Here is a 72,089-nt window from a genome sequence, read left to right as displayed (position 1 = left end):
AGGGCCATTAGAGCATCATTTGTGAAGGTGGTCTACAAGGGTGAGAAACTTCCCTTTTATTCCCCATTTTTGCATTTTGTTTTTGCCTATCTTTGAACTGTTTTTGTGCTTAGTGTATAATACAAAAAAGTTCTGTTTTTTATCCCTGTTGATTGTTTATTAATTGTGTTTTGTGGTTTGAGGGTGTTTGACCCCTCTTAGGCCTTGAAAGGCCTCATTTTGTGCTATTTTGTGCAAGTTTCGAGACTTTGGTGTTTGGGCCTCTTCACCACTGAAATCTTGAGGGATTTCAGTGGTGAAGATGGTGCCTTGAAGTCCTAAGAAGGAGAGGGCCACCCCCTTTCCTTGTTGTCCTTGATATGGACCATTTTTGGCCTCTTGAGGGAGCATCTAGCTAAGCTTCATGTTGACCATGCCTTGGCTGTTTTTTTTTGTGCCTATTATATCATAATATGCCTTTGTTTATTGTTGGTTTTGGTACACCATGCATGCTTAGCATACCTACCATGTAATGCCTTGTTATTGCCTTAATATGCCTTAGGTTGTTAGCCCTCGTTCAAGCATGTTTTAGGCTTAGTTTTGTGAAGGTTTTGTGCATATTTTGCCATGTCTTAGGTCTGTCCATAGTTGTTCGGGTCGGATTTGGCATGCTTAGTATAGCCCCTTTGCATTCCGGCTTGTTGGCCTTAAGTATGCGAATGTATAGCATGACATTTTTGCATTGATTTGGTGATTTGGAACCATCCACCATGTCATTTCAGTCCCATTTGCATGCCTATATGTTTACCTTGGACGCATCTTTAATGCTTTGGAAGCTTGTGTAGTATGCTCCATGTTTTGGCCATTGCACATGCCTTTGAATTTGAGCCACTTAGATGCCATCTAAGAGTCCATTTTGCATGGTCTAGGTCTGTCTTGAACCTATTTTAAGTCCTCTTAGCCTTGTGAGGCTTGGTTGGCTTAGCTATGGTTTAAGCCCCTTTGACTTGCTTCAAGTACTTGGACAATTTGCATGCTAATGTTTAGCCTATCTTGTTGCTTGGTTTGACACCATCTTAACATGATTTTCAATGCTTACCTTGCATGCCATTAGTCCATGTTATACCTCTTTCAAGTGTGCTTGAGAGTTGTTCAATTTGTGCCTAAGCATTGGCCCTTTAACACGTGCATGTGTGTATGTGTTTTGGTCCTTTACTTTGGTCACTTTGGCCACTGTTTTAGGCCTATTTAGAGTTGCCTAAATCATATATAAGTCCACCTTTCCATCAATTTGCATTGCCTCATGTTTGCTTGTATGCTTGCATAAGTGTCTCGCCATGCCATGTTGCATCCTTAGCTTGTATGCCTAGGTTGCATTGCATCTTGCATGCATGCCTTGTTCCTTGACTTGGTGATAGGAATTAGGCCTTGGTTCATTTGTTTAGTTTGCATTTCATTTGACATGAAAGTTGCACACTTGACTCCTTGGGCCATCATGCATGGAAATGCGTGATTGGTGATCCGAGAATCGAGACACATGCCTTTTTGAGTCATTACCATGATAAGGGACATGATTGGTGCATATATGCCTTGAATTGTGCTGCCATGCTTTGCCTTGCCCTCTGTTGCTGTCAATTGCAGATTCTGCAGGAACACTCTGCCGACCGGCAATTTCTAGTGCCGACCGGCAATCATTTCCCTGTCGATGGATTCATTTTGTGCCGGTGGCCACATGCTACTGCCGGTGGCAATCCCATTCAGCCGGTGGTGTTCCCCAATGTCCAAGGAAGAAGTCCTGAGGTTTTGGCAGCCTCGAGAGGAGTAAAGAAAGGAAAACAGAGGCAGCCTATGCATGGCGGTGTATTTCCGAGCAGGATCGAGCATGCATTGCATCGAGCTCTTCCCCTGGGGCGGTTTATCTGTTTTCCTAGCTCAATTAGTTTGTTAGCTGATTAAGAAATTTGTAATATTTAATTAGATTGTGTAGTTAATTAATTTGTATTATTTATTCGGTCCCTCCGAGCGAGGGCAAATCTGTAATAAGTGTGGGTGAGTGTGTGTATGTCTCCCAATCCCCACTTATTTCTTCCTTTTTATTTACCTGCTTTGATGGTTAGTATTAGGGCACGTTTAAGTTAGCATACCTCATGCAATGCATGCGTGCATTCATACATTTGTCCTGCATGCATCAGGCTCGGTACATCATGCTAATTGCATTTGTACTTCAAATTTCGAATTGAATACATGTTATTTGTGCATCTTCACATGTCATGCATAGACTAGCCGAGCCTACTCTAATGACATTTTGTATGCGATGCATTAGGCACTTAACATGGACTTGGATCATGCATTGATTGCTAACATGTTCTTGTTTTTGGCACGGAGTACGATGTAAGTATTTATGCTTTAGCATCTCGCATGCGTGCGAATGTTGCCATGACAGTATGTTTGCCATGTGACTAAGTGCTTATATGAGATAAACTGTTTGAATGCCTGCGGGTGAAGGTTGGATTGCTTGAGTTGGAAAAACTCGTTGAAATCCGTATTTTAGCCTACTCGCGAGTAGCAAATTCCAAAGCGCTTTTCAAAACAAACGGATATGCAATGCTTGTTTCCAAATTAGGCAATCTAGTCTATACTTGTTTGCTGTGCGCATAACATAGTAATTATAGGCTAATAAATGGAATAAGAACACATAAAGTTTTCAAAAATGGATATCACGGTTAGTAGAGGCCGATCTTCAGATCGGGCGAGAGGGGGTGCTCATAGCTGACCTTCCCCAATCGTACCCTAGCTCCCGAGCCGAGACAACTCCGGTGATGACGGACATGTGGCCTTCGGCACCGAGTCAGGGTTTCCTAAATTCCCCATAAAAAATATTTAGGTGGCGACTCTGTATCTGGCAAAGCAGTCCATGTTTGACACTTCTTTTCAAAAATCTGTTTCTCAAAACGATTTGTCGGATTTGGACTCTTTGGTTCAGATTAAGAACCGTGACAATTTGAGAGTCCGAGCTGTAGTGACCCCAGAAATGAACAGAACGGGAGCTCACCCTCCCGGGGCGTTCGGGGACGTCTATAGTTGCTTCTTCTTGAAATCTCGTCGCCTTGCTACCGGTTGCCTCTGTTTGCATTCGCCTTGATTCCTGAACACTGAACCAATTCCCAGACTACTTCTGCTCCAGAACCAGAACCACTTTGAACCACCTTCAAGTTGGTGGGCTATCGGCCACCATGGGAGGTTGTAGGCCACTTGTCGGCCACTTAAGGAGGCAATAGGCCACTTAAAGTGGCCGGTCGGCCACTTCCTCTGGCTGGTCGACCAGTTGCTTCTGCATACTCCAGTTTTGCTGCAAACAGAGCTCAACAAGGGCAAAGCAAGGCATTTGCAGGGTATGTGTGTACAACCACCCTCCTTATCATTTCTCAAGCTCAAAGGAGTGTGGTACTCGACTCTTGGGCCACCAACCGAGCATCACAATGCATGGCTGAGAAGCCAAGTTTGTACAAATTAATGAATGCACACGTATCATGCAAGACTCAAGAGGCCTCCACCCTATCATGCACAATCAAGGGCGAAGGTGACCAAGAAATGAGGCGCGTTTCATTGCTTCAAGTATGAAACGCCCCTCGTTTCTCATGTTTGGATTAACGTCTGATCCAAACACAATGCAATGCAACACACATGCAAACAACATGCTTATCTGCCAATGCTAGAGTGGCATGCATAAGGCTCTATCATGTAAGCAATGCATGCATGACATGTTTAGAAGCTAAGGCATCAACGCTAGTGAAGTGTATTATGCATGAGGCATGCACTACAATGCTCAAATGGTCAAACCTACCTCATGCCACAACAATGGTACAATCATGCTAGAAATGAAGCACCAAAAGCTACAACAACATGCCCATGCATTGGCTTGCAAGCCAGACATTAGACACAACTCTCAAACACAATGAAGAAGTGATAAATAAGAGAGTATGGCAGAGATGTAGGCATTGAAATCATATGCCAAATGATGACATATCATGCAAACAACACAAGTATGGCATGCTAGAAGACTCAAGCATTAAAGCTAGTGAGGTACACAACACTAGGACTATGCAATACTATGCACAAACAACCAAATCAGCCCAAAATAGAGCTATAATAGGCCAAAACAGTGGCTAAAATGAACCGAAAAGATAGCATGAAAAGCGAGAAAATTATGTTCATGCAATGGCTCATAAACGAGGCATAAGGCTCAACTCTCAAACCCAATTAAAGAGCGATATATGCGAGCGTATGATGGAAGTATATGCTCTGAAATACCATGCCAAATGATGCTATATCATACAAACAACACATATAATGCATGTTAAAGGCCCCAAAAGTCAAGACTAGCAAGGCCAACTACACTATAGCTATTCAAAGCATGAGCAACATGACCAAGACCATTCAAATTAGACCTAAAGCATGCTAAATTAGAGCCAAAAACATGCTGGAGTGAAGCATACGCATGCTAGAATGAAAGGCCAAAACACCAAGCATGCAAGGCTAATGAGCAAAATTGCACTACAAGTGCAAGAAGCATGCAAGAGGTAACCAAACCAGCCAAAAACAGAGTTATATCATGACAAATCAATGCAAAAACATGCTCAAACTAAGGCTCAAAGGAGTAGAAAATCATGCTCCTTTGGTAGCTCACAAATAAGGCACAAAGGCACAACTCTCAAAAGCTCTCAAAGAGTGAAAGAAGTGAGAACATGACACATGCATATGCTTTGAAATTACATGCTAAATGATGCCAAAACATGCAACCATCACAAATATAGCATGCTAAGGTGCTCAAAACTCAAGACTAGTGAAGCCAACTATGCCATAGCTGTACAAAGCAAGCCCCAAGAGGCCAAGACCACTCAAAATAGTCCTAAGGCATGTCAAAACATTATCAAAAATGTGCTGGAATCAAGCTAATACATGCTAGAACAATAGGCCAAAACATCAAGTATGCTTGGCTAGTGAGCAAGAATGCATTACAAGTGCAAAAACCAAGCAAGAGGTGACCTCATCAACCAAAATTAGAGCTAAAGCATGCTAAAACTAGAGTAAAAGCATGTGAGAGCATAGCCAAAATAAGCTAGAATGATGAGCCAAAGTAGCAAGCATGCAAGGCTAAATAGCAAGATTACACTACAAGTGTAAGAAGCATGCATGAGGTGACTCAACCAAGCCAAAATAGAGTTATGCCATGCTGAAATAAGGCCAAAAATAAGCTGAGAAGAAGCCAACACATGCTAGAAAAATATGCTCAATAATTAGGCTAACAAGACAAGCAAGCAAGACAAGAGGAGAGGGGACCACCCTCTCCTATTTGGGAACTTAAAACTACCTTTCCACCACTAAAATTCCTCTGGAATTTAGTGGTTAAAAGGCCAAGAGAAGGTGATCTCAAAGGCCTTAAGAGATGACACAAATTAAAGCAAAACAAGCCACCAAAGAGGGTAGACTACCCCTAACTCAAACAAGGCCTCAAACAACGATTTTAAAAACTTAAAAACAAAGCTTTTTGTAGTTGAAAGCTAGGCCTAAAATAGCATGCGAAGGTGGCTAAGCTTGTGTATAAAAATAAGCTCAAAAGAGGAAATTATTGACCCTTGAAGCACAACTACAAAACCAGTAACTTCTGAGGCAAAATCAGCCCTTAAGAGCTCAAATAAGACTTCCAAGCACCTTAGCCTCAAGGTAGAGCTGTTTGATCAAGAGTCCCTTTGCAAATGCACCAATAATTCCCACTTTCAAGCACTTTCAAGCACAAAAATATCGAGAGAGAGAGAATTCTAGAGAGAGAGTGAATTTTGCTTCTAAAAATTCTCCACCTGGAAAGGGAGAGGGATCTTTCCTTATATAAGCAATGCAAGCAAAAGCTTGCTTGACAAGCTTGAAACTTGCCTTCATCCCTCCATACACATGTATAGAGGATGGCTCAGTGAGCCACAGCTGGCTCAAAATATCTAAAAATATCTGCAAAAACAGAAAAAGGACGTAGGCCACTTCCACTGGCCTATCAGCCACTTTAAGCGGCCTACAAGAGGAGAAAGTAGCCTACAACCACCAAAAGTGGCCGTCAGGCCCTCCTCTCCCTCTAGGCAAGGGTTAAGAAGGTATGATCCAAAAACAAACCAAAATGAAGGGATCCGCGAGACCCCAAGACAAGGCACTCAGCCGAAAGCTCTCGAAACTAGCCTACTGGCGACCGCAAGTGGCTTACAAGAGGGAAAAAGTAGCCTACAGCTACAAAAATGGCCTATAGGCCTCTCTCTCCCTCCAGGCAAAGGCACCATGGCATGGTCCAAAAACCAGGCCAAAACATAGAGGGTTTAGAGGCTCAAAGACAAGGCGGCCGAGATCTTCGGGCACTCAAAACGAGCACAAACATGCATAATCATCGCGCGCACAAACGATGATGTCTGAGTCTTAAGGTCAGTCAAAAATGTGATGTCTACAACATGGAACAACCCAAGGGGTTTTCAGCTCCAGGGAAAAATAAGAAAGTCTGTAAGCTTGTCAAGTCATTATATGGTTTGAAACAAGTGGCTAAGCAATGGCATGAGAAGTTTGACACACTATGTTGTCAAATGGGTTTATAATCAATGAGTGTGACAAGTACATATATCTTAAAGACACTGACAGAGGTTTTGTCATTTTGTGTCTATACATAGACGACATACTCATTGTTGGTAGTAATGATGAAAGGGTTCGAACTACCAAGAGATGATTAAACTCAAAGTTTGACATGAAAGATATAGGTCTTGCAGATGTCATTCTAGGTATTAAGATTACCAGAACATCTAATGGTATTGTACTTTCTAAGTCTCACTATGTTGAGAAGGTACTTGAGAAATTTGGTAAATCAGATACAAGTGTGTCTAAGACACCGGTAGACGTGAGTCTACATTGGACTAAGAATAATGGTGAGAGTGTCTCTTAGCCAGAATATTCTCGGGTCATTGGAAGTTTGATGTATCTGATGAGTTGTACAAGGCCGGATATAGTCTACTCTGTTAACAGGCTTAGTAGATACACGAGTAATCCAAATGCCACTCATTGGGGAGGCATTATGCGGGTGTTAGGTTATTTACGTTACACCTGAGATTATAGGCTATATTATACCAGATACCAAGTGGTACTAGAAGGGTATAACGTCACTAATTGGATATTTGATATAAAATGTAATGCCCCAACCCTTCACATATCATCAATATTGTCTGCTTTGGGCCACGCCCGCACGGATTTGTTCCTCCCAGTGGGTCACTCATCCTAGAACTACTCTAGCCTAAGCACGCTTAACTGGGGAGTTCTAATAGGGATCTCACCACTTGGGAAAAAGCCTCGATGCTATATAAGGGTCCAAGTTTTTACTTTTGTAGCCCAGGAACTCCCCCTCTATTTCCGATGTGGGACATCGGGGCCTTACAATCCACCCCTCATAAGGTTATACGTCCCCGTGCAGTAGCTTGCCAGCTTGCAAGCCCGCCTACATGCACCGAGAGACGCCAGGGGCCCACACTCGGTACTCCGGAGAGTCAGCTCTGATATCATTTGTAATGCCCCAACCCTTCACATATCATCGATATTGTCCACTTTGGGCTACGCCCGCACGGATTTGTTCTTCCCAGTGGGTCACCGATCCCAGAACTACTCCAGCCTAAACACGCTTAAATAGGAAGTTATAATAGGGATCTCACCACCCGGGAAAAGGCCTCGATGCTATGTAAGGGTCCAAGTTTTTACTTTTATAGCCCAGGAACTCCCCCTCCATTCCGGATGTGGGACACTGGGGCCTTACATAAAAGACTCCAAATCCACTAGTGGTTATGTGTTTACCCTCGGAGGGGCAGTCGTGTCTTGGAAATCTTCCAAGCAAACATGTATATCGAGATCAATGATGGAATCTGAGTTTATTGCGTTGGATTAAGCAAAGAAACTGAATGGCTTCGCCAGTTTGTTGAGGATATTCTACGTTGGCCAAAACCTGTGCCTGCTATCTGTATTCATTGTGATAGCCAATCGGCAATTGGACGGGCATAGAGTCATATGTATAATGGAAAGTCTAGACATATCTGTCATAGACATAATTCCATCCGACAACTACTCTCTAATGGAATTGTCTCTTTAAACTATGTAAAGTCTAAGGGCAACATTGCGGATCCGCTAACCAAAGGGTTAATTCGAGAGTTAGTAAAAACGTCGTCAAGAGGAATGAGGTTAAGGCCTTTAGTAAAGTTACCAGAACGAAAAACCCAACCTAGTTGACTGGAGATCCCAAGATATAGGTTCAAAGGGACAACCTAATTTCGTGTAACTGGTGAGTCACTGAAGAGGTAAATCCTCTTGCCCATTCCTTGGTACAGTGATACCCTATTGGGGTAGAAGGTTAAGTTAATGCTTTTAATGACCTAAGTGATATGAATAGTTAACCATGGTATAAAGAGATACCTTATATAGGTCATCTATGTGAGTGTGAAGTGGGGCCGCTTCTTTAAGAGTTGGTAAGGCCGAATTCTTTAAAGTCACTCATTGAACCAGGCTAATGTTCCAGGGCCATTCCGGACACACCAGTGAGAACAAGAACAATGGTTGGACTAACTCCTGTGTGAGGTCTATTGTCTCGGTTTACACAAACGGCAGAACAGTTCAAGACATCACTTTCACTGGTCAGCCAGTAAATCCGATAGGTTGTCACTATGAAAGGTTTAAGGCCAACAACTACCTTTTTTGATACATGGTTAGTCTGTGTGCTCTCTCTTCGAGTCTTTGTTGTAAACGTTGTCCATTTTTTTTATTCGGTCAATTTTTATTCATGTGGGGGATTGTTGGAAAAAATGTTGGAGACTCCTCTCTCCCCCATTGTATATAAGAGGAGACCCATCTCCTTTGATTTGGTACAGAAGTTTTTTCCTTTTAATCATATAGTTAGTTTGCTTACTAGTATAATAATCTTTCCTGTGTGAGAGAGAGTGCTACCATTGTCAATTCGCGAAGCTAACAGAAGGTGCTTCTACGTTAGCTGGTTTAAGCCATCTTATCCTGGGAGACAGAAGTCGACGTTCCTCCAGCATCTACGGTGAGGCGGCTAATCTGTTTTAAGGACACTGTGGTATCACACAGAAAATTGTTTGATTCCTCGTCTTACAGTATATTATATGATATGTATTTCTATATTATGCTCTACAATGTAATATAAATTTATTCGTTGTTCTATTATTTAATTTACCAAATCATGAATCTATTTATTTTGTTTATTGTACATTTTTAACAACACTAAGAAAGGTGGGCGAGTTCAACTTCTATTAAGATCTCATTTAGTAACTTTTAATTTTAGCTAAAAGGTTAAAAAGTTATTATAAGTTATCAAATCATTCTTTTTATTTTTTGTATATTTTTTCATAAAAAATAAAAAATTTACTAAAATTGTATGTTGCCAATAAAACCTAAGTATTAATTTAACAATTAATCATGAAATTTCCTCGATTAAAAAAAAAAAAAAAGGTTACATGAGCAATTGCCTCTCTTAGTCCCTCTAATGGATGACGGCTCACAACCTACCTCCTTTCCTTGACGCACTCGGATTTGTTATTTGTTGTTTGCTCTTCAGTTAATGATGTTCTAATGTCGAATAATGTCTTTAGGGTTTGATGTAGACCATCTCCTTAACGTAAGGGTTCCTTTTTTTTTTCTTTTTTTTTTTTTTGCGCGTATGATTTGTTCAGAATTTTAAAAATAAAAAAATTTAAAAAAAATTCTTATGAGAAAATTTCATTTTTGTCTGATCAAACAATAGATTTCAACTACCTTAAACTATTGACACTAATTTATTGAGTAATTTACAAATATATTAGTGAGGTTTGTTTAAAATACAAATTGCTTCTTGTGATTTGAAAAATTACAAATACTTTCTTGTTAGAATTTTTTGTTTAACAAAATTAATTGAAAAAGTGAAATTTCTAATTGTTCACCTATACAATAATAAAATTATCTGAATTATTAATTGAAATAAAATTTTAACATTATTAAAAACTGTTATTTAACTTGATGATTTATTAATAAAAGGACCTATTTGTTATTAAATTAGAAACCTTAAGGGCATAATGTAATTTCTAGAGCTAAAGGGGGTAATTTATAATTTAAGTAAATCTCAAGGGGTGTGTTTGTAATTTATACTAATTTATTTTAGTAATATTTATTAATAAATCTGTGGAGAAGTGGTTTGGAAATACTCTCTGGATTCTGTAGGACGCTCTTGATCCTCATCTAGTCACCTAAAAAGGAATGAACACTCCGGTTGGGGGTGCCAGAATTAGCACTCCAACGGATAAGTCAGTGTATACTCTCTTGGTTGCTTGTATCTTAAGTTAATCTTACTTGTTCTCACATTCCTTTCTTTGGCTGATGCTCCTCTATTTATATTTTTCCTTTGGGTCTTAGGGTCGGACCCACCCTCAATCCATTGCACGTTTATTTATTCGGCTTTTGTTCAATTGGTTCTTCGGCCGATTAGTCTATTCGGTCTTGCGATCGTCCAGGATGGAGCCGAATACAAATTCCGTCCTTGACTGTCCTCATACCGTCATTTGGCTTTATTGCACGTATACCAACAATATCCGGTTCCCACAATTGCCCCCTAAACATCCTATTAATGCCAGTTAGTCGGCATGTTTGGTTTCGAACGGCGTGTTTGGTTTCGAACTTGAAAGGAAAGAATGACGGTTAACCCCATTCCAACGCATGTCAAAACACACGTTTTTTAGGCATCATTACATCTTCCTATCTCTTCATACACTTTCTTCATTTAATGTGATTTGAAACTATGTTGTCCCTTCGAATGTAAGTTTTTTGAATACTCAAAGCTTATAGTTTACCTTTCGATATACCTCTATTTCGTGACCTCTGTAACTTCCTTCTGTCTCTCATTGTCTCTTCTGCTTCTTGTAAGTTCTCTTCTCCTTCATTTCAAATCCCACTTCTTTGTTTATTTTTAGTTTTGCAAAATCCTTAGGCTAGCTAGGATGGCAAAACACTTGAAAGAACTCCTTTCTGCAGATCGAATTTTTGGTTTCTGACACCATTATTCCATCCCCGACGACGTCCATCTGTCACTCGTGACAGACAGCACCATTGATATGGAGAGGACTAATGAAAGTACAACCATCTTTCCTCTCCTATCAATTGTTGAGGGCGGAGTCTATTTTCTTTTTCACCCATTTTTAAGGGCCGTTCTTTGCCACTGGGGTTTAATCCCTTCCCAACCTAATGTAAATTTTTTTTCAAATCATAATGGGGATTATAGAGTTGAACCGACGCCTTAGGATTAACCTTGGTATGCCTGCAATTCGGCATTGTTATGCCTTAGCCAAATCTTCTAGTCGGCAGGGACACTATTTTCTCAAGGCCAAGGATACCGACCATCACTTAGTGACCATGCTTGCCAGTTCTGGCAAGTGTGTTGACGATGTAATGGTCGTTGTCCGAGAAAACTGGGAATTCGGCGAGGGTGAAGATCGCCTGGATCCCGTGCCAAGACGAAGAGGCGAACCAGGTGGCCGTATAGCTCCTTATTTTTTATTATTATATATTTATTCAGCTTTCCTTCTATGTACTTACCATTTTATTTGTATAGGCAACGATTTGAAGAAAGTTTTGGTTTCAGCCGACGGCGACGTACTTGCGGAAATTAAAATCACACTCCAATTCTTTGGCTGTCCAAGCCTTCAGTAACAGGGGAGGGTGGCCCACATTCTTCTGAGATATGAGCCAACTTACGCAATGTTTTCGACGGCAGACAACATTCCAATTCCGAGGGGCAAATAACAGCTTACGGCCCATATCTTCCCCAACTTCAGAAACCTAAGGCAGATTGGTTTGGAAGTCTCCGATTCAGAGCAGGTCGAAGAACAAGAAGCCGAAGAGGCCGCCGAGGAGCTGAACCAGTCGGAAGCTGAGGTAGACGAGGCTCTAAACTTGGTCTTTAAGGAAGTCGGCCTCAATTCATCCAACCCTCCGTCCATTTCAGGCCGAGGGGACATCTCGTTTAGAGACATTTTTATAGACTTAGGAGATCTTCTTGGCGCGTATCTTGAGAAAATGGCTGGGGAGTCGCTCACTCAACTTGCTAGAAGGAAAAACGCTGAAAAGATGGTTGCCCGAAGGAGAGCCAAGGCCATCCGATAGAAAACTTCACCCGTTGCTGTCGTTGAGTCCTCTCTGCCTATTATTGAGGAAGAAACAGCTCAGACTGAAACGGTTGAGTTGGAGCAAATGGAACAGGGGGATCAGGAGGCTGAGCAAAGGGGGGAAAAGCACCCCGCCGAACGAGAGGCCGTCTCTGGTGAGGACCAAATCAATAAACGGCCGTGCATTGAAGAATTGGACTTGGTTATTCCATTCACTGTTCAACCAAAGATAAGGAATATGCTGATTGCCTCTGATGCGTCGGCTTTGAAGGACTTGGCTGTGGCCTTGAGCTTGGTCTCCTCAATTTCCATGCCGGTTGATAGAGCCATATTTCGGGCAGAGCCAGATCTACTACAATTGCACTTGCTGCTCAATCGGCCTTATTAGTACGTTACTTGCCTTATCTACAATCTTCCGCCTAGATATATATATATATATATATTATTTTTTGTAACTCTATTTCCTTGTTTTGCAGACGGTGGGAAGGATAGCCGAAATCGGCCGCCATCAACATGATGCTATAGAACAGATCAGCTTGTTAAAAGCCGAAATTGAAAATGAAAAGAGCAAGGCTGTGGAAGCCTCTCAAAGAGCCGATTCTGAGGCAGCGAAAGCGGCGGAGGAACGTGCGAGAGCCAACTCCGAAGCTGAGAGCGCAAGGAATTTCGACCAACTAAGCTGGCCGCTGAAGAGAGGGTCGAAGCGAGCGAAGACACGCTCAAGTTAGCCAATGAGGTGATCGCCAAGTTGGAAGCCGACTTGGAAGAGTTGAGAAAGGCAAAAGAAATAGCCGACTCCGAGATTTCCAAAGCGTTCCAAGCTGGGAAGGACGCCGCCTTGGAAAACTACGTGGAGGAAGTTCCCAAGTTTGAGAATCGGGGCTTCAAACACGGCTGGCTCAAAGCCCTCACTATCAAGAATGTGACATTGGCGCAGCCGATTCCATACGAGCAGGTGGACGTTGAGCCGCTGGAGTCTGACCCTGAAGATTGATTAGGATGATACTTTGATTTTTGTTAGGCATCTTAGATGCATAGTTTTTGTAGGTTTTGTTAGTAGATTTTCATTTCTTTACTTCGATTGGAAGTTTAAATGTAAGGTAATTTTCATGTGTAAAATGACTACTATCTATACTCAATTTATTAATGAAAGTTTCCTATGCTTTTCAGTTTACTGCATCTACTATTTGTCTTCAATTTATTAATGAAAATTCTTTACGTTTTTCTGTTTGCAGTATATGAGTAAATTAAACATCTGATAAATTAACTGAATCAATTAAACATCCCATGCTTGTCTTTGCTATTTAGCTGAATAAATAAACGAATCGACAGTTAACAATTGGGAAAGGTACATGAATATTTGATAAAATATCGAGTAAATCGGCTCAAGGCCTCGACATTTGGTCGATTAGATTAATGAATCTTCCCTTGCCCCAGCTAATGCATAAACTGGAACGCCGAATGATACTAGTTCATGAAGTGGCTGAGGCACATGGAATGATCGGCGCCAGGTCTAGACATTTGGCCGAATAGATTAATGAATCTGCCCTTTGACCCAGCTAATGTATGAACTGGAACGCCGAATTCTAGTAGTGCATAGGGTGGCTGGGGCACATGAGATGATCGGCGCCAGGGCTGTACATTTGGCCAAATAGATGAATGAATCTGCCCTTGACCCAGCTAATGTGTGAACTGGAACGCTGAATTCTATTAGTTCATGCGCTGGCTGGGGCACATGAGATGATCGGCGCCAGGCCTGTACATTTGGTCGAATAGATTAATGAATCTGCGTTGCCCTAGCAAATGCAGGAACTCACAACCTGATCAGCGCAAGGCCTCTACATTTGACAAAGTAGAGCTTGATCGAATCTGGCGAAAGGTTTTAAAATTTAGCATTGATGAGATCGCCTCGGAGATGCTGCACCCGTAAGAAATAAATGGGGTGGGTGCTGGGTGCGCGGAGGAGCCATTGTTGTATTCAGAGCCAATAAATTGAGGAAGAAAAAGAGCAGTGTGGACGATTGTGGATGGCAAGAAGGTTATTCTTCAATAGCAGAGAAGAAGGGAGAACACTCGCAGAGTTGGACGCAGAGATGAATCGAGGTAGCGAGCCTACACGCACGGGAAGTAGGACGTCGAGGGAACATGAAAAATACCAGTCCTTGCGTTGTCAAAGTAGGTCACCCAGAAGGGAAAAACAGCAACAGGGCAGCTCCCCTCTACTACGCTCGAGAGGAGAAACCAGTGTGACGCCGCTCCCGTTAAGTTTTGCGATTTTTATGGGGAACAAACCGATGACGGAAGCGAATTCAATTGTTCACGACCCAAATGTGGCAGTTGAGTTTGCTCGACAAATTTTTCCACCAGAAGTCCAGCAGTCGATGGCTGATTGACCTGATTTTGAAGTGTTTGGGGAGGGCATCCATGGAGTGGTGAAAGGGCTGTATACCGCCTATGAGATCGACATACGTCTTCGTGCCGCGCAGCGGGAAATAGAGCAGAAGGATGAACGCATTCGAAACTTGGAAGCTCGTGTAGAAAAGGCTGAGCGTGAATTAAGAAAGGTCAAAACTACCGAGACACAATCGATCGGCCAAGCTAACCCGATTGTGGAAGAAAGGGTGACTAAATGGCTTATAAGTCATGCGATTGCCAATCGAGATATGGCAAGCATGTTCGCAATCGAGGCTGCAAAGACCAGGGCTTATGAACAAGGCTTTCATGACGGCCAAAAGGTTGGGATACAGAAGACTAAGGAAAAGCTTGCCGAGGAGGTCTGCCGATGCGAGAATCGTAGATTTAAGCACGGGTGGGTCAAGGCTCTCCGGGCAGCAGGCATTGATTTGGCGTTGTCGTTATATTTGGGTCACCATTTTCCCTTTTGCGGCTTTCGAAGTCGAGAAGAGCAATGACGAGGGGGATGCCGAATAAAACTGAACATATTGTACCACTCTAACATAGATTGGAAGTGAATTATGTATTATCGATTAATTCAATGAAACATATTATTTTAAATGTTTGCTTGTTGTTTCAATTTATGTTATAAATTCAGCTATGATTATCTTCCATTTTTCGTCAACTGCGTTTTTGCTTGTCAATCATAATATCCACGAAAAGAGCGCCGAATTCGGAGGCGTTTTGCCTTGGCCAAATGTGGTTTCCACGAAGGGCGCTCCAGATTCAGAGGCTTATTTCCCTAGCCAATCGGTCCATGAAGGGTGCTCCGAATTCGGAGGCTTGTTTGGCCCAAACGTGTCTAACACAGATGGGACTCTGAATTCAGAGGCTTTTATCTTGGCTAATCGTGAATTCCATGAAGGGCGCTCCGAATCCGGAGGCTTACTCGGCCCAAACTTGTCATTCACGGATTTTTCTCTGAATTCGGAGGATTTTATGTTGGCCAACCGTGAAATCCACAAAGGGCGCTCCGAATCCAGAGGCTTACTTGGCCTAACGTGTCATTCACGAATGGGGCTCTGAATTCGGAGACTTTTATCTTGGCCAATCGTGAAATCCACGAAGGGCGCTCCGAATCCAGAGGCTTACTTGGCTCAAACGTGTCTTGCACAGATGGGGCTTCGAATTTGGAGGCTTTTATCTTGGCCAATCGTGAAATCCACGAAGGGTGTTTCGAATTCGGAGGCTTATTCAGCCCAAACGTGTCATTCACAGATGGGGCTTCGAATTCGGACGCTTTTATCTTGGCCAATTGTGAAATCCATGAAGGGCGCTCCGAATCCAGTGGCTTACTCGGCCCAAATGTGTCATTCACGGATGGGGCTCCGAATTCGGAGGCTTTTATCTTGGCCAATCGTGAAATCCATGAACGGTGCTTTGAATTCAGAGGCTTACTTGGCCCAAACGTGTCATTCACGGATGGGGCTCCGAATTTAGAGGCTTTTATCTTGGCCAATCATGAAAGCCACGAAGGGTGCTCTGAATCCGGAGGCTTTTGATTTGCCGAACTAAAATTTCATATAGTGATAAGAAGTCTTGCACTATAAAAGTGAAAGTTGTACATGGTGAACATTCAAAACAAGTTATCATGCCCCACAAATTGGGTTAATGATAAAATTTACGCAAATGAGTGGAATTCCAAGGACGTGGCAGACTTCTCCCAGACATGTCTTTGAGCCAATATGCCCCTATTTCTGCGATTGAATTGATCTGATAGGGGTTGTCCCAGTTAGGACCCAATTTTCTGTCAACCGGATTCCTGGCAGCGGGAAGTACTTTCTTCAGGACCAATTCTCCTAGTGTCTAACGCCGTAGCTGAACACATTCATTATACGACTTAGTGAGCGGTTGTTGGTATTGTGACATGGATGCAAGGGCTTGGTCTCGTCGTTCTTCAATCAGAGTCAAATCCAAGGCCAACATCATGTCATTTCGGCCCATATCAAAAACTTTCGATTTCAATAATGGGAGGCCGATCTCCAGGGGGATGATTGCCAGGGTTCTGAAGTATAAAGCAAACGACGTTTCCCTAGTGGATCGCCTCGGAGTAGTACGATGAGCCCGCAACACACTAGGCAATTCTTCGACCCATCTGCCTTTTGCTTTCTCTAGCCTCTTCTTGATGCCATCCAAGATGGTTTTGTTGGAGGCTTCAGCTTGACCATTGCTCTGTGGATAAGCCGGGGTGGAGAAATAGGGCTGAATACCATATGTGCTGCATAATTCTCGGTAGATGCCACAATCAAACTGGGTGCCGTTGTCTGAAATGAGTGCTCTTGGAATGCCGAATCATGTTATGATATTTTTCCATACAAAATGCCTAACATTAGTATCTCGAATATGTGTTAGTGCCTCCGCTTCGACCCATTTCGTGAAGTAATCTGTCACGACAATCAAGAATCGCTTGTTCCCTGGGGTCCGTGGCAATGGGCCGATGATATCAAGCCCCCATTGAGCGACCAGCCAAGGACTGGTGATTGAGCTTAACTCCTCAGCAGGCAAATGGGTTAGAGGGGAAAACTTTTGGCACTGCTCACCTTTCTTGACGTAACACTCAGCATCAGCTCTCATGGTCGGCCAGTAGTACCCCTGTGTTACAGCTCGATGAGCCAAAGAACGCCCGCCAGAATGGGCACCATAACTACCTTCGTGTATTTCAGTCAAGAGTTCTTCGACTTTATCCGGATGAACGCATTCTAGGTATGGACCAGAAAGGGATTTTTTGTAGAGCATTCCTTGCGGATCTAAGTAATATCGCAAGGCTTTGTTTCGAAGTTTGTGCGCTTCTTTCTTGTCTAACGGGAGCTGTTCGGAAGATAAAAATGTAGTGATGGGGTCCATCCAACTTGGACCTGATTCTATGATATTGATTTGAATTGACTCTGAGGGGGCAATGCTCGACTCAGGGATGAATCCTACTTCAATTGTCCATTTAATTTCTAAGTTGATGGCGGAGGCTAGGCAAGCTAGGGCGTCTTCATGTGTGTTCTGATCTCGGGTTATTTGATTTAATTCATGATGGTCAAATTTTTCCAGTAAAGTATTCGCCGTTTTCATGTATGTTGCCATACAGTCATTTTTGGCTGCGTATTCCCCCTTCAATTGGTTGATGACTAAATTTGAGTCGCAGAAGATAAGCAGACGCTGAGCACCAAGGAGAAGTGCATTCCGTAAGCCAGTTAACAATGCTTCGTATTCGGCCTCATTGTTTAATGCTTCGAAGCCCAGTTTGACAGCCTGCTCGATTATTGCCCCGTCGGGAGCCATGATCACTATGCTCGCCCGACTGTCACGTTGGTTGGATGATCCGTCACAGTACAACTACCAAATGTCCGTAACATGAATTCTCCAGTTTGGCTTAGGTTGAATTTGATCAAACTTAAAGTCGGCAAGACATCTAGTGAATTCGGCCACAAAGTTGGCAAGCACTTGTCCATTGATTGAGGTTCTGGACAAAAATTGAATATCGTACTGGCCGAGTTCAAGAGGCCATTTTGAAACGCGCCCTGATGCTTCTGCACTACGGAGTACTGATCGGAGGGGGTAGTCTGTTAGTACCCCAATGGTATGCCCTTGAAAGTAATGCATCAGTTTTCTTGCTGCCATGACGAGAGCAAGGACGAGTTTTTCCAATAGAAGGTAACGTGTTTCAGCGTCAACCATTGCTTTGCTCACATAATAAACTGGCCGTTGCTCCCCTAATTCTTTTTTTAACAGTACGGTGCTGACGGCCCGGTCGAAAACTGCCAGATATAAAATGAGCGGACCACCTGCTGAAGGTGTTGTCAAGAGTGGAACTGATTGGAGGTAATTCTTCAAACCTTCCAAAGCTGCTTCGCACTCAGGGATCCATTTAAAAGCTTTACCCTGCCGAAGGGTATGAAAGAATTGTCGGCAGCGATCTATGGAACGACTGATGAACCTATTGAGTGCGGCGGCCATTCCCATCAGCTTTTGAACCTCTTTGACCGACCAAGGAGAGCCGAGTTCTAGAATTTCTGTGATTTGCCTCAGGTTGGCTTCGATTCCGCGGTGGTTAACAATGTAGCCAAGAAATTTGTCGGATCTGATGCTAAAGGCATATTTGGAAGCGTTCAGCTTTATTTTGTATTTGCGAAGAATGCTGAATGTCTCTTCTAGATCGGCTAGATGAGTTTGCTCTTCTTTGGACTTGACCAGCATATAATTGATGTACACTTCCATAGTACGGTTGAGTTACTCCTTGAACATGGTAGTGACTAGTCATTGGTAGGTTGCCCTTACATTCTTCAGCCCGAAAGGTATAACCTTATAGCAATAGGTTCCTCTGGGGGTGAGGAATGCAGTTTTGTCTTGGTCCTCCGGATGCATGACAATCTGATGGTAGCCTCCATATGCATCCAAGAAGCTTATACGTTGATGATGTGTCGTTGCATCTACGAGTTGGTCTATTCTGGGGAGGGGAAAACAATTCTTGGGACAAGCTTTGTTTAAGTTCGTGAAATCCACAGAAACACGCCAAGTTCCATTTTTCTTCTTTACAACCATAGTATTCGATAGCCATGTAGGATAGGTCACTTCGCGGATTGCCCCAACGTCAAGCAACCGGTCAACTTTTTCAACAACGGCAGCAGTGTGTTCCACGGCTGATCGCGGTGTAGACTTGACTTCCTTCACGCGCCTCCCTTTCGGAGAGGTGCGAATTGGTCCTCTACAATTCGGACTCCTGTCTTGGTTCTGAATCTAATCTCACAAAGTGCGATGTGAGACTGATAAACACCAAAGAGTCCAATCTGGCAAATCATTTCAGAAAATCAGATTTTAAATCAAATAATGCCAAACTGGATTGCTTTGCCAGATTACAAAGTCGCCACCAAACTATTTTATTTTTGGAAAATTTAGGAAACCCTGACTCGTGCCAAAGGCCACGTGTCTGTCATCGCCAAAGTTGCCTCAGCTCGGGAACTTGGGTACGAGAGGGGAAGGTCATGAAATGAGCAACCCCGCTCACCCAATCAAGGGATTGGCCTCTACTGAGCATGATATGTTGTTTTATAAACCTCGTGTGTTCTTATCCGGTTTATTAGCTAACTTTACAATGTGATGCACACAAGCAAGTATAGACTAAGTCGCGAGAATTGGAACAAATCAACTCATGTTTGCTTTCGAAAATGGTTTGAAAGTGCCACTCTCAAGTGGGCTAAAGCGCGGATTTGCCACCCTCGGGTGGGCTTAAAACATGATTTTGCCACTTCGCAAAGTGGGCTTAAAACCCATAATCATCGAATTGTTCCAATTCAAGCAACAAAGCCTTCACCTACAGGCATTCATTCAGTTAAGCAAGTAAGCAAATAGCCTCATGGCAAGCATGCTATCACGACAACACTCACACTCATACAAGTATGCTAAAGCGTAAAACTTACAGTGCACTCCAAGCCAAAACAAAAGCTAGTTAGAAATATGCATGATCCTAACTATACAAGATGCCTAATGCAACACATGCAATGATGCAATTTGAAGAACTAAAGGTGTTGAACTTTAGACATGACCGTGCTGATCGGCTCCGACAACTCCGTATATTTCTTGTCCGCGCGTTATGCGCTTGCTATCCACTTGAAGTTGTCCATTAGCTCGGTGTGAACATTGGTCATCTGATCTGCGGGAATCTCGTCTTTTGTCTCGTTTAGTCCGATTTCGTGGTTCAGGGCTCTGTGATGGTATAGAATTTATCGGCTGAACGATTTCAGATGGAACCGTCTTGTTGGCCTTGTGCCCGGCTTTGACCTGCAGGGAGTTGTCTTCCACTTTGCAACATTCCTCGACTTTCTTCATTAATGACCAGACTATTTTGGGGGGCCTTTTGGTTAAGGAGCTACGGAGGGCACTATCAGGATGCAATCCCATTTTAAAGGTGGTGATAGCCATGGAGTCATTGCAGGCATCATCTACTAGATTAAAGCATTCCCAATAGCGCACCGAATACACACGTAGGGTTTCCCCTGGTTGGATTTTCATTGCCTAGAGAGAGTCGGCCTGCTTCGGCTGGACCTCATTAGTGATGAACCTTGCCCTGAAGGAATTTTTGGAGTTGATGGAAGCTCTTAATCGATGCTAGTTCTAACTTATAACACCATCAGACGACTAATGGTTCTAAATTGCTCGAAAATATTCGACACATGAGGGCCTCGTTGTCTGTATGAAGCATCATGGCTTGCTTATAATGACGAATGTGATCAATAGGGTCCGATTTTCCATCGTATAAGGTGAACTATGGAGCTTTGAACTTTTTGGGTAGCATTGCCCTTGCGATCCGTCGCATAAAGGGGTCGTGTTGATCCTCTTCGTCTGAATCATTTCTTCTTCGCTTATTCCATGCACGCGGACTTCCTTTGGAAGACCTGGAGACTTCGGCTCGTTCCTTCTTTTTGGATTCTGGGGATGATGAGTCAGAATCACTGCCAATATCATGTCTCCGAATTCGAGGTCCTCAACCATTCTTTCTCAGAGGTCGTCCCGGATCTTGGCGCGCGGCCTGTTGGAATTTTGCCACCTCCAAGGCCAAATCTTGTTGAAGGCGCTCGTTCTCAACCATTATGTTTTCCAACCTCTGTTCATTTTGCTTCGCTTGATCCATAATCGCTTGCATTGTCTCATGTGCTGATGTCGAGGGTGAGGTCTGGGTAACTGAGTCGAAGTTCAAGGCCCTTCGTGTGTCAATGTTCTCTGGCCTAAGCATATTGCTTGGAGTGGTTTCATCTCGTGGCGTAAGGCCGTTAGTGGCTACCGGAGGATCTTCTATCACGCCCGCCATGGATGTGCTGGAGTATTCCCACAGATAGCACCAATTGTGGAGAAATGGTTTGGAAATACTCTCTAGATCCTGTAGGACGCTCTTGATCCTCAGCTAGTCACCTGAAAAGGAATGAACACTCCGGTCGGGGTGCCGAAATTAGCACTCTAACGGATAAGTTAGTGTATACTCTCTTGGTTGCTTGTATCTTAAGTTAATCTTACTTGTTCTCACATACCTTTCTTTGGCTGATGCTCCTCTATTTATATTTTTCCTTTGGGCCTCAGGGTCGGGTCCACCCTCAATCCATTGCACGTTTATTTATTCGGCTTTTGTTCAACTGGTTCTTCGGCCGATTAGTCTATTCGGTCTTGCGATCATCCATGATGGAACCGAATACAAATTTTGTCCTTGACTGTCCTCATACCGTCATTTGGCTTTATTGCACGTATACTAACAATATCCGGCTCCCACAAAATCTAATCTCACAAATAAGGATTCCAATTAATCTCAAGTTTTTTCTATTGATCTGTTAAGTTGTATTAGTGAAGAGTTTCTTTCCGTGTGGTTCTATATTTTATTTTGGTAGTGTTTTGGTATACAACTATATCATTTTATTAATGTGACAGGTATGATGTGACACTGCAAAAAAAAATCTTTTGTGTACTTTTTCTAATGTGACAACGTGATGGGTATGATGTAACACTCCAAAACATTTACTCCAAAAAAAAAAAAAAATTCTTAGTATGCTTTTCTTAAATATGACAATGTGATGAGTATGATGTAACACTTCAAAAAAATAAAAATAAAAATAATAAATAAAAACTCCTTAGTTTACTTTTCTCAAACATGAAATGTGATAACGTGGCGGGTATGATGTAACACTTAAAAATAAAAATAAAAACTCTTTAGTGTACTTTTCTCAAACATGACAACATGACGGGTATGATGTGACACTCTAAAAAAATAAAAATTTCTTAGTGTACTTTTTTCAAATGTGACAACGTGGCGGGTATGATGTGATACTTCAAAATAAAAATAAAAATTTCTTAGTGTACTTTTCTCAAACGTGACAACGTGACAGGTATGATATGACACTCTAAAAAAAAAATTAAAAACTCCTTAATGTACTTTTTCTAAATGTGAAAACATGGCGGTTATGATGTGACACTCCAAAAAAATTAAAAATTTCTTAGTGTACTTTTTGTAAACGTGACATGTGACACTCCAACGTGGCGAGTATGATGTGATACTCTAAAAAAAATTAAACACTCTTTAATGTACTTTTTGTAAGTGTGACATTCTAATGTGGCGGGTATAATGTGACACTAAAAAACTCTTTAGTATACTTTTTTCAAATGTAACACTCCAATGTGGCGGGTAAATGTGTCATTACACATCCAAAAGAACTAAATGGATCATAAGAAAAAAAATATAAGATTAAATAAATTACAAGTTCAAAATGTGAGATTTATTGGTCAATTGCCTTTTATTTTAACTAAAATTATTGATAATTTAATATTTTAAACCGAATTTAGCATGCACATGATTAATGAGGCCATTAATTCATTTATTCCAAAATAAAAAGACAAATATTGAAATACCATGTAGCAAGCACAGTCAATTGTTTTAAAAATATCCAATAAAGCACAAATTACAAACAATTATAGAATTGTTAATCTGAATACTAAAGCAAATTGTCACACCCCACTTTTTAATTACTCAGATTCTATCACCAAATCCTCATTATAAACAATTTTAGAGATAGCAGATAGAAGTCCAATATCTTAGCAAATACAAGAAAATAAAGGGCTTGTTTGGTTTGTTTTTGGGAGGGTAGTTTTTGAAAATTGTTTTGGGGAGAAAGTTTAGAAATTTTTTTGGTTTGTTTGGTTGTGTATTTTGAAAGTAGTTTTGAAGTTTGGGAGTTTGGAATGATTTGATAGTTTGTTATAATTGAGTAGATAAATGTGAGGGAAAAAGTGATTGAGAATGAGAGAGCAGAGAGAAAAAGTGATTGATTGATTGGTAAGAGAGAGAAAGTGATTTTGAAAATTGTTTTGGAAAATTTACAAACCAAACAAATTTTCTAAATTTTTTTTCCCAAAATCACTCTAGAAATCCAAACCAAACATACCCAGAGATTCTCTCAATCGTATATTATATAATGCAACATGTGACATGATTACAATAAATTGCCCGCAAGCTTACATCAATACATGAAAGAGAAAGGGTTCAACCCTGTTTACAACAATGACATTCGGCCAACAATTGAAAGGTCCTGTGGCCAATAGATAATGAAGATCCTCGATCTTAAAACACTTCTTGATGTTCACTTGAAAAAGGATTAGCAAAGTGGGATGAACATAAAGTCCAATAGGGATCCCAACATGATCCTAAATAGTAACAACTTACAGATAGCTATGATTACGAATGCTTTAAGTCATACCATATACATAAGTGTCGGTTTATACATGAAGATATACTTATAGAGATACTTTTCTCAAAATCATTCAATTTATCCAACAATCAAAAAACCATTCACTTTTCTTTCGTCTTGTTACCTATTTATTTTACATTTTCTAGACGATAATAGGTATTTAAAAACAAACCCACAAAATCTAATCACTTTTCCTAATTACTGAACTCACATCCAATTCCAAATTATAATTTCTGAAGAGAAGTATCCTAAACGAACATGAAGATAATACATATAAAATACTCCTTCTATATAAGATAAGTGACATCCTCCACAAAATAATCATCATTATGCAAGAAACACATAAAGAGAACTGAGATAATAATGAGAAACCCAATAACGCTTTACCTGCTTCAAGCACAAGAAGCCAATGATACACTTTTCCAATACTCACGCCAATTTACCAGTCACCAACTGGAAGGTAATTGTAATAACCCACGTTCATGTCTTAGTCATGTTCATGTACATTGCGTGATTTTGTCTTGTTAAGCTTGCATTTGCAGACTATGACTTGTTTTGCCTAAGTAAAGGTGCCTGTCTTGTTTTGTGCTTATGAGATTTGCCTAAGTGTTGTATGCATGTTTTGTTCCTTCCTTGCTATGTTAAGCCTAGGTCATGCCAAGCCTAGGTCATGTTAAGCCTAGGTCATGTTAAGCCTAGGTCATGCCAAGCCTAGGTCATGTTAAGCCTAGGTCATGTTAAGCCTAGGTCATGCCAAGCCTAGGTCATGCCAAGCCGAGGTCATCTTAAGCCTAGGTCACACCTTTGAACCTCTTACACCTTGGACCATCTTGGAACCGCTTTTGTGACATCCACCATCACCTAGGCATATTGGCCGAGGTGTTATCACCTAGGCATCCGAGATCCTTAATCCTTGCACCTAGTGATCTTGTTCTGGGACTGGAATGACCTAGACCGAGGTGTGGCACATCTAGGCCGAGGTGTGGCACAGCTAGGTCAAGTGTTATCCTTCCTAGCCGAGGTCATTGGAACCTTACTTGCCGAAGCTTTGTCCTAAGCCGAGATCATTACTTGCCGGAGTTCCCTTGCCATCTAGCTTGTTAAGTACGCCTTGTCAGGGCCTTGTCTTGTCAATCTATCACCTTTTTGAAGAGAACCAACCAACCGTTGCCACGTGTCTGAGCTGAGAGTTAAGTCAGCCGGCAGAGAGAGAAACCCCTCATTTGTTGTATCTTGTTTTGAAGAGTAGAGAGAGAAGCTCTAGAAGAGGGAGAAGAGTTCTTGAGAGAGAGTGGATTTCCAAGCTTGATTCTTTGAGATCGAACCGTTAGATCCGTGTTCTAAGGTTAGATTCTTGATCCGCTCTTGTTGTTCTATATGTTTATGATATTGCATTGCATGATTGAATATGATTTGTAAGCCATGCATTGCTTTGAAGTTCGGTTTTAGAAAGAGAAAATGGTTTTCATGTGTTCTTCAAGAAAAGTCATGTTTTGATCCGAAAGCTCATGCCAAGATCCATGTTTTTGTGTTTGTTTCCACATGATTTTCAAGTATGGGTACCCAGGTCCGTGCTTTCGAACTCATGTCATGAAATCCCAGATCTCGTAATAACAAGTTATGATTTTAGCATTCATGTTCTTCATGTTCTTCATGCTCATGTTCTTCATGTTCTTCAAGGAGGAAACCCAGATTTCCAGGCTTCATTTCCCTAGGTGTGATCACCGAGACCACTCTTGCCTAGATCACACACCTTGGTCTACCTTGCATGATCACTTGCACGTTAGTTTATCTTGCATGCACACCTAGGCTAACCACTGCACACCTAGGCCAACCATGGTACACCCATGCCGACACCTTGTAACACCTCGGCAGACAGCTGCATACTGAAGCCTAGGTAACCACACCTCGGCCAAGAGGTGTGGGACCTCGGCCAAGACCTCCTGAGTTCACCCAGCTAGGTCGTTTTAGCCTAGATCATCTCTGTGCATCCATTCCAGGACCTGGTTGGTACCCAGCATGTTTTCCCTAGATGTTTCCAGCATATTTTCCCTAGATGTTTTCAGCATGTTTTCCCTAGATGTTTTCAGCATGTTTTCCCTAGATGTTTCCAGCATGTTTTCCCTAGATGTTTTCCAGCATGTTTTCCCTAGATCATTTGCATTCATGTGAAGCTTGTTTTTAAGAGTGCATTCAATAGACTTTGCCACGTGTTTGTAGGACTTGGACCTTTGCCTCGATCCCGACGTCCCAAGAACTATGTGAGTGGTATTTCTAATAAAGATATGTTCTTAAGGTTTTGATAAAGCTTTGCCTTGGTTTGATAAAAGTATTTGTTAAGCATGAATGATATCCCTATTATATATATCAAGTATAAGCTTTGTTTTGAATGACAAGTTATCAAGTATAAGCTTTGTTTTAATGTCAATCTTTGAAAGTCCGTACGTGCCAGGGGACTTTAAGCATTAGTGGCACAAGTCCGTACGTGCTAGGGGACTTTAAGCATTAGTAGCACACATGTGAAGTCCGTACGTGCCAGGGGACTTTAAGCATTAGTGGCACAAGTCCGTACGTGCTAGGGGACTTTAAGCATTAGTAGCACACATGTTAAGCAAGCAAGTTTTGAAGGACCAAGGTTATGCCGAGGTTATGTTATAAGTTTTGACGCATGTTACGTATGTAAGTTTTGCAAGATTAAGTTTGATGAACAAAGATTTATCTCATGTTTTGTACAAGCTATGATAGGTATGGTTTTGACAAGATATATTATGTATTGTTTTGAAAGACCTCGGGAATCATTCATGTAACCCCTTTATTACTTGTACCATTCACTGAGTATCCAAGCTCACCCTCCCTATGTAATTGTGTTCAAGTTGTAAAGCTCTGTAAAGATGTATGCCATTCCATTTGACTTATGCACTGCTCTTATGGACCACTTGTATTTTAGATTATTGCTTCCGCACTTGTGAGCCTCTTATATCTATACTCTGATTGTGTGTGAATTTTGAAAGTTGGCCTTCGGTAATTACGGATTACTGGCCATCACGGCACCAAACTACTAGGGGCGGTTTGGGGTCGTGACAGAATGGTATCAGAGCACAAGATCCTTATAGTACGTTATTCACACACTTTGAGTCCTAAAGAGCATAGGATGTCCCTTAGAAGAATGTTAGGATTGCATCATGTTGCTTGCTACTTGAAAAGGTGTGCGTCATCTCGGCATGAGCATTTTGTTACATCGGCATGATCATGTTTACTTGCATACACGTTCATTTGTTCATTTTATTCTAAGAGTCACATCCTGCATACCCCCAGTATCATGAGAAGAGGTAGACCCCCAGAAAGTTTGACTGACGAGTTAAGGCAGGCAAGGCAGCAGAACACCAGTACCACCTCCACCTAGGCCGAGCAGACAGATGGCCAACATGCAGTTCCACCACCGCCAGTACCACAAGTGCCTCCGCAGCCAGCTTTGTATGGAGATGACACATTGACCCTGATCAGAGAATTTAAGAAGATGAAACCGCCAAAGTTCCATGGAGGTATAGAGCCGATGAAGGCAGAAGCATGGATTCTTGAGATGGAGAAGTTGTTCGAGGTTTTTCCCAGCACCGACGCTCAGAAAGTGTCATTAGCAGCATTCACTTTGGAGGACGACGCTCGAAGATGGTGGATGATGATCCGAGAAGGTAACCCCGACTTGACTTGGGCCAGATTTTTGGAGCTGTTCTATGACAAGCATTTCCCACTCAGTGTCCGAGATCGCAAAACCACAGAATTTCAGATGTTGACCCAGGGTAGCAAAACAGTGGCAGAGTATGATCGTGTTTTCACCGAGTTGGCAAGGTATGCACCTCACATGGTCGACAACGAATACAGGAAAGCTCGCAAGTTTGAGAGTGGACTTCGAGGGCCAATTCAAGACCGGGTTAATTTGGTTAACATGCCGACGTATGCTGGAGTGTTAGATAAAGCCATCCTTGCAGAAGCCAACTTGAACAGAAGTCAGAGTTTAGGGGAGAATCAGAAAAAGAGGCAGACCTATGACAATCGCCAAGACCAGCATAATGCCGAGAAAAAGACGAATGTGGACAGTTCTAATAACACAAATCGGGAAGGTGGCGCCAGGCCGACATGTACAAGTTGCCAAAAGCGACATTTTGGAGTTTGTCACTGGGCATCGGGGGCTTGCTTTGAATGTGGTGAGATGGGTCATCGTATTAAGGATTGTCCCAAGGTAAAGGCTAAGGATGATAAGAAGAGATAAGAACTCGACATCGGGAGTCGTTTTGGAACAAGGTAAGTGAAGTTTGGGGACCAAACTTCTTTAAGGGGGGAAGTATGTAATAACCCACGTTCATGTCTTAGTCATGTTCATGTACATTGCGTGATTTTGTCTTGTTAAGCTTGCATTTGCAGACTTTGACTTGTTTTGCCTAAGTAAAGGTGCCTGTCTTGTTTTGTGCTTATGAGATTTGCCTAAGTGTTGTATGCATGTTTTGTTCCTTCCTTGCTATGTTAAGCCTAGGTCATGCCAAGCCTAGGTCATGTTAAGCCTAGGTCATGCCAAGCCTAGGTCTTGTTAAGCCTAGGTCATGTTAAGCCTAGGTCATGCCAAGCCTAGGTCATGTTAAGCCTAGGTCATGTTAAGCCTAGGTCATGCCAAGCCTAGGTCATGTTAAGCCTAGGTCATGCCAAGCCTAGGTCATGCCAAGCCGAGGTCATCTTAAGCCTAGGTCACACCTTTGAACCTCTTACACCTTGGACCATCTTGGAACCGCTTTTGTGACATCCACCATCACCTAGGCATATTGGCCGAGGTGTTATCACCTAGGCATCCGAGATCCTTAATCCTTGCACCTAGTGATCTTGTTCTGGGACTGGAATGACCTAGACCGAGGTGTGGCACATCTAGGCCGAGGTGTGGCACAGCTAGGTCAAGTGTTATCCTTCCTAGCCGAGGTCATTGGAACCTTACTTGCCGAAGCTTTGTCCTAAGCCGAGATCATTACTTGCCGGAGTTCCCTTGCCATCTAGCTTGTTGAGTACGCCTTGTCAGGGCCTTGTCTTGTCAATCTATCACCTTTTTGAAGAGAACCAACCAACCGTTGCCACGTGTCTGAGCTGAGAGTTAAGTCAGCCGGCAGAGAGAGAAACCCCTCATTTGTTGTATCTTGTTTTGAAGAGTAGAGAGAGAAGCTCTAGAAGAGGGAGAAGAGTTCTTGAGAGAGAGTGGATTTCCAAACTTGATTCTTTGAGATCGAACCGTTAGATCCGTGTTCTAAGGTTAGATTCTTGATCCGCTCTTGTTGTTCTATATGTTTATGATATTGCATTGCATGATTGAATATGATTTGTAAGCCATGCATTGCTTTGAAGTTCGGTTTTAGAAAGAGAAAATGGTTTTCATGTGTTCTTCAAGAAAAGTCATGTTTTGATCCGAAAGCTCATGCCAAGATCCATGTTTTTGTGTTTGTTTCCACATGATTTTCAAGTATGGGTACCCAGGTCCGTGCTTTCGAACTCATGTCATGAAATCCCAGATCTCGTAATAACAAGTTATGATTTTAGCATTCATGTTCTTCATGTTCTTCATGCTCATGTTCTTCAAGGAGGAAACCCAGATTTCCAGGCTTCATTTCCCTAGGTGTGATCACCGAGACCACTCTTGCCTAGATCACACACCTTGGTCTACCTTGCATGATCACTTGCACGTTAGTTTATCTTGCATGCACACCTAGGCTAACCACTGCACACCTAGGCCAACCATGGTACACCCATGCCGGCACCTTGTAACACCTCGGCAGACAGCTGCATACTGAAGCCTAGGTAACCACACCTCGGCCAAGAGGTGTGGGACCTCGGCCAAGACCTCCTGAGTTCACCCAGCTAGGTCGTTTTAGCCTAGATCATCTCTGTGCATCCATTCCAGGACCTGGTTGGTACCCAACATGTTTTCCCTAGATGTTTTCAGCATGTTTTCCCTAGATGTTTTCAGCATGTTTTCCCTAGATGTTTCCAGCATGTTTTCCCTAGATGTTTCCAGCATGTTTTCCCTAGATGTTTTCCAGCATGTTTTCCCTAGATCATTTGCATTCATGTGAAGCTTGTTTTTAAGAGTGCATTCAATAGACTTTGCCACGTGTTTGTAGGACTTGGACCTTTGCCTCGATCCCGACGTCCCAAGAACTATGTGAGTGGTATTTCTAATAAAGATATGTTCTTAAGGTTTTGATAAAGCTTTGCCTTGGTTTGATAAAAGTATTTTTTAAGCATGAATGATATCCCTATTATATATATCAAGTATAAGCTTTGTTTTGAATGACAAGTTATCAAGTATAAGCTTTGTTTTAATGTCAATCTTTGAAAGTCCGTACGTGCCAGGGGACTTTAAGCATTAGTGGCACAAGTCCGTACGTGCTAGGGGACTTTAAGCATTAGTAGCACACATGTGAAGTCCGTACGTGCCAGGGGACTTTAAGCATTAGTGGCACAAGTCCGTACGTGCTAGGGGACTTTAAGCATTAGTAGCACACATGTTAAGCAAGCAAGTTTTGAAGGACCAAGGTTATGCCGAGGTTATGTTATAAGTTTTGACGCATGTTAAGTATGTAAGTTTTGCAAGATTAAGTGTGATGAACAAAGATTTATCTCATGTTTTGTACAAGCTATGATAGGTATGGTTTTGACAAGATATATTATGTATTGTTTTGAAAGACCTCGGGAATCATTCATGTAACCCCTTTATTACTTGTACCATTCACTGAGTATCCAAGCTCACCCTCCCTATGTATATATGTAGGTAACAAGCAAGAAGTCGGCTACGCCGAGATGTGTGTTTTGCAAGATGTTTTGGATGCATGTTATGTCGGCAATGTTTATGTCGGCAATCCGAAGATTATATTTCTTAACTTGCATTTCATGTATTTTGTTTATGTCGGCTTGTGAAAGCCCTTTGTAAGATGTAATATGTATTTTTGTACTTGGCTTTAATTGTGTTCAAGTTGTAAAGCTCTGTAAAGATGTATGCCATTCCATTTGACTTATGCACTGCTCTTATGGACCACTTGTATTTTAGATTATTGCTTCCGCACTTGTGAGCCCCTTATATCTATACTCTGATTGTGTGTGAATTTTGAAAGTTGGCCTTCGGTAATTACGGATTACTGGCCATCACGGCACCAAACTACTAGGGGCGGTTTGGGGTCGTGACAGTAATGGTACCTTTGCCAAGTTCTCTAGGCGCTAGCTGGAAGGTACTGGTACGCCACATTCTCAGCGCAGCCAATTCTCCAGGCGCTAACTGGAAGGTAATGATACCCTTATTCTCAGTGCATGCACATTTCCAACCACCATGTAACTCACAAATAAAAATAACTCGAGTGTACTACATACACAAAATCTATTCAACAACATAATGTCATCCTCTACCGATGACCAAAGACAAAACCACTAAGAAAAATATATAAATACACGTAATATGATAATCCGATACTTACTTGACCTTAAGTCCAACAACAATGATAATAATAACAACGTTCAACGGTTTCAAAACCTAATCTTAAGTTCATGTCTGAATTTACAATACATCATAGTTTCTTTCTTTTGTTTCCTTCCTTTTTCAAAACCAACTCTTTTATTTTCCAAATTTACATGCCCAAATCCTTTCCTTTCCAAAAACCAATTTTCCCATTTCAATAAAACCTCATTCATGAATTCTAAGCCATAACCCAACTTAACTTAATTTGATTATTCAAATAAGTTCCAATACTAAAATTAATTCTCCCTTTATGTTAACAACACAATAACACAACTCAAATTATCAAAACACAAACATTATTCAATTTTATCCCTTTTTAATTCATTAGGTCAAATATGAAATTAGGGCTTTTTCTCCTTTTCAACATAAACAAGTTAAGCTACCCTCCAATTAACCCAAACAACAATCAATTTTTTCGATTTCTACTCCTAACATTCAAACCCTAGATCTCCTTTTAAGATTTTCAAATAAGTCCATAATGGACATGATTTTTATGCAATAAAATCTACCACATGTCTATTTATAGAGGAGGTATTGAAGAGGAACAAAGAAATCCCTACCTCTTGAAACGATGAGGAGAAAGCTGAAAAACCTACGGTGACGAAAACAAGATTTGCTTAGATTAAAAAGAAGCTCTCGCGACCCTCTACATTTTGGTCTAAGGGACTATGGGTCAAAGATGGGTAGAAGTAGATGAAAACCAAGTAAGAAGAGCTTGAAACTCAAAAATGGTGGAATGAGAGAGAAGGAAGAGAGAAAAGTGATCCAAATGTGACTAAAAGTGGCTTTTATAGTTCCTGAATTCGGACAGATGGTTCGAGCGGTGATTCCTGCACTCGAGCGTCCAGACACAATAAGGTGTGACCGCTTGAGCGCTGGAATCACTATTTGAGCGAAGAATGCACCCTCCCAGTAGTTCAGACCACCCAAGGTAGACCGCTCGAGCGACAAACCTGTGCTCGAGCGAAGATGAACAACTCTTAAAATCACAGACCTATAAAAGTACGGGAAGACTCGAAAGATCGCTCGAGCGACCAATCTATCGCTCGAGTGATGAATAAAAACTCAGAGTGCTACAACCTCCCCACCTTAGGAAATTTTGTCCCCGAAATTAAAGATAAGGCCGAACAAAGACAACTCAATCACAACCAGAAGCACAACCACCCACTAAGGATTGGATCCATACTTGGGATAGATTCCCAGATCCTAATTCAACCTTTCGGGGCCCCAAAGACACCCAAACAATGAAACTCAGGGAGCAAAATGCGGATGCCTCATCGACCCATACAATTCACTGGGCCTACGAGACAAAACATAAACAACAACCACATGTATACTAGAAGTATCAACCATGCGACAAGCATTACAACACGTCCAACACCTCTGAGTACTCAACACTAGAATATGGGTAAAACCCCCACAATAAAAGTATCAGTAAATTCAAATAGGAACAATAAAACTCCCAACAGGAAAAGTTAGAGACAACAGCCCCTGGTATACAAACATCACTAACGCCAAGGCACTCCTCAAACCAACAACCAACTCCACAATTAGCAATTCAAGCTAAGTCACTCGACAACATCCATCATTCTAGGTAAAATAAATGACAACAGAACTTAAACAAAAATTCCATCATTTTCTCGATTATTTGAAAATACCCATTTGAATATGAAACATTTCTGACAAGTGCCAAGACTCACTCTGATCAAAAGTCAAAATACATTCTTCTACTTCTCAAAACTCAAAAGTTTTGTAAACACTCTCTGAAAACAAAGATCTAAATTGAAATACATAATCATCCACAAGTTAGTTGCACAAAATTATACAATGAAATTCCTTATTACAATAATTAGCTCCATAACATTTCCATTAAACAAGGCCATCCGAGGCTATAGCTCTAGGAAAAATTTACTTTCCAATTCAACCTCAACAATCCATCTTCTCATAATGTTCATTACTCTCACCGTGGTGCCACAAAAAACATATATGCCACTTTATATAACAATCTTTAATAAAATAACAACCATGTTATCAACGCAACAAAACACAAGAAAGTTCATTATCTTGAAATTCTCTTTTATCATAAACATCATCACAAGTTATCACCCACACGAGGTGTAATACACATGAAAAACAATGACCCTATGCACTACTCCAACCCAAGGAGTTCTAGTAATTCATCACAACCTCCACACAAGCTTCTACACTGCAGAAGTAAGACTCCACTCTTGCTAAACCACTTTAAGACACATACAGAGTTACAACCCTCTTTACCAAACTCCAAGCTAGACCCAGTGGGACTATTTGTCAACCATATTCCAACATCAACTAACTGTTTAACTAACTTGATAAAACTAGACACTCGGTACCAAATACCAACACATCACCCAACACCACCACTCCTAATGGAGTTCCGCACACAAATTCCTGATACCTCTTGAACCACCTCGGATTCCTCCAGACTAGACTATATCTGTAACGACCCAATCTTGGAAAAGCAAAACCTCGCCAAGAGGGTGCACTTCAAACGCTAGAGCACCTGTATACAATAATCACCTGTATAATTCTTATATCACATCACCACATCATCAATAGTGCATAAGACCTTTCGATTGGCTAACATATATGAGATAATCCATTCAAAGACATAAATTTCATCATGCTACAAGATAGTTCCCAGGCATCACTTCCCAAAAATAAAACATACTATTCACAAATCCATCAATACATCCAACTTCATAGAGCAAATATTTACAATCAACCTCCTTCATAAAAAAAATAAAATAAAGGATAACACTACATCCTAGAACGACCCTAAGCAAAACCTCAACTACAAGATGCCCACATTTGATCCTTCAAAAAAATTCTAATCTTCCAAGTTGAGGCAAGCCACACAAAAGTTTATGAATCTGAAAAAAAAAAAATTAAAAAGAATGAGCAAAAGCCGAATGAGTATACCAATACCATGGAGTTATAAAACTTGCTCCTTCCAATTGGGTTCAAAATAAAGACAATAAACATAAGAGCTTAAGTGGATTGGAATTTATACAAAATAAAAAAATAAAAATAAAAATAAAATTTGCATAAACCGTTATCAAGATTTTTCCAAGGAATCTTATAAGGCAGAAAAAAATACATTTGAATAACGAAAGTAAACAAAAATGCAACTTTTGAATACTTTAAGATTTCATGTCTATCATACGAACCACTACATAGCCTTAGGGTCGCATTACCTCGCGACTTAGTTGGTGATGGTACCGTTACCCAAAACATAACCATAGGAACATAACTCATGTCAACGTAGCACTTTAATTCTCATTTCAATGTTTCAATCCTCGGGACCCCTTATATATACAACGACCCTTATGGTCCTTAAAACATTTCGGTCCCCAAGACCCCAAAGCATTTTGGCCCTTGTGGCCCCAAAGGCTATATTCGGTTATATGATCAATAAAATAAATATCCTCGCATAACGTTTCATTGCCATTCAATTATCATCATCATAAAATTTGAAGGAATCAACTTAAATAAATTTTCATAAAAATTTAATGCTTCATTTTACAAATGAAATCATATATTTATTTAAACTCAACCCTTGGCCTCAATGGATTATAGATTTTCTTTTTATACATATATCATGATGAAATGTATCATTCACTTCCTTTAATTCAAAAATATTTTTAAACTTTGTGATAAAGATAGAAGTAAGGTAATTTCCATGGCAAGTACACTCACCTCCAAAAAAGCAAAATCGTAGATTTGAAACTCTACAATTAATTCCCAAGAGGTGTAGAGACGCTTTCCTCCAATCCTAACAATTAGTAAATAGGATCTAAAATTAGGGAAAAGCTTTCAATGAAAAATACAACACCTACAAAAATGATCCTAAAGAAGTCATGCTACGGAATGACAAGCTAAAGAACTCCTCCTAACTTCAAGTCACCCAAACAAATAACTTATCCAATCTCCACAACACCTATGTTTTGTACATTTTTGAGTTATTAACCTTTTAAATATCCAACCAATTTTTATGCACAATGCAATCATCAATTAACTACAAAAGTCAAAAATCAACATTTTCATAAACTCAACAACTTAGGTAAAACCACTTCAATCATTTATAAAATTCCTCCATAGAACATAGAGATACCCAATCCACCATTTATCAAATCAATTTCAATATATAAATTTTCTAACACCAAAGTCTCCAATTTTTACATCACATTCAAACCCTAGATTAACCCAAATCTCAATCTCCAAAACAACCATCAAATTGATCATTTTTCTACATGTAAAACATTCATAGAAACTAATTGAGAGTATAAAACTCAACAATCAAACCCCAAATCAAAATAGGTCTAAAATAAAAAAATTATCATCTCTAACTCAAAATATGTGAAACCTTGAACTAAACTTTTTAGGGAAAGATTCTTACCAATTAAAAGCCTCTAATCCATCAAGAAAATAAACCCCAAGCTTTGATTCTTCAAAAGATTAAGAAAAATCTAGAGTTGGTACTTCTATTGTGCTATTTTCGAATGGAGTGAAGGAGTGGTTGATCGGACCTTTTTTTCCGGCGTGATAGGATGGCCGGCGGCGGTGGAGATGGTGGGTTAAGATGGTGGTGTAAGGGTGGAGCAAAGGTGTGGTGTTTGGCCACCAAGAAGGTAAAAGAAAATGAGGGAGAATGTAGAGATAAGTTAGAGAGAAAAGAATGAAGACAATGAACTAAAAAAAAAATCTGCAATTTTGCTTTTAGTTGGAAAGGCTTGTTTGGTCACACCTACTATCAAGTTTGGAGTTGGGTTTAGATATCCTAAATGGAGTTTAACCTAGGAGCGTGTTTGGCTCTAGATGAATGTTGGGAATATTATAATATCTCCATGGTTTCTGAAGAAGGTCAACACTCCTACACTTACATGGTACGCACATCCTAACATCTCAAACATTAGACCGATATGGTCAACGACAATCACTTAATTCTAGACACAAAAGAATCCTCATCAATGCCATACTCATTATCCAAGAACACCACCATTCTTCCTCCTAAGAAATGCCTCTAACAGCTAATCATTAAATTCTCCTCTCACTTTCAAAACTCCATCCAATATCTAATAATACTTCAACACACACACACACACACACCACCATTCTTCCAATCAGTATAACCATTACAGACTCACTGGCCAACAAAACCAAATTACTAAACAACGCAAGTACCACTCTCACTAACCCATGATACAAATTTCACACTCCCCTAGACATTCTCACAGAAGTTTGCCAATTCCACAAACTCTAAAGTTTCATATTCCCTTAAACTCAACACATCCAAAGCCTTATAACTCAACCCTTATGATACCACCACACCAATCACAATAATCCACGGATTCCCATTCTCAATAATTAACTCCCAAACAAAACAAGGCTCATAGACCATCGCGTAATAATTTTATAAAACATTAACATGCATACAACATCGCTGCAGTTATCAATCCCATGAACAACTTCTCATTACACATGTAAAAGAGTCCAAAATCCATCATAAGCCTCTAACACATGAGGAATAATAAACAACAACAGTATATAAATACAACATAGTGCTCTGATGCCTCAACATCCAACAACACATCAATTGACAACAAAAGCTCAAATGTTAAACCACCGGTTTCTAATACAAAAGCTTTTCTTGAGGATAATACTACTATGATGATTAGAAAGTCGACCCTTTCAAAGCTCTTGAAGCCTAGCCTACATGGGTTTGGTATTGCTATCGTCCCTAACTGGACTGAAGGGATTGAGTCCGACTAGGTTCTGAAACACCTAAAGAACTCACATGCAAAGGGCATAAATGTCTAACATGGCCTAGATCAACACAATCAAAACAAACAGTAGGCCCCCTTCTCTGGGACTGACCTGAAGTATGAACCTCACTAAGCCTCCTAATCGACAAATTCAAAATCTCCGACGAAGACAATGGCTGAGCCTGGGATTGAGCATGTGTTCGCCTCCACCTCTTATTGAGCCTAGATTGCTTATGAACCGTAGGAGTTGCCGAAGTGGCCTCCTTCATAACTTAACCAACACTCATAACCATGGCCTCCACATGGGCCGCAATCTCAACTAGAGCATAGTAATTCTTGCACAGAGATCCAGTTACCTTCTCCCAGATATCATTACACAATCGCCTTTCAAACTCATAACAACAACGCTCCCCTATTGCCACCAAATCTGGAGCAAACCTTGACAAACTAGTTAACCGCATCTCAAATTATGCCAAAGGAGTAGCATCCTGGCGCAACTCAACAAACTGTTCCCTCAACCTTTCCTGAGGAGAAGGAAGGAAGTACTTGGCCAAAAAGGCCGTGGTAAAAGCAACCCCCGTGTTACCTATGGTGTTCTTAGCAAACTTTCGTGAATACCCTACATCACCCCTTAATAGGAAACTTGCCAAAGAAATCCTTAACTCCTTATCCTTGACTCTGAGCATATCAAGAGTCTTGGTAACTTGTTTCAACCAATCCTCTGCCTTCAACAGTTTAGCCTACCCTACAAACTCCAGTGGATTTGAATGAAGAAACTCCTTAGTAAGCTTGAGGGTGCGCCCGTTGTCACCCTTATTGCGAGCTAGAGTATCCTGCACTACTCTCACAATCTTATATGCAACTTCCTCGTCGACAGCTGATGCTACAATGGTAGGTGCTAAAGGAACCATTATGCCTCTATCGACATTCCTATTCCTAACTCATCCTCTATTCCCTCGTGTAGACATCCTATAAAACCAAAACAAGATCAACTTAGTGCACAACACCACAACCCTTTTCCGAGGCACATACACTCACCACTTCTAGGCTACAAGATAGACTAACTCCCAAGCACACAGTTCTACTACACATAAACAATTAAACACTTAGTTACATAATCAAATTAAGTTCACAAGGATAACTACTCGTCCCAGAACTCTCAAGGAATTCTCATCAGAAACCACATTGATCAGGCTTGTTTTCGATAAGACCTCAAAGCAAGTTCACCAGCTACAAGCACTATCCAAGAAACTTGACCCCATCCTCACATAAATGCAACATATAAATCGTAACACTTATCCGAACTATATGCAACGTCCACACCAAGCATAGCAAACTCAATGTGGTAAAAACCACTCTCCACGAGCCCAAAGTATTCAAACCTGGCTTGTTCGGATATCAAGTTGTCATAACCCAATTTTTAATTACTTAGATTCCATTACCAAATCCTTATTATAAACAATTTCAGAGATAGCAGACAGAAGTCTAATATCATAACAATACAAGCAAATAAAGATTCTCTCAATCGTATATTGTATTATGCAACATGTGACATGATTACAATAAATTGCCTGCAGGCTTACATATCATTACATGAAAGATAAAGGGATCAACCATGTTTACAACAATGGCATTCGACCAACAATTAAAAGGCCCCATGGCCAACAAATAATGAAGATCCTCGATCTTGAAACACTTCTCAATGTTTACTTGAAAAATGATTAGCAACGTGGGATGAACATAAAGTCTGGTAGGGATTCCAACATGATCCTAAACAATAACAACTTACAGATAGCTACGATCATGAATACTTTAAGTCATACCATATACATAAGTGTTGGTTTATACATGAAGATATACTTACAGAGATACTTTTCTCAAAATCATTTAATTTATCCAACAATCACAAAGCCGTTCATTATTCTGTCGTCTTGTTACCTCTTTATTTTACATTTTCTAGAAGATAATAGGTATTTGAAAACTAACCCACGAAATCCAATTACTTTTCCCAATTATTGAACTCACACCCAATTCCAAATTACAATTTCTGAATAGAAGTATCCCAAACGAACATGAAGACAATACATATAAAATACTCCTTACATAATCATATAAGACAAGTGACATCCTCCACAAAATAATCATCACTATGCAAGAAACACATAAAGAGAACTGAGATAATAACGAGAAACCCAACAATGCTCTACCTACCTCAAGCACGGTAAGCCAAGGATACTCCTTTCCAATACTCACACCAATTTACCAGTCACAAACTGGAAGGTAATAGTACCGCTGCCAAATTCTTTAGGCGCTGGCTGGAAGGTACTGGTACCCCACATTCTTAGCACAACCAATTCTCCAGGCACTAGCTAGAAGGTAATGGTACCCCTTATTCTCAGCGCATGCACATTTCCAACCACCACATAACTTGCAAATATAAATAACTTGAGTGTACTGCATAAAAAAATATATTCAATATCACAATGTCATCCTCCACCGATGACTAAGGACAAAACCTCTAAGCAAAATATATAAACACACGTAATACGATGATCCGATACTTACTCAACCTTAAGTCTAACAACAATGATAATAATAACAACATTCAATGGTTTCAAAACCCAACCTCAAGTTCATGTCTGAATTTACAATACATCATAGTTTCTTTCTTTTGTTTCGTTCTTTTTTAAAAACCAACTCTTTTATTTATCAAATTTGCATGCCCAAATCCTTTCCTTTCCAAAAACCAATTTCCTTATTTCAATAAAACCTCATTCATGAATTCCAAACCATAACCCAGCTTACCTCAATATGATTTTTCAAATAAGTTCCAATAGTAAAATTAATTCTCCCTTTATGTTAACAACACAATAACACAACTCAAATTATCAAAACACAAACATTATTTAGTTTTACCCCTTAATAATTCATTAGGTCAAATATGAAATTAGGGCTTTTTCTCATTTTCAACATACACAAGTTAAGCTACCCTCCAATTAACCCAAACAACAATCAATTTCCCGATTTCTACTCCTAACATTCAAACCCTAGATCCCCTTTTATGATTTTTAAAGTAGTCCATAATGGACGTGATTTTTATGCAATAAAATCTACCACATGTGAATCTATAGAGGAGGTATTGAAGGGGAACAAAGAAATCCCTACCTCTTGAAGCGACGAGGAGAAAGCTAAAAAATCTACGGTGATGAAAACAAGATCCGTTCAGATTAAAATGAAGCTCTCGCGACCCTCAACGTTTTTGGTCTAAGGGACTATGGGTCAAAGATGGGTAGAAGTAGATGAAAACCAAGTAGGAAGAGCTTCAAAGCTCAAAAATGGCGAAAGGAGAGAGAAGGAAGAGAGAAAAATGATCTAAATGTGACTAAAAGTGGTTTTATAGTTGCTGAATTCGGACAGACCGCTCAAGAGCAAGACGTGTCGCTCGAGCGTCCAGACACAACAATGTGTGACTGCTTAAGCATAAGAATCACTGCTCAGGTGAAGAATGCACCCTCCTAGCAATTCAGACCACACAAGGCAGACAGCTCGAGTGACCAAACCTGCGCTCAAGCGAAGATTAACAACTCTCAGAATCATAGACCTGTAAAAGTATTGGAAGACTCGAAAGACTACTTGAGTGACCAATCTATCGCTTGAGCGATGAAGAAAAACTCAGAGTGCTACACAAATTGTGTGTATAAATAGTTTTGTATATAGATAGATATGATATTTTGTCAAATGTATTAATTGATTAACAATTTGGGATAAAATGAACTAATGTGAATAATTGAAAAATAATTATTCAAACGGTTAGTTGTAATGAAGTAATACAAGTGAGATAGTTTGACGAGGAAAAGTGATTTTTTTTCATTTCTTTTTAATGAATTATGATGCTCTATTTTCTTTTATTATGTGTATATTCAACAAAAATTCTTAAAATCTTTTTTCGGTTCGCACAGGTTCCAATCACATAAAATAGAGAAAACACATGACTGAAACGATGGGACCATTTGTTGATTCATATGGTTTGGGAGAAATTCTATTTATAACACAATTTTATATTCTTAAACATTTTTTATTACACTTTTAAGAAATAATTGAAATTATCATTACACTTTTTATAATACTAAAATTAACTTTGGATTAACCTTTTCAAAATTTCTATAGATTTTTCTCATTACACTTATTCCTTTTGAACTACTCCAGTGTTATATTATTGAATAAATTATATTTATCCACCCATCTGTTCTCAAACGTTTACAGATTCACTTTCCTTAAAACATTATTATTTTCTAAATTTGTTGTACATTACCTCAAACAATTTAGATTATTCCGATTACATTTTTTCAGCCATCTGTTACCACACATTTCCAAATTCACTTTTCTTAAAACATTAAGCATCCATAAAATGTGAAGTGCACAAATATCCATAAAAATATTCATAAAGAAATTGTCAACACAAACATGTATAAAAACACATTGAAATGTTATCACAATCTATCTATATTGATAGTTTCAGTAGTTACTACATCAAGGTTGACAGACGTATGAAATTGATCAATACAGGTAGTATATGCTCTCTCCCATCCATTAGCACACGAATGATGAAAATGAATCAAATTACTTACTTTCAATGGTACTGGATGACCAGAGAGCAAATAAATTTAACAAATCTCGTCTATAATGAATTTATGACTATAGTCCATTAAAAATGCACTACTAGCCTTACTACAATGAATAAAAGCATCATTCACCGAAAAAAAAAATGTCAAAAAAATAAAATTGAAAATGGTTAGTAGTGAGTTGTTAATCATGTACTTTTTGTTCGGTATTAGTTTACTGAACAAGTAATTTTTGTTCGGCAGTGTGTTACTGAATATGTAATTTTTGTTCGATAGTCTGATTCTGGACTATTTGATTTTGTTTGGTTATGGTATACTGAACAAAAGTTGAACAAACAAAAGCATAAAAAAACAAAGAAAAAAAAACTAACCATTTTACTTTTTTGCTAGTCCTTTATCACCATTTATTCATTCATTGCTTTCTTTTATAATCAAAACACTATGATTCTCACTTTTTTTAAAGTACATGTATAGTAGAGAAGAAGAAATGAAAAATGAAGAAAAGAAGTAGGATTGAAGTATAATGGGTGCAAAGAGATAATCAAATCTATTTAATTTGGATAAATTATAGTTACCTCCCTTGAAATTTTTGACAATTACAAGGACCTCCTGTAATGCCCCCAAATAATTGACATAAAGATCGGTCTAATTAGTTCATTCAACCATAATAAACTTAAATCAAGTGATCAAATCTCTATATTTGTATTCTATGTAGGTGAGAGATTTACAAAAGATCCACATGCAATACATATTCAATTCTCTTAAAGTTTGAATCCATAGCATATGAGATAGCTAAAAATTAACAACAAAAGAATGTCTCATAGGTTACAAGTTCCAAGACTTAAGCCTGATTACACAAAAGTTGTTATCAAACCCACACAAGTAAAGGCCTGGGCTTGACAAAATAACTAACAAAAGAGAAAGAGCTTTGTGCTCTCAAAGATTTCCTTACGCCATTAGCTAGGCGGAATTACTACATCATCCTTCACAAATCCACTAGGGGTAAGCACAATGTCCAGTAGAGATATCTTCACAAAGCATATATGTTTAATTAGTCATAATCACATGAATGCAACACCATGCCATACTCCAAAATCATAAGTTTTGTTCCTTTAGAAAAAATCATATGCAATGTGTAGACCCGACTTTCTTCGCGTGCCCCCCTTTTGGAGAGGGCGCGAATTTGGTCTTACTACAGTTCGAACTCCTGTCATGGTCTTGAATCTAATCTCACAAAGTGCAATGTGAGACTGATAAACACCAAAGAGTCCAAATCCGGCAAATCATTTTGGAAAATCGATTTTGAATAAAAAGCGCCAAACATGGACTGCTTTGCCAGATTACAGAGTCATCACCTAAATATTTCATTTTTGGAAAATTTGGGAAACCCTGACTCATGCCAAAGGCCACGTGTCCGTCATCACCAAAGTTGCCTCGACTTAGGAACTTGGGTATGAGAGGGGAAGGTCTTGAAATGATCACTCTCAGCTCACCCGATCAAAGGATCGACCTCTACTAAGCATGATATGTTGATTTATAAACACATGTGTTCTTATCCCAGTTAGTAGCTAACTTTACTATGTGATGCGCACGGCATAACAAGTACAGACTCAATCGTAAGAACTAGAACAAAACAACTCATGTTTGTTTTTGAAATTGGTTTGAAAGTGCTACTCGCAAGTACGCTAAAGCGCATATTTACCACCCTCAAGTGGGCTTTAAAACATGATTTTGCCACTTTGCAAAGTGGGTTAAAACTCACATTGATCGAGTTGTTCCAATTCAGGCAATAAAGCCTTCACCCACAGGCATTCAAGTAGTTAAGCATATAAGCAAACAGTCTCATGGCAAGCATGCTATCATGGCAACACTCACACTCATGCAAGTATGCTAAAGTGTAACATTTACAGTGTACTCCAAGCCAAAACAAAAGCTAGTTAGTAAACAATGCATGATCCTAACTATGCTAAAAAGCCTAATGCAACACATGCGAAATGCAACTAAATAGGCTTGGCTATCTAAGATGGCATATGAAGCAACAATTGATACACGTATTCAAAGAGGTAATGAAATACGATGCAATTTGAATGATGCGTCGAGCCTAGTGCATGCAAGATAAATGAATGGATGCAAACATGCAAGCATAAGGTATGCTAACCAAAACGTGCCTTGAACAAACCAATGAAAGAGGTTAAGTAAAAGGGAGAAAGAAGTGGGATTAGAAGAAATGCCCACACATACGCACGCTTACTACAACATTGCGCCCTCTCGAAGGAGGGTCTGAATAAATAAGCTAACTAGCTACGCTAAACTAAGCTAAGCTAAGCTAACTATTACAAACCAACTAATTAACTAACTTAGCTAATTAATTATTACAACACAATTGAAACTAAATTAACTAATTATGCTAAGCTAATTAAAATATTACAAAGATGAATTAAATTAGCTAAACACATTAACTAAATAATTATAAAATGGCCTCGAGGGAGAGGGAGACATGCATGCTCGGTTTGCTTCGCCCAAAAATGCATTGCCTTGCCATGAGTTGCCTCTTTTTGCACTCGTGGTGATCTCAAAACATCATGTGAGCTTCCATATTGCATCTGCCCCAATACAGGAACACTTTGGACAATTTTCCCTGTAGATGGCCGACCGGCCACCTCAACTGGTTGGTAGGCTACCTCAACTGGCCGGCCGGCCAGTGCAAGTGGTCGGTAGGCTTTTGCAAGTGGCCGGCCGACCACCTCTCTTTCCAGAATTCTACCTTTGCTGTAACAGAGAGCAACAGAGCCAAGACAATGTATTTGGCAAGAAATGTGTGTACTATCATCCTTCTCATTATGTCTCAAGCTCAAAGGAGTGTGGTACTTGGCTCTTAAGCGATCAATCAAGCATCTCGATGCATGATGGCCAAAGAACCAAGCTTGTACAAGCTTAGTAAATGCGCAAATAAGACTCAAAGTGCCTCCACCCCATCATGCATGATCAAGGGTGTTGGCGACCAAGAAATGCAACACGTTTTATCACTTTGAGTATGAAACGTCTCACGTTTCTTGTGTTTGGATTAATGTCTGATCCAAACACATGCAATGCCTCACACATGCTTATCTTATACAAGTTTTACTTGGTTCAATTCTTGTTTACACATTTTAGCTTACCAATTAGTCCATTAACCGGTTAAGTTCAATGTGAAAGTTCCTCTAATTGGAAAGATGGCCTAAGCCACAAGTGCCTTGAGCATGAAAGAGGTTTCATGCTGTTGGCTAGTGGAAACCCTCAAGAGAGGATTAAAGCCATTAAGCATGAGAGCCTCAAATTGACACTCAAGCCTACAAGGGGCTTAAGACCACTTCCAAAGCAAATTGAAAAGTGAAGACGAGAGGGAGGTGGCAGACTTTCAGTGCTGAAATGGCATGCTAAAGACACTAAATCATGCAAGCAATGCATACGCAACATGTTCCAAAGCCAAAGGCATTAAATTAGAGAATAGCATAACACTATGAGCATGCAATACAAAGCTCAAAACGGACCAACCGTCCAAAATAGTCCTAAAACACCCTAAATAGAGTTCTAAAACATGCTTGGAATAAGCTAAGAATAGCTATATTAAGAGGCCAAAACAATAGCATATGTTAGGCAATTTAGCACAATTGCATTACAAGCATACAAAGAAAAGCTCATACGATCAAACCAGCTCAATGCAGAGCTTAATCATGCCAAAATATTGACCTAAACATGCTGAAACTTAGGCACAAAAGGCAAGAAAAACATGCTCGCATGTTGGCTCACAAACAAGACACAAAGCACAACTCTCAAAAGTAATGAAAGAGTGGAATATGTGAGAGTGTAACAGTGATATATGCTCTGAAGTCACATGCTAAATGATGCTATGGCATGCAAACAACCCAAGCAAGGCATGGGAAGTCTTAAATCACAAAGCTAGTGAAGGCATTTGCTCTATATTTATACAAAGCATGAGCCATATGATCAAAGTAGCCAAAAACAGAGCTAAAGTAGGCCATATCAATATCTAAAATGTACTGGAGTCAAGCTAACACAAGCTAGAATAATAGGCTAACTGATTAGGCATGCTAAGCAAGTAAGCAAGATTACACTACAAGTGCAAGATGCAAGCAACAAGTGGCCAAACCAGCCAAGAACTGAGTTAAAACATGTTGAAATATGGCCAAAAACATGCTTGAACTAAGCTAACATAAGCCATAAAAGGATGCCACTTTGTAGTGCTAATAAGGCATGGCATAGAGAGACAAGGAGGGGAGGCCATCCCCTTCCATTTTGGATCTCAAAACAAACTTTCTACCACTGAAATTCTCCTGGAATTCAGTGGTCAAAAGGCCAAAACAAGATTGTTTGAAGGGACTTAAAAGATGGCACAAAGCTTAGCAAATAAGAAACAAAGGAGGGTGGACCACCCCTAACTCCAAAAGGCCTCAAACTACCATTTTTAATATTTAAAAATAGAGGCTTTTGTAGTTGACAACTAGGCCAAAACAACATGCAAAGGTGGCCCAAACTAGCGTACAAAAACAAGCTTAAAATGGGTAAATCCTTACCCTTGAAGCACAACAGCAAAACAGCCTCAACTCTGAGCTAAAACCAGCTTTGAGAGCTCAACTAAGACCTTCAAGAACCTCAGCAACAATGTAGAGGTGTTTGATCTAGGGTCTCTTTGCAAGAGTGTAGGAAATTCTCACTTCTAAGCACAATATAGAAAGAGAGGTAGATTTCTCGAGAGAGATGCTGAAATTTTGCTCACAAAATTATATATATAGAGAGAGATTTTAGAGAGAGAAGCTCTCAAACTTGCCAACCTTTCCAAATAAGTGATATAGCCTGCATATATAGGAATACAAGAGCTCAAGGTCGAAATATCTGAATTAGGACAGCTGGAGCTTGTGGAGAACAGCTGGAGGGAAAAGATCTGCAAAATATCTGAGTTTTGGACATAAGTGGCTGGCTGGCTACCTTTCCTGGGTGGCCGGCCACCTCAAGTGGCCGACCATCTACTTTTCTGGCCGACAACAAAAATCTACTCTGCAGGTCAAACTTCCAATGGGCATATCTCCTTCATATGGACTCTTTTTCAGGTCATTCTTGTGTCTAAATTGAAGCCCCAGAAGTACGCTTTCCAGTGGTGGTAGTCTCACATCCACATTCCAAATTTTCTGAGAGATATCACTCTTTTAGTGAAGACTGCTCAGTTTTGGTCCAACTGGATTGATGCCTAACTTCAACCAGCCATATCTCCCTCATCTGGCCTCGGGTTTAGGATATTCTTGAGTGTAAAATGTAGCCCTGGGAGTTTTCTTTCCACTGGTGGTGGCCTCATGATTGAAATCCAAGTGTACAAAAGGATAGGCCTGATTTAGCAAGGGTTGCTCGACTCTCTGTTAACGATTCATGCCTAACTTCTCTTCCAACTGTGTTTTTTCCCTCCTCTCCTCTTTTTTTCAACCCCAAACCTATAAATAAGATGTTTTAAAGATTTTTTCAATGAGCTTACCTCTCTTTCATTTATTTCCACTTTGTCCTTGCTCGGTTTACCGAAAAGCGCAACATTTAACAAAATGCGAGCGTTGGAACATTGTAGGAACTTTTTCAAAAATATTTTGAAAGAGAGGGTTTTAAGGTCTAAAATCTTTTTGGTCAAAATCATTTTTGGCCCAAAAATGGAGCGTAAGGTTGGAATTCGACTCTCTCCTTGCCAAAGAAATTGAACCTTTGCACTGCACACCTCATCACCAAGTAAACAATCAGTGGTGCGAAAGTCTTAAGGACGGTCAAAAATAGGGTGTCTACAGTTGCCCCTCTTTGACAGAGCTCAGAGTCATGAAATGACGTGAGCGAATGTTAAAGCCCAGAGACGACCTATTTTTGACAAGGCCGAAGACTTGGACAAATAAACAAAATACAGAGGCAGAAACAAATGGTTGTGTCTGCCAGCTACCTGCGTATCCCTTTGCAAGGAATCAAACCAGTGTAGTTCAGGAGCAGGATGCAAAATGATACAAAATGTAGCAAAATAGACGATATGTAATGCAATGAAACAATGCACATGATATACAGTGCAATGAAATAATCAAACCACAAGTAGTGCAAAACCACACAAATATCATAAAGGGATGGAGATGCAAAATCAAACTATGTTTAACATAGAAAAGAAGTGGGCACGAGCCGAACGATGCCTAACACAGGCTAAGTGCCTACATCCCCAGTACTGGCCTCTGCTCAGCATGGATGTTTACACATAACAGAACCGTGTTTCAATGTGAAAGGGGTGCGAGCACATGCAAAACTATGTGTTTCGCAGAAAGAATGCAAGTATCTGGATGGCATGATATAGGTGAGGAATAATCTGCTGAAGAAAGATCATGACCCTATGTGTTGAATGCAACAAAACAAAGTACAATGATGCAAAGGATACAATGAATAAAGTGAATAAGGCGCGTGGCCAAACCACATTTTACCTAGAAAATGTATGCACACAAAACATACTACGCCTAACACAGAAAGGGTGCCGACACCCTCAGACCATAATTCTCTTAGCGGAATAGGCACGTACACATGATCACAGAACCATGCTTCAACGAAGGAAATGTTTGAGCATATGCCAAACTAAGCTTAACATGAAAAGGATGCAGCCAATAAAACAGATATGATGCAATAGATGCATGCGATAGATGCTATATGCAATGCAATAGACATAATAGATGATGAAATAGCTAGGAAGTGAGGGTACCTTACATGGGCAATTGGCAATGACTCACCTCATGCTGATCGGGATCTTCCCATTCTTCTCGGTTGAACCATAGGTACTACTTTTTTCCTGACTATGGTCGCAACTTTTCCTATTCTCCAACAGGGTGACAAACTAGGTTGGTTCAGTATCCAGAATTGAGGCGCATACCCCGTTACCTTAACCTATGGGGCTGCCATACAGATTTCAAGCCGAGGATACACCCTCGGGTATTTAAACCAGACTTTAGTCTTGGAAATCTCGAACCTTTGCGTTCTAGGCATCAGCCATTCGAACTCTAGTTTCCACCGTCTCAGTTGATCTCCTAGGAACTCATCGCAAACACAGGCAGGTGGCTATACCAGACCACCGGAAGTCGTTCGGGCACGACAAACACTAAAGGAATTGCACCTTTAGAGGATTTAAGGTCTCCTAGACCAGAGAGTGCACAAGACAGTGCGATGCAGAGTGAATGCACAAAACAGTCCTAACAAGATGCACAAAATAGTACGATGCAGGTGCACAAGACAATGCGATATGGGGTGCACAAGACAGTGCGATGTAGATACACAAAATAGTGCTATACAGGTGTACGAGATAGTGCGATGCGCAAGATAGCGCGATTGAATTACAATGCACAAGACAGTACGAATGATATAAAAAAACAATGTGCACAAGACAGTGCGATGCAAGTGAATGCATGAAATAGATGACAATGCACAAGAGAGTGCAACATGCAAGGTGCACAAAACAGTGCGATGCAATGCACAAACAAGTGCAGGTAAGGTGCACAAAATAGTGCGAGCAATGCACTAACAAGTGCAGGGAATGTGCGCAAAAAGCCGCGAGCAATGCACTAACAAGTGCAGGTAAGGTGTGCACAAAAGCGCAAGCAATGCACTAACAAGTGCAGGTAAAGTGCGTAAAAAACCGCGAGCAAGTTCTATGCAAAAGATACGAGCATTTTCTATGCAAGATGAGAGCATGTAATGAAATGCACAAGATAGTGCGATGCGCAAGAAAGCGCGAGTGCAAACTGCACAAAACAGTGCGATGCGCAAGAGAGCGCGAGTGTAAACTGCACAAAACAGTGCGATGCGTAAGAAAACGCGAGTGTAAACTGCACAAAATAGTGCGATGAGCAAGAAAGCGAGAGTGTAAACTACACAAAATAGTGCGATGCGCAAGAAAGTGCGAGTGTAAATGCAGGATTTTAAGGTCTCCTAGACCAAAGAATGCACAAGATAGTGCGAGTGCATCACAACCACAAGGTGCACAGGACAGTGCGAGTGATACGAAACCACAAGGTGCACAAGATAGTGCGAGTGATACGAAATTGCAGGGTGCACAAGACAGTGCGAGTGATACGAAATTGTGAAATAGATGCATTGAGTGACATTATTGTGTGATAGATACATGATGTTAATTGAAAGCATGTTCTATGCATGAAACAAGCATATTGTATGCAAGAGACAAAAACATATTCTACGCAAGAATCATAAACGATGTGCGACACGCATGCAACAAAAGTGTATATGAAAATGTACATTCTACACAATAAGCGGGGCAAATATGTACTTTGGTGCCTCCGATTTACCTCTCAGAGGACTTTGCAACGTGCTTAACTAAAAAAAAAACGCACCCTGTTCAAATTGGCAAGGGTAACATTTGCATGCTGCTTAGATTACCATTCTGGCTTGAAGCAGGCTTGAGCCTGAGGTAGAGGCACACTCATACTTCAAAGAAATGGCGAGGCCTGAGAAGGTGCACCTGGAATGCAGTCTCGAAATTTGCTAAAGTTGAAACATGCTAAGATGCTCCAAATTTTCCTTCTTTTCTTTTGTTTTGCAGTCCGGAACCTATGTAGCTTCAGATAGGTCCTGGTTTTACTGTTCTCATATGACCTGGGTTGAACCCTGCAGTTTTATGAAAGAACAAATTCTGTTTTGCACATGTGGAGAATGACACAGCACTTCGAGTACAAAATGATTTAAAATTGAAATTGAGAAATGAGTTCTCGACTGGGTATTGAGCCTACGACTGACCACAGTCAAAACGACTCAACAAAGGGAAAAACAAGGTAAAAACAACACAAACACACTATTGGCATTCAAAATGACTTCAAACAAGAATCGAGACAAACAAAACAACACACACGACGCTCAGAGGTATTCCAATGGCAAGAGACCTCTCAGTTCACGAGGAGCCAGTTTCTTCGGGTATTGTTTCCCACCCTTTCTTATTTGTGATTCTCATATCACTCTGGCACTCAATATCTTTTTCTCAAAAAAGCCTTTTCCTCACTTTTTCTCTCAGCACACATCTCTCTATTCTTCAATCTCTCTTATTTTTTTATCTCTCCCCTGGGTGGTTGATGGATAAACAGGAAGTTGTGGGCTCTTGCCCCTAGTATTCTACTAGATTCTCATTCTTTCGCTCACAACTAGTGAGCTCTCCTATAGAGGGGTGGTGGTGTGATTGGAGCAAATCTGCAACTGACATCGGTCGATGATGCTCTTGGTTTAGCTTGACCGAGATGAGTTACAACATGTCCCACCAGCCATGTATACAATTGATTGGTCTCACACACATCATGTTTTCTACGTCTCCATTCCAGGTCAGACGCCAATTTTTGATTTGATCATCGAGATGAGGGAACCGAATATCCCGCTCCCGTTCCAGTTCGTGCTTCGCACTTGGCTTGATATCTCGTTGCTTGGAGGATGAGAGAGCTTTCAGCCTTTTGCTGTTAGCTTCAGTTGTGCCCTTTCTGGCAAATATGGTGCTCTTTCTGGCAAGTATGATGACAAGGGGGAAAAGACAAAAAACCGGACTCAACTGTACCCCTAGTTCATCATTTTGACCATTTTTTGTTTTGGCTTTCTACTAAAACAATTTTGACCAACATGAGAGTTAGATTAACACACTTGTTCAATTTTCTGATTCAAAATCATGCAAGTCAGGCTATGAGCACTGGAAAATTTCCTTTTTTGGGTCCAAGAAATGGCCTAGTTTTTGAAAAATGAAATAATTTCTGAGAGAATTAGTCAACCTCAGTAAAAATCCTCAAAATTGTTTTTGCAGATGGCCACTGCTCAACCAACATAGAATTTACTCTTGAGATACACAATCTCAGATCTAAACTTGATTTTCCTTGCAGCTGAATCTTTCTAACAAAATAGGACAATTGAGTCTGAACGAAGACAAGCCAAGTTGCACATGGATTAGATAGTCGAGTTTAAACAAGGTTAAACCAGTCAACATAGATGAGCCAAGCAGGCTGAAAATGGTTGGGGTCGAACTTCAGGATGAAGTTGCCTACGTATCCCAAACATGGGAATCAGGCGGTACGTAGTTTCGAGTTGAGGTTCACTCGGGAGTTAACACTCTCCTTTTACGCTCTAACTTTTGCCAAGGCCGCCCTTCTGGGTTTTCAACCTTGCGAGCTCTGTTTTTCTTTTCATTTCATTTCATTTCTTTTGTTCATTTCTTTTTTTTTTTTCATCTTTTCTTTTTCTTCATTTTTCATTTTCCTTTTTCTTTCCTTTTTCTTTTTCTTTTTCTTTTTTTTCTTTGCTCTAACTTTTTCCTGGGTCGCCCTTCTGGGTTTTCGGCCCAGCGAGCCTCTCAAGGGTAAAGGTTTAACTTGTCCATGTTGATCAGTTTAAGATCTCGAAGCCATCCGAATCCAGTAGAATGACTTGTTGTTCGCTGATGATATAGGAGTTTATCCAATGGGGGGCTGAAGTTGCCCCTAGTGTTGTGGATAAGAACTCGATTATCCTTCAACAATAAATTTTCTTCTTCCAGCTGTTGGAATTTGGCTTTGTAGACACCCCATTTTTGACCGACCTTAAGACTCAGATGTCACTGATTGAGTGCTTGGTGATGTTGCATAATGTGCTCGTTCAGAAGTTTCAGAGTTGCGGTCGTGAGCCTTGCCTCCGGACTTCCGAACCCTCTTCTGTGCCTTGTCTCGGTTTGCGAACCAGACTCGGTTTTCTCTGTTTCTTTTCCTGAGGGGAGGGAGAGGTCCAGTAGACCATCTCTCAATGTCCGCAGGCTACATTTCGTGGCCGTAGGCCATTTTGCCCATTTCGGAGTCCGATTTTCGATTTTTCGGGACCGTTGGCCGTGTGCCTCAGTTCGGGACCGCCTAACCACCTCCGTTTGTTCTAATTTTTGGCATACCCCTTATTTGCTCCCTTTTGAAGGACACTGGGGTCTGAGAAACCCACTTCGTGGCCGAATGCCACTTTCGATGCTTAACAGCCCATTTTCGGGACCTCGAACTGCGCGTTTTGGCCCCCGAACTTTAGTTTTGCAACGGTTTTCGTTCATTTTTGGCAGGGTACCTCTGTTTTATCACCGGAGAGGTCACTGAAGGGTGGGAGGCTAGCAATTATTGCAGCAACCAGTTATACATCCTCCGACGCCCTCCGGCGCCCGTTTTTTCGCACTTCCGGGCTAATGTTGAACACCTTGGGCCCATTTTCTTGAACTTTGAACCACATATTTGTGATGTACACACATGGGAGGACCCTAAAAGTTGGTGGCCGGCCATTAATGTTACTTGACCCTTTTGACCCCCTCCTTCCGGGCTAATGTTGAACACCTTGGGCCTATTTTCTTGAAGTTTGAACCACATATTTGTGATGTACACACATGAGAGGACCCTAAAAGTTGGTGGCCGGCCAGTAATTCCACCTGACCCTTTTGAACCCCTCTTTCCGAGCTAATGTTGAACCCCTTGGACCCACTTTCTTGGACTTTTAACCACAGGGTTGTGTTGTACACAGATAGGAGGACACCATCAGTTGGTGGCCGGCCACTAAATCTGATTGACCCTTTTGACCCCTAGCCGGCCGGCTAGGGGGTGTGGCCGGCCGGCCACCTGCAGCAAAAGTAATAGGCCGGCCGAGCTCCTTGCACTGTGCACTTTACAGCTGTGGAGCTTTATCCCCCAGAAAATATCAATATCCGGGGGATATTTTGTGGGGGAAAGTTGCTCTCCTTTTCCCCCACCTTTACACCCCCTTTTTGGCCCTTATAACCAGCTGGTGGCTTCACTTGTAGGGGTTAGAAAAATTGTTCTTCAAGCTTCCATACACAAATCCTTTTCTATACCTCTCATTTCCTTGAAAATTCCTAAGTCCCTAAGCACCATTTCTTCTACACCACCAAGCTCTACCATCACCACTTCATTTCCAGCAACAAGGAAGGCTTCTCAAAGGCTAAAGGAGCTGCAAATTGGTCCAAGAAGCAACAAAAGCTTTAGTCTTCAAGGGTGAGTAACATTTCTCCTCTTTGACCCTTTTTCTTGATCCATTTGTAAGCCCCACATGCTTTTTGTTTCAAGCTCCGGCCCTAACTTAAAGGGGCCTTATTTTGAGCTCATCTTCACTTTTCATTAAGGGCTCAACCCTGTTTGAGCCCTCCATGATGCACTTGCTTCATTGATCCTCTTATATGTCATAATCTTGCATGCTATTTTTGGCCCATGAGTAATCTGTTTTTGAGCATGTTGTAAACTGATATTAGGCTTATTTTGAGCCCCTCTTCAACATTGAAGAAGGGACCAACACCATTTGGGACTTCCATGTTGTACTTACCTTTATACTCCTCTTTTCTTCCCCATTCTTGCATGCAATGGCAGCCTACCATGCTTTTGTTTTTGGCCATTTTACAGTTCTGAAAAAGTTCTTATTTTGGTCCATTATTCATATTTCATTTATGTCCTTTCATGGTTTGGGACCTCCATATGCCACTTCATGTTATATCTCTCTTTTATTCCCCATTCTTGCATGTTTAGTTAGCCTATCATGCTTTTGTTTTTGGGCATTTTACAGTTCTGGAAATAGTCTTATTTTGGCCCATTCTACATGTTTTATTTAGGGTCTTTGGCTTTTTGGTGAATATTTTGCATACCTCATGTTATAGCCACTTTTGAACCTCATTTTGCATCACATTTCTATCATGTCTGTATACTGATTTTGGGGCTTCCATATACTGTAAATATTCATATTTTTGGTCCCTCTTCAGTGTTGTAGAAGGGAATTTTTCAGTTTGGATTTTGCTTATATCACTTGCTTCATTACCCTTTTTTTGGCCCCTATTCTTGCATGCCATTTTTACCATACCTATGCTTGCTGTTTGGCCATGTTTATAACTGTGAAAGTTCCTTTTTTGGGACTTTCTACCTTCTGTCTTTGCATTGCATGTCCATATTGTGCATGTTTGGCATAGCTATAGGCCATTTCGGGTGCCTAAATTCGCATTTCGGGACAATTCCATGCATTTGGTGTCATTTCGCCTCATTTCGGGACTGTTTTCCCCCATATCTTAGTGCTGAAATTCTATTAGAATGATTGCTATTCATTTCATGTCATTACATCGCATTCTGCCATTGCCTCGGTTTGCGTGCCCGTGTGCACGCATTTCGAGGCACTTCATTTTTTTATCCGCCGGCATCCTATGTGAGTGTGGCTGAGGCTCACTCATGTTGGTATAAGCCCATATCATGTTTTCATGTCATTACATCGCATTCTGCCATTGCCTCGATTTGCGTGCTCGTGTGCACGCATTTCGAGGCACTTCATTTTTATCCGCCGGCATCCTATGTGAGTGTGGCTGAGGCTCACTCATGTTGGTATAAGCCCATATCATGTTTTCATGTCATTGCATCGCATTTTGCCATTGCCTCGGTTTGCGTGTCCGTGTGCACGCATTTCGAGGCACTTCATTTTTTATCCGCCGGCATCCTATGTGAGTGTGGCTGAGGCTCACTCATGTTGGTATAAGCCCATATCATGTTTTCATGTCATTGCATCGCATTTTGCCATTGCCTCGGTTTGCGTGCCCGTGTGCGCGCATTTCGAGGCACTTCATTTTTATCCGCCGGCATCTTATGTGAGTGTGGCTGAGGCTCACTCATGTTGGTATAAGCCCATATCATGTTTTCATGTCATTACATCACATTCCGTCATTGTCTCGGTTTGCGTGCCCGTGTGCACGCATTTCGAGGCACTTCATTTTCATCCGTCGGCATCCTATGTGAGTGTGGCTGAGGCTCACTCATGTTGGTTTAAGCCCATATCATGTTCTCATGTCATTCGCATTGTGTATGCCATTGCCTCGGTTTGCGTGCCCGTGTGCACGCATTTCGAGGCACCTCATTTTCATAGCATAGTGCATACTAGGTTGTATCTTAGATTGCATTCTGTCATTTTCTCGGTTTGCGTGCCCGTGTGCACGCATTTCGAGGCACCTCATTTTCATAGCATAGTGCATACTAGGTTGTATCTTAGATTGCATTCTGTCATTTTCTCGGTTTGCGTGCCCGTGTGCACGCACTTCGAGGCATCTCATTTTCATAGCATAGTGCATACTAGGTTGTATCTTAGATCGCATTCTGTCATTTTCTCGGTTTGCGTGCCCGTGTGCACGCACTTCGAGGCATCTCACTTTCATAGCATGGTGTATGTTAGGATTGTATCTTAGTCGCATTTCATGCATATCATGCATATTGCATCATGTTCGGAATAGGAGTTAGCCCGGGCACGGGAAGCGAGGTACATTTCGTACTCCGAGTGACGGAATGTGTCTCAATTCCGCAGTCACCGACACTCCGGATTATCCATGATGGAGTTAGGTTTTAGCTGTAGTTTCATGTGCATTCATCCTATATTGAGTTGTGCATTTCGACTCCTCGGCCATCATGCCTCGATATGCGTGATTGGTGGCACGAGGATCGAGACATGCATACATTTGTGAAAATACATTGCTATGCCCCTTTCCTGCTCTCTGTTGCAGCAAAATCAGGAATCAGCAACTTTCCGGGACTTGGCACGCTTTTCAAGAATAACAGGTGTAAACAGAGGCTAATTGGGGCATTCCGGTGGATTTCCGCGCAAGACAACCCGGACATGCATCATCCATCAGAAGCAAGGCAGTCCCTGGCTTGCATGCCAGTTTTACAGCTTTCTTAGTTAATTTGTTAATTAATTAGGAATTTGTACATTAATTAGGATTTTGTAATATTTTGGACTGTAATATTCTTTTATTCGGAACTGTATATTTATTCGGACCCTCTGCGCGAGGGCACAACTGTAATAAGTGTGCGTGAGTGTGATGTATGTCTTCCAACCCCACGTCTTTCTCCCTTTTATTTATCCGCTTATGATGGTTAGATTAGGGCATATTTAAATTAGCATACAGTATGACAGCATGTTTGCATTCATTCATCTGTATTGCATGCACCGGGCTCGGCGCATCATACTAACTGCATTGTACTTTCAATTTCAAAGTTGAATACATGATAGTTGTAACATTTCATATGCCATCTTAGAATAGCCGAGCCTGCTATAATTGCATTTTGCATGTGTTGCATTAGGCATTTCTGTATAGTTAGGATCATGCATGATTTCTAATGAATTCCTATTTTGGCTTGGAGTACTCGGTAAGCTTTATGCTTTAGCATCCTTGCATGCGTGTGAGTGACTGCCATGAATAGCATGCTTACCATGAGGCTATGTGCTTATCTGATATAACTGCCTGAATGCCTGTGGGTGAAGGTTGGGTTACTTAAATTGGAATAAATCATCAAATGTTTTAAAGCCTACCTGCGGGTAGCAAACCATTTTCAAAAACAAGCATGAAATGTTTCGTTCCAATTCAGGCGACCCGGTCTATATTTGTATGCTGTGCGCATCACATAGTAACCTAGGCTAATAAACCGGAATAAGAACTCACAATGTTTTCAAAAATTGATATCATGGTTAGTAGAGGCCGGTCTATGACTGGGCGAGCGGGGGTGCTCACGAAGTGACCTTCCCCAATCGTACCCAAGTTCCCGAGCCGAGGTAACTTTGGTGATGACGGACACGTGGCCTTTTGGCACCGAGTCAGGGTTTCCTAAATTTCCCAAAATAAAATATTTAGGTGACGACTCTGTATCTGGCAAAGCAGTCCATGTTTGGCACTTCTTTCAAAAATCTGTTTTTCTTAAAACGATTTGTCGGATTTGAACTCTTTGGTTCAGACTTAGAACCGTGACTAACGAAAGTCGAGTCCGAGCTGTAGCGAGGTCCCCCGCGGGCTTGTTACAGGCTTTCTTGCCAGTCTTAATTACCTTGAGAAATGACTAATCTTTCACTCTTCGAGCACATCTGACCTTTTTGTCCCTAGTTCAAGGGTTGCTTCTAATCTAGCTTTGCAAGCTTCCTTTGATAACATCTGATCTTCTCGATCTGACTTTCTTGCCCCTAGTTCGAGGGCTGCTTCAAATCTGGCCTGGTGGGCCTCCTTTGATGTCATACGACCTTATTGCCCCTAGTTCATGGGCTGCTTCAAATCTGGCCATACAAGCCTCACACTGTGGTTGACCGTTGAACATTCTGAATCAAAGTTCAAGGTTTGAAAGCAAAAAGGGTTGAGTCTCAAGGCCGGGAGTGATTCTATGCTGCACAATCTCAAGATCAATTCCATGCATGTCTTCGCAGGACTACGCAAAAACATTTTTTGAAATCTTTTAAGAAAGCGACGAGTCGCTCGCGCTGAAAACAATGTAGAACCAATTTGGATCAAGCTAGGATCCTTCTCAATACTCACATTAACAAACATGATCTCATTCATTAAGGGCTTAGCATGCCTCTCTTTCTCTCGATTGATCAAATTTTGCAAATTCAGAGGAATTCCTCCCTCTTTGTTTTCAACACAGTGTTAGAAAAATTTTGAAAAACTTTGGTCAATACAATGACTTGAAGGCACAAAAAAGTAGGTGAAAATGTCTCTGCTGTTTCATTCAGATCTTCTGGCACAACTGGCTCAAGGCAGAAACAGACTCAAAAGAAAGAGTGTAAAAGATAAACACAAAACAAGATAGTGATGTCCGAGGTAACACACCTGAAATCACTGACTCTAATACCATAGGGCTGACTCGTTACAACAAGACAGACTCAATACAACAAAACAGAACTTACTCAATAGCCAAGTGAGAAAGTAAAGTAAAAAGCATTCGTAAATGCTCAAAACAGTGCGTGCCATCCCCATATCTGGAGTAAAATGAGCGCCATCAGCAGGTGGTTCATCCCTCAATCACATAATCATATTATCCCCCATATTCACCGATCCAGTACCGATAGACTTTGCAGGACCTGGTGCGATGATGACCTCTTCATCAATCAGATATTGTATTTCATGGCGAAGACGAAAACAAAGGTTAGTGTCGTGGCCGGCTTGTTGATGGAAGGCACAATACTTGGCCGGGTTATGTGAGGGAGGGAGGTTATTTTGCTGTGGGCGTGGTTCCAGGGGCTTCAGATGCCCCTTTCTGATCAGGACCTTCCAAGCTGCTGATAGAGACATATAAAACGGGGTAAAAGTCCTCTGACCCTGGGGTGGATATTTTGCTGATTGTGGGGTGGTTGGGTTAGATGTACTGGTGAAAGGATTGACAGGTGCTGACTGGGTTTGCTGATCTCTTCCGAGTGTAGGATTGGTGCTGAAAGGGGTATTTCTAGTACGACAACCCTTCTTTCGGCTTGCCCCTTGATTCAGAATGCTCTCACTATGAGGAGCAAAAGTGTCACAATCTTTGCAACAACTGCGAGCACTTGCTGTTTGTTCAGTCCTTCGACTTTCAAAGCCTTAACAGCCTACTGAAGGTGTTCATGGGGACCAATGTTTGCCCCTATCTTGTTCTTACCACTTTCCTCCACTTTGTTAAGAGATTGGCCTTCTTCCAATGCAGCCCGTCACAAGATAATGAAAACCCGAGCTTGAGCCAACCTTTCTCGGGGATCGAAACCATGCGAATCTTTAGCTGGTGGAAGTGGGTCAAAGTTTGGCTGGGGCCCCGAGGCTGGATGTGTGGTAGGTGCTCCAGATGGGTGTTGCATTTCAGCATTGGTCTCATCCTGCCTGGCGATTCCATGGTTTAATGCTGCTATTATGGCTACAACTTCTTCTGGACTATGTGTCATCACGGTCTGCTGAGTTTGAACAAAAGTGACGTGACTGGTGACTGTCGGATTAGTTGAACTGGTGAGCCCACACTGGCCTTTCTTTGCCCTGCCACTGGCGAAGGAAACACTGGTTGCCCTTGAACTAAATCTCCTGACCTGACAAAGTCTATCAACACAAGTCCAATGCACCGGGGGGATATTGGAGCCTTCTGAAGCTGTAGTTCCAAGACTACCTAGGAAAAAAGAAAACAGACAGCATCTCAGCCTGATTTCACCACAATAGATATGAGCATAGCTGAATGACTGTACACTTTATTGAATTTTGCCCCAAAATTTTCTTCCTCAAAGCATCCTCAAACTGATACCCAGACTTGCAACTGATACATACATTTTGTACAGATACACCCTAACAGCACATATCAAGCAAGTGAGAGCCAAAACACCCCTATAGTAGGGTGGGGTTTCCCTATTCTAGTTTCGTCAGGAGCTAAGGTTTCACTATGCACGCATGCGGTTTCAAACAATCCTGCATTCGAGTAAGCAACATGTCCTAGTTTGGAACAGTCTCTATGGCTTTTGATATGCAACTAGGTCGATTGGTCAAAAAGGGTGCCTCGGCGGTGATCCCGATCCAAGGTTTGTGTTCCCATTGTGGTAGAGCCCGCAACCGGTCAGCCTTATGGCATGCTTTTCCAAGCAAGCCTACGGTAAATCGTTCAGGAATAGCATATGGCAAACACTGTGACATAGGCGCACCAATGCACATGCAATGCAAAGAAACGCATAAATGTAGATAAAACAACATATCACGCGTTTCGAGTCAAGTTCTCTAAGTCCCCAGCAGAGTCGCCAAAAACTATAGACCCGACTTTCTTCGCGCACCTCCTTTTCAGAGAGGGCGCGACATTGGTCTTACTACAGTTCGAACTCCTATCATGGTTCTGAATATAATCTCACAAAATGCAATGTGAGACTGATAAACACTAAAGAGTCCAAATCCGGCAAATCGTTTTGAAAAATCGATTTTGAAAAATCGATTTTGAATAAAAAGCGCCAAACATGGACTGCTTTGCCAGATTATAGAGTCGCCACCTAAATATTTTATTTTTGAAAAATTTAGGAAACCCTGACTCATGCCAAAGGGCACGTGTCCGTCATCACCAAAGTTGCCTCGGCTCGAGAACTTGGGTATGAGAGGGGAAGGTCCTGAAATAAGCACCCCCGCTCGCCCGATCAAAGGATCGACCTCTACTAAGTATGATATGTTGTTTTATAAACCAATGTGTTCTTGTCCCAGTTATTAGCTAACTTTACTATGTGATGCGCACAACATAACAAGCATAGACTCAATCGCGAGAATTGGAACAAAACAACTCATGTTTGTTTTTTAAAGTACTTTGAAAGTGCTACTCGCAAGTAGGTTAAAACGCGGATTTGCCACCCTAAAGTGGGCTTTAAAAGCTGATTTTCCCACTTCGCAAGGTGGGCTTAAAACTCACATTCATCGAGTTGTTCCAATTTAAGCAATAAAGCCTTCACCCACAGGCATTCAGGCAGTTAAGCATATAAGCAAATAGCGTCATGGCAAGCATGCTATCATGGCAACACTCACACTCATGCAAGTATGCTAAAGCGTAACACTTACAGTGTACTCCAAACCAAAACAAAAGCTAGTTAGAAAACAATGCATGATCCTAACTATGTTAAAATGCCTAATGCAACACTTGTGAAATGCAACTAAATAGGCTTGGCTATCTAAGATGGCATATGAAGCAACAATTGATACACGTATTCAAAGAGGTATTGAAATATGATGCATTTTGAATGATGCGCCGAGCCCGATGCATGCAAGACAAATGAATGGATGCAAACATGCAAGCATAAGGTATGCTAATCAAAACGTGCCCTAAACTAACCATCGAAAGAGGTTAAGTAAAAGGGAGAAAGAAGTGGGATTGGAAGACAAGCACACACACACGCATGCTTATTACAACATTGCGCCCTCTCGACGGAGGGTCGGAATAAATAAGCTAACTAGCTACGCTAAGCTAAGCTAACTATTACAAACCAACTAATTAACTAACTTCGCTAATTAATTATTACAACACAATTGAAACTAAATTAGCTAACTATGCTAAACTAATTAAAATATTACAAAGATGAATTAAATTAGCTAAACACATTAACTAATTAATTATAAAATGGCCTCGAGGGGGAGGGAGACATGCATGCTCGGTTTGCTTCGCCCGAAAATGCATTGCCTTGCCATGAGTTGCCTCTGTTTGCACTCGCGGTGATCTCAGAACATCATGTGAACTTCCAGATTGCATCTGCCCCAACACAGGAACACTTTGGACAATTTTCCCTGCAGGTGGCCTGCCGACCACCTCAACTGGCCGGCCGGCCAGTGCAAGTGCTCAGATGGAAGATGAATTCAGTGAGCCACAGCTGGCTCAAAATATCAACAATATCTAAAAAGGAGAAAAAGTGGCTGCCGACCAGTTAACTGGCCGGCCAGCCACTTACCCTAGCTGGCCGGCCACTTTAAGTGGGTTGCAAGGGAGAAAAGTGGCCGGCAAGTGCCACAAGTGGCCGGCAAGGCCCTTTCCCCCCCTATGCAAGATGCAACAAGGATTGGCACAAAAAATAAGGCCAAAACACAAAGTGTTAAGAGGCTCAAAGACAAGGCGCTCGGTCGAGACCTTTGGGAGCTCGAAACAAGTACAAACATGCACAATCATCGCGTGCACAAACGATGACGTCTAGTCTTAAGGTTAGTAAAAAATGGGGTGTCTACAGTAGGCTGTTGCAAGTGGCCGGCCGGCCACCTCTCTTTCCAGAATTCTGTCTTTGCTGCAACAGAGAGCAACAGAGCCAAGACAATGTATTTGGCAAGAAATGTGTGTACTACCACCCTCCTCATCATGTTTCAAGCTCAAAGGAGTTTGGTACTTGGCTCTCAAGCGATCAATCAAGCATCTCGATGCATGATGGCCAAAGAACCAAGCTTGTACAAGCTTAGTGAATGCACACATAAGACTCAAAGTACCTCCAACCCATCATGCATGATCAAGGGTATCGGCGACCAAGAAATGCAACACGTTTTATCACTTTGAGTTTGAAACGTCTCACGTTTCTTGTGTTTGGATTAATGACCGATCCAAACACATGCAATGCCTCACACATGCTTATCTTATACAAGGTTTACTTGGTTCAATTCTTGTTTACACATTTTAGCTTACCAATTAGTTCATTAACCGGTTAAGTTCAATGTGAAAGATCCTCTAATTGGAAAGATGGCCTAAGCCACAAGTGCCTTGAGCATGAAAGAGGTTTCATGTTGTTGGCTAGTAGAAACCCTCAAGAGAGGATTAAAGCCACTACGCATGAGAGCCTCAAATTGACACTCAAGCCAACAAGGGGCTCAAGACCACTTCCAAAGCAAATTGAAAAGTGAAGAAGAGAGGGAGGTGGCAGACTTTCAGTGCTGAAATGGCATGCTAAAGACACTAAATCATGCAAGCAATGCATACGCAACATGCTCCAACGCCAAAGACATTAAACTAGTGAAGAGCATAACACTATGAGCATGCAATACAAAGCTCAAAAGGCACCAACAGTCCAAAACAGTCCTAAAACACCCTAAATAGAGTTCTAAAACATGCTTGGAATAAGCTAAGAGTAGCTATATTAAGGGGCCAAAACAATAGCACATGTTAGGTAATTTAGCACAATTGCATTACAAGCATACAAAGCAAAGCTCATACGATCAAACCAGCTCAATGCAGAGCTTAATCATGCCAAAATATTGACCTAAACATGCTGAAAATTAGGTACAAAAGGCAAGAAAAATATGCTTGCATGTTGGCTCACAAACAAGACACAAAGCACAACTCTCAAAAGCAATGAAAGAGTGGAATATGTGAGAGTGTAACAGTGATATATGCTCTGAAATCACATGCTAAATGATGCTATGACATGCAAACAACCCAAGCAAAGCATGTCGGAAGCCTTAAATCACAAAGCTAATGAAGGCATTTGCTCTATATTTATACAAAGCATGAGCCATATGATCAAAGCAGCCAAAAACAGAGCTAAAGTAGGCCATATCAATATCTGAAATGTACTGGAGTCAGGCTAACACAAACTAGAATAATAGGCTAACTGATTAGGCATGCTAAGCAAGTAAGCAAGATTACACTACAAGTGCAAGATGCAAGCAACAAGTGGCCAAACCAGCCATGAACAGAGTTAAAACATGTTGAGATATGGCCAAAAACATGCTTGAACTAAGCTAACATAAGCCATAAAAAGATGCTACTTTGTAGTGCTAATAAGGCATGGCATAGAGAGACAAAGAGGGGAGGCCATCCCCTCCCATTTTGAATCTCAAAACAAACTTTCTATCACTGAAATTCTCCTAAAACAAGATTGTTTGAAGGGCTTTAAAAGATGGCACAAAGCTTAGCAAATAAGAAACAAAGGAGGGTGGACGACCCCTAACTTCAAAAAGGGCTCAAACTACCACTTTTAACACTTAAAAATGGAGGTTTTTGTAGTTGACAACTAGGCCAAAACAACATGCAAAGGTGGCCCAAACTAGCGTACAAAAACAAGCTTAAAATGGGTAAATCCTTACCCATGAAGCACAGCAGCAAAACAACCTCAAGTCTGAGCTAAAACCAGCTTTGAGAGCTCAACTAAGACCTTCAAGTACTTCAGCAACAAGGTAGAGATGTTTGGTCTAGGGTCTTTTTGCAAGAGTGTAGGAAATTCTCATTTCTAAGCACAATATAGGAAGAGAGAGATTTCTGGAGAGAGAGGCTGAAATTTTTGCCCACAAAATTACATATATAGAGGGAGAGATTTTATGCAGAGAAGCTCCCAAACTTGCCAACCTTTCCAAATGAGTTATATAGCCTCCATATATAGCAATACAAGAGCTCAAGGTCGAAATATTTGAATTAGGAAAGCTGGAGCTTGTGTAGAACAGCTAGAGGGAAAAGATTGGCAAAATATATGAGTTTTGGACATAAGTGGCCGGCCGGCCACCTCAAGTGGCCGACCGGCTGCTTTTCTGGTTGACAGCAAAAATCTGCTCTGCAAGTCAAATTTCAAATGGGCATATCTCCTTCATATGGACTCATTTTTCCGGTCATTCTTCTGTCTAAATTGAAGCCCCATAAGTAAGCTTTCCAATGGTGGTAGCCTCACATCAAAATTCCAACTGTTTTGAGAGATATCACTCTTTTAGTGAAGATTACTCAGTTTCAGTCCAACCGGATTGGTGCCTAACTTCAACCAGCCATATCTCCCTCATCTGGCCTCGGGTTTAGGATATTCTTGAGTGTAAAATGTAGCCCCGGGAGTCTTCTTTCCAACAGTGGTGGCCTCATGGCTGAAATCCAAGTGTACAAAAGGATAGGCCAGATTTAGCGAGGGTTGCTCGACTCTTTTTTAACAATTCATGCCCAACTTCTCTCCCAACTAGGTTTCTTCCCTCCTCTCCTCTCTTCTTCAACCCCAAACCTCTAAACAAGATGTTTTAAAGATTTTTTCAATGAGCTCACCTCTCTTTCATTCATTTCCACTTTGTCTTTGCTCAGTTTACCAAAAAGCGCAACATTTAACAAAATGCGAGCGTCGGAATATCGTAGAAACTTTTTCAAAAATATTTTGAAAGAGAGGGTTTTAAGGTCTAAAATCTTTTTGGTCAAAATCATTTTTGGCCCAAAAATGGAGCGTAAGGTTGGAATTCGACTCTCTCCTTGCCGAAGAAATTGAACCTTTGCACTGCACACCTCATCACCATGTAAACAATCAGTGGCGCCCAAGTCTTCAGGATGGTAAAAAATGGGGTGTCTACAGTTGCCGCTCTTTGACAGAGCTCAGAGTCATGAAATGACGTGAGTGAGTGTCAAAGCCCAGAGACGACCCATTTTTGACAAGGCCGAAGACTTGGACAAATAAACAAAATACAGAGGCAGAAACAAATGGTTGAGCCTGCAAGCTGCCTACGTATCCCTTTGCAAGGAATCAAACCAGCGTAGTTCAGGGGCAGGATGCAAAATGATACACAATGTAACAAAAAAGATGATATGCAATGCAATGAAACAATGCACATGATATACAATGCAATGAAATAATCAAACCACAAGTAGTGCAAAACCACACAAATATCATAAAGGGATGGAGATGCAAAATCAAACTACGTTTAACATAGAAAAAAAGTGGACACGAGCCGAATGATGCCTAACACAGGTTAAGTGCCTACATCCTCTGTACTGGCCTCAGCCCAGCATGGATGCTTACACATAACAGAACTGTGTTTCAATGTGAAACGGGTGCGAGCACATGCAAAACTATGTGTTTCGCAGAAAGAATGCAAGTATTTGGATGGCATGATATAGGTAAGGAATGATCTGCTGAAGAAAGATCATGACCCTAAGTGTTGAATGCAACAAAACAAAGTACAATGATGCAAAGGATGCAATGAATGTAGTGAATAAGGCGCGTGTCCAAACCACATTTTACCTAGAAAAGGTATGGACACAAAACATACTACGCCTAACACAGAAAATGTGTCGACACCCTCAGACAATAATTCTCTTAGCGGAATAGGCACGTACACATTATCACAGAACCATGCTTTAAGGAAGGAAATGTATGAGCACATGCCAAAGAGGCTCCTTGATTGGCCCTCGAGGCTTGAGCTAATTATGCAGGTTGGTGGCTTTCTGTTAGCCTCGAACTAGACGCACCAAGTGTGCCACCCAACTAAGGAAATAACCTCCTCATGTGCCCCACTTGCCTATACTAATAACCAGTGAGCGTCTGCCCTCTCCCTTGACTCTGGCTCTGAGAACGAGCCGAAGATGATGTAGATCATTGCCCTTCTCCTCTCTTCGGGCAAGCTGGAGATTTGTGGCTCAACTGATCACACTTAAAAAAAGTGAAATCTCCTTGTCCACCTCTCCTAGAACCTAAACTCGGTACCGGAAAAGTAGACATCGATTGAGCTCCCTGGGATTGCTGTGGGTTAGAACCCTTCTACTTCTTACTATTCCGTTGAACATCTTGACTCCTCCTGGAGCCCCTTATCTATTCCCTCTCCATTTGCATCACGGTCTCAAGATGAGCCACTGACTCTACAAGTCGCCCGTAATCTGTAATCATTGAACCGGCTACCTTGAAAAAAAGTCTGGTCCTTAACCTTTTCTCAAACTCCACAAAGCGGCGTTCCTCTGTCGCCACTAACTATGGTGAAAACCTAGATAGACTAGTAAATGCAGCCTCAAACTTGGCCACTGGTGTGTTCAACTACTTGAACTATGAGAACTGCTCCCTCAACTTCTCCTTAATAGGGGGAGGCAAAAACTTGTCTTGAAAGGTGTTGACAAAAGCCTTCCAAGTCACTCCAATGTGCCAACGCGCATACTTCCACTACTGACCCGCATCTCTCTTCAGCTGAAAGAATGCCAAGGTCACTCTTAGTCGGTCGTCCTCAATGCCAAGCATCTCAAATGTCTTCACTATCAGCTCTAGCCACTCATCCACCTTCAGTGGCTCCTTAGGATCACCCAAAAACTCATCCGAGTTTGATTAGAAGAACTCTCGCTTCAGAAAAGACGACCCTCTCCCAACAACATGGGCATGGACTTGATTATTAGCCTTGAGAATGTCCATGGATTCCTACAACGCTCCAACATTTCGTGGGCTAAGGCACCCATGGCCTGTTGATCGACTGGTTCGGCCATATTGGCTTGACCAACTCCCTCCTCTTGTGCCAGAATATTATCTGGTATCGGCACCTCCTGCCGTCTAGGCCTACCACGCCTACCACTACGACCATGTCCTAACATCCTAATAAAGGTAACAAAAGTGATTAGCACATTTACAAATGTGTCGAAGCCAATTCACTCGCATCCTAATACGGTGGACAACAGTAATTCATTCCATGTAAGCACGTAGTCACATAAACACATATGAATTCTCTTCCTGGATAATGATCGTTCTGCGGTGTTTCCAGAGTTCTAATTAGAAGCAGTAGTGATCAAGTGCTCTTCTAATAAGACTTCTAGAAACTCGTAGACCCAACCAATATCCTAAAATTAAATTCCATGCCCGTATAATCACATAAGCGTGTTATCACATAAGCATACCATACATACAAACATCTCTGTTAAGTGAGACAAACCCATTGTGGTAATAATCACTTCCCAAGTACCCAAAGTATTCAAACCCGGTATGCTCTGATACCAAGTTGTAACGCCTCGAAATGAATGTAATAAACCATCCAAAATGATAAGTAAATAACAATATGAGCCAGAGTATGACGTCCTTCTATTATGTGAGATTCGGTTGTACAAGAGGGTGACACATGCTGTATACATTCATAAATAATACATCTTCAATCTACAACATTTGTTACAAACAGTAAAAATGAAATTAAAACTAAACATATAATCATATGGCCTAAAGGCTTACATGTTTCCAAGTCAAGGCTTACGTATATCAAAAGTGAGTCTTAAGCTTAATACAAATAAAGTCCTAGGCTTGTACAAAAGTGAATACAAAAGAACAAAACTGAGCATTCAGCTCCATAGTCATCGCAAGCTAAGTCCTTGGTGGAGGTATATCACCAGCACCTAAAAATGGTTTTCCCTAAATAGGGTAAGCCAAAGCCTAGTAGAAATAATCTAACATAATATATGAATCTTAACAAAGATATAAGGGTGCAATGCATATGCAATGCCCATGTCAAAACGGATTACATTTCTTTCTTAAAATCATGCCATGCTCAATTTATATCACAATTCTCAAATCACATCCTTTACCATAGGAAACAAGGGGAAATTCTCAAACCGGTACAACCTTTCACAGACATTTTGTCCACAAGAAACAGTCAAACGACACCCAGTAAACATAGCCTATATAAGTGCTAATATTGCCATTTTACGGATATTTCGCCTACGAGAATCGACACCCATGTATACGTGCATTTTTCGAGACTTTCACCCTAACACACAGGCCAACTTACTGTGGTGATACACTCCTCTTTCCAACATTCACCCATTTTTCTCAAATTCATATACATTTGTAATGTATTAAATAAGCAACAATGTTCAATGCACATGGAAGGGAAATTAGTTTTAATTCACCTAATTCTCATACAATTTCTACAACAATCATAGCTATCCTCCACTGAAAGCCCAAAACAGATATTTCTAAATAGATATAAAGTCTCCAATATAAATAAACTTTCCAAATTTTGAGGTAAGTGATAATACATATCAAACTCCACTATCTATATCAATGTCCATCCAATTTCACTTTTCCAATATCAATTCCATTTATTTATACAAAATAAATACTTAAGACGTTTAGGGTAAAATCCATTTTTCTTCCAAAATCCATTCAAAGTATGAAATCAATACTTTAGTCACAATTCAACCTCATTTCCACTACCACAACCATTTTCCATACAACCATTTGAAGACCCCTTTTTTGATTTTAAACAAAACCCTAGGTTTGTTCAAAATCCTCTAAAACCACAAGATTGTTTGTGAAAAACAAATGGCTAAGTTAAAATTCATAAAAGAGTGTAGAAAATCCCTATCTCAAAACTACAAGACGAGGTAAGCACAGATGAAACTCGGATGAAGGCGAAACCCAACTCTATTCTGATGAAAACAAAGCTCTAGGTGAGCTCTACCTTTTTAACAAAGGGAGTAGGTTGGAGAAATGAGTAGATCTTGGTGTATTTGTAAAAAAAGAGCAAGTTCTAGAGAGAGGAGCTCTAGATCTAGCGTTTTGAAGTGTTTTAGAGAGAGAGAGAGAGAGAGAGAGAGAGAGAGAGAGAGAGAGAGAGATGAAAAAGTTACTTAAAAAGTGACTTTTACAAACTGATATACACACAGTCCGCTCGAGCGTGAGTGCAATAAGTGACGATCGAACGTTCGTCCAGTCACAAAAATGATTACTGCTCGAGCGCAAGAAGTGACACTCGAGCGCCAAGACACACTAAAAAAGGGTGTCACCGCTTGAGCGCAGGAAGTGATGCTCGAACGTAGAATGCACACTCCCAATAGTTTTACAGATAGAAGACCATCGCTCGAGCGCAAGATTGGCCACTTGTAGCTCAATTTTTTCACGCCCCCTTTCGAAAGCTCGAAAGAAAGCCCTACCGTTCGGACTCCCGTGGTTCTGAATCTAATCTCATAAGTGCAATATGAAATTGATAAGCACCAAAGAGTCCAAATCCGGCAAATCTTTTAGAAAATCAATTTTGAATCAAGTTGCCAAAAATGGGCTGCTTTACCAGATACAGAGTCGCCACCTAAATATTTTATTTTGGAGAAATTTAGGGAACCCATGACTCGTGCTAAAGGCCACGTCCATCATTACCAAGATTGCCTCGACTCGGTAACTTAGGTACGAGAGGGGAAGGTCATCAATTGAGCACCTCCACTCGCCCGATTAAAGATCGGCCTCTACTAATCATCATATGATTTTTATCAACATTATATGCTCTTGTGCCGGTTTATTAGGTAAGCATTTACTACGTGATGCGTGCATACAAGTATAGACTAGTTTTCTCAAATTGAAACAACTCAATTTCATGTTTGTTTTTCGAAAAGGGTTTGATTTTGCCACTAAACAAAGTGGGCTTAAAGCTTGCGAATTTGACACTAGACATAGTGGGCTTAAACATACATTCATTGAATCATTCCAATTCAAGCAACATGCCTTCATCCATAAGCACTCAAACAGTTATAGCAAGTAAGCACTTAGCTTCATGGCAAGCATGCTAGTCATGGCAGTCACTCACACTCATGCAAGTATGCTAAAGCACTAAAAACTCACCTAGTACTCCAAGCTACGATTAAACAAAAGAGTTAGGAAAAATATGCATGATACCTAACTATACAAGATGGCTAATGCAACACATGCGATATGCAATTACTAGGCTCGGCTACTAATGTCGCATATGAATCAATGAAATTAAATAACACGTGGTCTAAGCACGCATTCAAAGAAGTATTGAAATGACAATACAGTTTGAATGATGCGCCGAGCCTTGGTGCATGCAATACAAGATGAATGGATGCAAGCATAAGGTATGTTAATTGAAACATGTCCCTAATATAACCATCAAAAGCGGATAAATAAAAGGGAGAAAGATGTGGGGTTGGAAGACGTATACATTATTACATTATGCTCTCACGAAGGAGAGTCCGAATGAATAAAAGCTAACTAGAAACTAATTAAAGCTAAGCTAATTAACTAATTATTACAACACTTGAATTAACTAAACTAACTTTAAGCTAAGAATTTAACTAGGCTAAGTTAATTAAATATTACAACACAAACTAATTTGATTAATCAAAACAAATTAAATAAGTAAACTAATTAGCTACAACTAATTAGACTAATTAACTAGTCTCGAAGAGCGAGAGAGGCTCATGCATGCTCGGTTTCCACCCGAAGAACATCCATTGTCTGCTGATGTATGCCTCTGTTGCACCAGTCTTACAATTTTTTCCTTCTCCAGATCAACACTAACATTCTTCACAGGCACACTACTAAAAATTCATTGGTGGCCGACAGGCCAGAAATGGTGGCCGACCACTGGTGATGCATAATTCCATGCTGCAATAGAGAGTAAACAGGGCAAAGAGAGGGTATTCTCACAAATTATTTGTATTGTGTATCCCTCATTATCATCAAAACATCTCAAAGGAGTGATACACTTGGTTTTCAAACCGTCAATCAAGCAATTTCATTGCATGATGGCTAAGGAGCCGAGATGTACAAGTTAATAAATGCACAAACAAGACCTAAAAAAAAAAACCATCACCCTATTATGCATGATCAAGGGCAATGAAGACCTTAGAAAAATTGGCACATTTAATCACTTTGAGTATGAAATGCCCCAATTTCCTTTGTGTTCAATTAATGTTCGATTGAACACACCAAAACACAACCAATTTCTTATCTTGCACCATTTTAGTTTCCATTTGTTTACCCATTTTAATTTACCATTCCATTCTTTAACCAATTAAGTCCATTGGTGAGTAAATCCTCTAAAGAGAAGGAAGTGTTAAACAAAGGGTAGTTTAAGGCAAGAGAGAGGTGTCATACCATTGGTAATGAACCCCCAAAAGAGGATTAAACTATTAAGCATGGACCTCAATCTCAATCTTAAACTATCCTAAGGTTGAAACAACCCTAAAAGCAAATAAAAAGTCAAAAAATGAGGGAGGTTGCAGAGATTAATAAGTGCTGAAATTAAGTAAGAAAAGCACTAAAACATGCAATCAACTCAAACAAGTGGTGCCTAAAGGCCTAAAACACCAAGATTGTGAGGACTATTACACTAGAGGCATGCAAAACATGACTCAAATGGAATAAACAGCCAAAAACAGAGTTAAAACAGTCTAAAATACAGCCTAAAACATACTGGAATTTAGCTACAAAAGGCTAGAAAATTAAGCTAACACATAGAGCTAACTAGGCTAACAAACAAGACATATGAAGGGGAGGCT

The sequence above is a fragment of the Camellia sinensis genome, chromosome 3 (assembly GCF_055761805.1).
Source record: "Camellia sinensis isolate YWXY chromosome 3, ASM5576180v1, whole genome shotgun sequence".
NCBI classification, from domain to species: domain Eukaryota; kingdom Viridiplantae; phylum Streptophyta; class Magnoliopsida; order Ericales; family Theaceae; genus Camellia; species Camellia sinensis.
The sequence above is the reverse complement of the archived record's forward strand: the minus strand, read 5'-3'. Positions refer to the sequence as shown.